Genomic DNA, 72089 nt, shown 5'->3' with positions numbered 1-72089 from the left:
TCAACATTATTAATCAAATGTTCTTTCCCTTTCATGTTGAAGGACTTAAAGGATTAACGCTCACTCAACTTATGTGATTCAAAAATTTGTATTTAGCTACTGTATATCTTTGTTACTGCATAGGTTATAGGAGAAATAAGGGCTTTTATCTACTTTGAATAGATTCAGAAATATGTTTTGCACTGGTACCATATTAATTGGATCTAAGGTTCATCTGCCTAGGTTTTGCAGAGCCTGAAGTGAAGAAGGAGTTATGCCTTATAGTTGGCCCAAGATTGCAGTCAAGTGTATCCATCATAGGAATTTGCTAGCCTTAGATGCATTCATCTAGTTTCTTGGTCATTTTCAAAACTGTTAAATCAGGAGCCAAGAAAATGGCGACTCTGTTGGGGAGTCTATGAAGAAATTCATTGTTAGAATTACTAGAATCTCTGGTATAAATAGCAAGGTCATGAAGTGTTTTCCATTTCTTTGCTGAAGATTCATGTCTCCTAGTAAGGTTTTATCCATTTGCAGCAATATGTTGTGAGAATTGAATGTAAATTGTGTTCTATGACTGTTATAAATCTATCTTCAATCAGTTCAGTCTTTGCAAGTGCTGTTGAGAAAGTTTAGAGTCAAGAATTGATTTATAAAGTGTAGTTTCTTTTCAAGGTGATTAATGATTTGCAAGTTTCTCCTACATTGAAGGTCTAGTTCGAATTTTTCAAGTGACAAATTATGTTTTATTTATCACATGAGTGACTGGCGACACTCAAATCTCTTTACCAGTTTGTTCCTAGTTGATTTCATTGCAAAATTTTGAAGGACTTTCAATTGTATGGGCAGATCTGAAACTGTTGATAGTTTCTTGGAAAGGAATTTTTAAATTCTTGATAAGTTTTAAAGTGTCGTTTCCAATCTGCTGTTATAAGAAATTGAAGTGTAAAAAGTGGATCACAGTAGTGATCGCTTTATCCTCTTGAAAGGAGGTGGCGACTCTACAAAGTTTGATAAGTGGGATAAAGGATTTTCAATCTTGCACCTATGCCAAATCAGCAGATTGAAGTTTAGCATTAGCACTTGAGATATTTTGGTTTTCATGTTTTCTTTTCATGGAAGTCAAAAGTTGTTAAAAATGGTTGCCTCCATCTAGTGGTTTCAGCACTAAGAAAATAGAGGTAGAGTTTTAAAATTTTGAAAGATGGATTCTGATTCTAGGTCTAAAAATGATGCGCTAACTCTTGAAAGTGTTCATGCAAATATTGCTAGATTGAAAAGAAAGATTCATGATAAGACTGTTTTAATGTTAAGAAATACAATTGGTAATATTAAGGGTCTTAATGGATTTCAAATTTATATGAAGTTCAAATCAGTAGTTATGAATCTTGACAAGTTTTTCAGACCTAAGGAGTCTTTATGGCTAGGGGTACTCTTAGAAGTTTTTATGCCACGTTCAGTTGATTGGCCAGCTAAGATAAGATTAGATAAGATTTATGAAATCCAAGATTTTATCATGAAGGTTGAAAATTCTTTGAAGGCTAATGAGTCTAATGTTAGCGAATGTAATGAATCTGTTGAAGATGATATTGAATATGAAGAGTCTTAGCTTTATGAATTAGAGGATAGTAATCAACAATTTGATAATATGCGTAATGTGGATTCATTTGTTTATGATGATGATTGTCAAGAAGAGGAAAAGTGTAACAATAGTAATAGTATTTCTTCTAATAATGAATGTGAATGTGTTATGATGTTGGTTGTTGAGGTATTGTCTAAAGAAGAAGATGTAATTACAGTTCTAATTTTTCAGAATATATTACTAACAAGTCTGTTGTTACAAATATATCAAGCTATCCAGATAATAATCGTAGCCAAGGAGAAGAAACTAGTAATGAAGTCTTGTTAAGTGTTGATGAGATTTCTGATTTGTTGGCTCATGATTTTGAAAGGTATGCTAATATATCCAAGGATGCTTCTATTATGCCACATTATGCAATTTCATATAGTGAAGTCAATTCCCCTAAATTTGATGTTAAAGAAGATGTAGTTTCAGAATATGCTTTGTCAAATTTTGGAGGTGTATGTGATGGTAATCTGTACATCAATGCACATGATGACTTCTATTTTGAAAATGAAGATGTAGAGATAAGGTCTATTGCTGGTTCATTTTCTTTTTGTTTTCATGAGGCCAAGATAAATTCAAATAGCTCATGTGTTGAGAAAAGTAATACTAATGAAATGGTTTATCCTAGTGAGTTACTTGAGGGAAAATCTGATACAGATCAGCATATGGTGAACATGTAATTGCATGATAATTATTATGATTTGGGGTCTAATCATTTGTTGGAATGTGAAGAAGATGCAACGTATGTTCAATCTGATTTATGGAGTACTGATATTGCAAATGAGGAGAAATCAGATTCTACATACTCTTCACAGTCGGAGGCACAAGGTGAGTTACAATTTGATCCATGTAACTCGTTGAATGAAGTTGAATATGAGCACTTTGTGTTTCTACTTGAAAGAATCCATGATTCAATCAGTAGTGATCAGTTTTAGTTTGATATCAGTTGTTATGATCATGCTGATTCATTTTTTCATAGTGAGCAAAACAAAGAAAGTATGTCTGATTTTTATACGTACTATAAAGATGATGATAGTTTTGTTTTGCCTAATGAGCTGATTGTGAATATTGATATGTTGGGTAAAACAAATGGGAATGAGAATTTCAATTTACCTCAGGAGAATGTAAGTGAAAATCAAGTATATGACAGAGGTAAGGAGTTCTGAAACTTTTTGGTGGCCCGAGGCCATCGCTTGTACATAGTAGTATAGTTGTTTCTTGTTTTAAATAAAGTTGCTCGAGAGAATTTTTTGAGGTCAGGTGTGTGGTCTACTTCCCCCAGAGATCTAAAATATTGCCATGTGCACAAGGGGCATGCATCCCCAGACAGAGCCACTGTTGGCGCTCAAAATTTGTAGCCTGAATTTTGAGCAATTTTGAGAAATTGAGCCCTATAAATGCTTTTTTGATGCACATGTACCCAGCTATCAAGTTGAGGCCTAAGAGTTGTTCAATGCTTCTATCACCTTCCATGAAGTTAAATTGCCTTTCTGAGCCATTTCGTGAAGTTTTGTTTTGAGCAAATGTCAATTCTGCATTTTCACCTAAGTGTCAAATAGCGACAGGAGGTTGTGTTTACAACTGAGTATCTCGCACCCAATAATGTTTCATGACATGCCACTTTAGGAGTGTTTAGTTTCCATACTTGAGAGCCTATGTTTCAAATTTTGAGTTGTTTCGAGTCCGTTTGCCTAGGTTTTGAATCCCTCAAAGTTGGTCAATGTCATGCTGATATGAAATGTTCAGAATTCTGGGAAGCCCTGTTTGATGTGCTATAACTTTTGACCAGTTAACCAAAATTCTAAATTTCCTTTTGTGTTGCATTTTAGATATCAAAAACTTGTTATGTTTCAAGTTTCAGCTTATGATGAATCCGTTTGACCAATTTTTAGGGTCAATTCCATTTGCAAAAAGTGTTTTCTGTCAGTGTTTTCAATCTGTAAAATCCAAGTAGCTCACTTTAACCGCTCGCCATTTGCGCCCAATTATTCATCATGAGCTCAAATCACAGATCCATACTCTCCTCATGACAGAGAATCGATTTCCCAGTTTTCATCTTCCCAAGTGTTAGTTTACCCAGTTTTTGAAACCGATTCCGAACCCAATTTAGTGTTTTTTGACATGTTTATCTGCAGATGATTTTAAGAAGGCAACTTTGACAGCGAATATCTTTTGGCCTCAAATTTTTCATGAGACAAGATTTGACAGAGTGAAAGAGTGCGGAGCAAAGAATTAGTGTGTCAGTTTTCAAAGCCCGATCAGGTGTTCTAGTTAGTTTTTAAGGCCAGTCAAAGGACCTCCTAGCGCAAAGTTGACAATCTGCAAAAAAGGATAAAATGAGTTTTTAAGGATAATCCAATGCTCAATTTTGATCCCAATCAGTTTGAAGATCTCAGTGGATTATTTTAGCAATTTAGTCATTTGGAAATGAATTTTTTTTTTAGTTAGACCCATTTTGGGGGGTCTGACTAATTTGCATTAGATTGCTAAGAGGTTATGGATTGAGATTATTCAGTTTGAATTTGTCAATGGATCCTTCTACATTTATCAAGGTTGCTATAAGTGTTTTGGCTTTGAGGTTACCAACAACATCAAAACCAACAATGTCAAGAGTTCACTCTGCATGCTCCCCTTGTTTTTATGACATTAAGCTTCCAAATAATCCTGTAAAGACTTTTCCACTTCCTTTGTTTTCACTAGATTCTCCTGCCCCAAATCAAATCATTGCATCCACCTTCTACCTTGATGAAATTTATTTTCAAAATAAAATTCGTAGCTCTATCCTTGGAAGAAAGAAGGCTTCAAACCCTTGCTTCAAGGTGGTAGTTTATACTAGAAGCAGGGGAGGCCCTTGTCGATTTGGGATTGATAAACAGCTAGGGAAACTTCGCATTGAAGTTGATGTTAAAGTGAATGGATTCAAGTCTAATTGAGGTTCACAATGGTTGGGTTCCCATTGGAAAATGAAAGGTTGGGGAATTGCATTTAAGTGTTAGAGTAGAATTAGATCCACGATTTGTTTTCCAGTTTGATGGACAGCCAGAAGTCAATCCATAGATTTTGCAACTGCAAGGAAGAGTTCATTAGCCTATTTTTAGCTGCAAGTTTACCCGTGATGGAGGTAGGATGCCAGTTAAAAGGCATAAAGACCCAGCGCCAACAATTTCCAAACTCACACCATAAAGCATATCAAGACATCTCCTCAATAAATCATGTGGGTAGCCAGGAGAGTAGTTTGAAGAATTAAAAAGAAAGCCACTACCAGTTACAGACCAAGCCTAACAAACACAGACCAAGCCGTAGCCATGTAAAAGAGAAGAACATACAACAAACAAGTTCAAATCCACCCAAATAAAAGGGCAGTCCACGTAGATAAAAAAGGAGACCATTGTGCCATATAGGGGAGGCATTGGGAGCTAGCATGGAGAAACCCGAGAGATGGTTGTTCGCAACCAAGGAAATACAGGGAGAGCTTTTCAATTTCCTTTGACTCCCATGGAAATAGTCGAAAAAAGGTCCCTTTGGTGCATTTTCGTAAACCAGCAGTAGTATATCTAATTCTTCAGGCCTATACAGCCATAGAGTTGAACAAGGTAGAGATGCATTGGTGGGAGTTTTCAAATGCCTTCAAAGTTATCTAGAAAATGTCCCATGCAAAGAGGATGGATTGTAATTGTAGTTGGTTTGCTAGAAATCATGGGTGGATAGAAAATCTTGCATGAAGAATCAATTCAACCTTGATATAGAATGAAGGTGACTGGCAGAATGATCTGTGTCTTTTAAATTTTTAAATCAAAACGCAGATGGTAAGTTTTTCTTTTAAGACACAAAGGGAAAATAATCTAAGTTATCCCACATTGAGCAGGCCAAGGGGTTTTTAGTTCTTTAAATACTACAACACACATTATATAAAATGTCTTAAAAGAAAGATGCTTTTGGAAGGGAAGCTCGCGCCCATGGGTCCCGTGGCCGAACAGCTAGTGGGTCACCCAAGGAAATTTTTGAACGAAGTTACACACGCGATGACATGGCGCCCAAACTGGAGATTACAGGAGATGCTGCCACATGTCAAGATCGACGGTGTCCGCAATTTCGCAAGATGAAGGTGCTGGAGAGATAACAAATACAAGAATACATGATTTAGACATGTGGCATCAGGTCCCAGGTGTGGTGGTGTGGCAATCAACAGCAAGGTTCAGACGTGATGCATAAGATGATGCCATGTGGTGGATCGAATGGCCTATGCATCCCCACAATAAAAAGTAGCATTGAAGTTAAATAAAGTGGGAATGTGGGAATGTGCCACGTGGTAGTGGGCCCACCTAGTTTGATGCAGCAATGACAAGGAATGGTGACGTGCAGGTCATGAAGTGGCAGGGGTCAGACCAATTGGAGACTACCACATGGCAGCTAGTCAAACATGGGTTGACCCAGAGTGTAGGGTGAGGGAAAATATTGAAGAGTAAAAATAATAATAATAATATATTTTTTATTATTATTTTTCTGAAGGGCATTTATTCTAAAGTTCAAACCTTAGATATTTTAAATTTTTAAAATTTAAAATTTAAAAGAAGTGCAGACAAGGTTTTATAACAGAGGGACTATTTTTCAAAGTGATATTCTGGGGGTTTCTTAGAGGCGAACATAGCAGTATTATATATCATCGGAATCGGGAGAAGATGAACTTTCTGATTTTAAAGTTCATTTTCACACAAGAAGCAATATTTTCAAGCTATAAGAGGTTTTCTATCAGATTCCTATTTTGCAACTACATTCAGGTATCGAAGTTTAGAATTGTTTTCCAGTAAAGTAATGACCTGAATGTGGGTAAAATGCAGTGAAAATTTAGTTGGGGTTGAATTTGATCACATTCTAAATAGTTAAACCTCAATTCCTCCAGCATTTCATAATGCAGTTCAGATTTTTTGTTGCATAAAGGTTTCATCATTTAGCTGAGATATTTAGAACTTTGTTACAAAATAATGATGAAATCAAATCAGATCAAATGGAAGAGAGAGGTTAGAGAGAATCTTTTCTTTGCTAGGAGAGGGAATTTCAAGTGGACAGATGTCAGTTACATAATAGATCGGGGAATTCATCTCCTCCTATATCTTTCTATCTTTCATTCTTTGTACGGGTTGGCAATTTTCTCTGGGTAATACTAGCAGTGTTCTAGTGTTTTACTGTGAAACCACATTCTTTCAACATATTCTCTCTTGTATGAACAACATTAGGAAGGTTCATACAGATAGTTCAGATCTATTAGGTATTTCCATGTTTTCATTTTCATGCATATGATTGTATAATTTCAAGGAAATAATACAAAGAGTGAAGGAATTTCATTAGTTTCATTTTGATTCTTGTCTCTAGTCTCAGCGAATTTTCAATGTTTTATGATTTTTTAACAAAGAGTTGTAGTCCCTTAAGGTTGTATGTTGTTTTATTGTTGCTTATGACTCAAGGAGTTATGTAAATGTTTCAGGGAATCAACAGGGTTGCAAGTTTATTGAGAATGATATCATGTAAGAATGAGATTCATATTGAACATGGATGTCTATTTACAAGGTGAATGGATAGATCGTATATTTGAAGATGCAAATATGTCTCAAATATCCATATGTGTGTTTTTGATTCATAGATTTGCCCAATGGTTAAGGCACTGATAATTTTACAGGATCACTAGGTCTTACTACTAGATATCTGAGGTTTTGCTGAATTCAACATTATTAATCAAACGTTCTTTCCCTTTTATGTTGAAGGATTTAAAGGATTAACCCTCACTCAGCTTATGTGATTCATAGATTTGCATTTAGCTACTGTATATCTTTGTTACTACATAGGTTATTAGGAGAAATAAGGGCTTTTATCTACTTTGAATAGATTCAGAAATATGTTTTGCACTAGTACCATATTAATTGGATCTAAGGTTCACCCACCTAGGTTTTGCAAAGCCTGAAGTGAAGAAGGAGTTATGCCTTATGGTTGGCCCAAGATTGCAGTCAGGTGTATCCATCATAGGAATTTGCTAGCCTTAGATGCATTCATCTGGTTTCTTGGTCATTTTCAAAACTGTTAAATCAGGAGCCAACACCCATCAAGGATGGAAAGATGATCAAACACATCATGACTCATCTTCCACCTGAATATGCTCCTTTTGTTTCTAGCTTTAATAGGCACAAATTAACAATGGGTAGTGCCTATGTTAAGCCTTCCTTTGAGAATTTTTTAGAAATGTTGATCTTAGAACATGACAGTCTAGTGGGTATGGGAATTCTCAAGTCTTCCAAGACCAAAGCCTTGGTAGCAAATGAAGGTAATTCAAGTGGTAAAAACTCCAACAAGAAGCATAAGCAATGGAAGAATAAGCCACAAGATGACATGCAACAGTCTTCCTAAAAGCATCAATCTTCCTCAAATCAATCTTCTTCCACTCAATAGTCTTCTTCACAACAAGGAAAGTCTTCTTCCAAAAATAATCAAAAGGGGAACAATTCCAACAAAAGGGAGAAGAAAACTTGCTCCTATTGTAGGAGGAATGGTCATGATGAACATGAGTGCAAGGATAAGTAGATTGATGAATTGGTCAACACAATGAGGAAACACAAAATTGATGTACCGAATGCATATAAGGATAAGGGATCTTCATCCACTTCAAAGGGTAAGGGACAAGCTTTGGTAGCAAGTACAAATAATGCTGAGGAATGGGTTTTTGATTTAGGAGCAATACATCATATGGGTGCTTCAAGGGAGCAGTTTTCCTCTGTAAAACCATCAAATGTACCTTGCATCTATGTGGGCAATGATACTCAAGTGGAAGTAGAAGGTAAAGGAAATGTTGAGTTGGAAAATGGCATCTTCAAGGATGTACTACATGTTCCTAACCTTAGCACCAAACTTCTCTCCATCTATCAAATAACTCACTATGGATGTGGCAACAAAGTAGAGTTCCTTCCTAATATAGTTGTGGTGAAAAATCTCAAAGATTATTCTATGGTGGCAGTTGGAAAGGCAAATCATGAGACAAGACTTTATTGTTTCTCACATTTTATGCCTAAGTCCACTTCTCTTGCCTTGTTGACTCATTCAAATACACAAAGTAAACTATGGCATGAGAGATTTGGACATCTTAATTATCACTACCTTCAGCAACTCAGTAGCAAGGAAATAGTCATTGGTCTACCGCAAGTCAAATATTCAGAGGGTGTATGTCCAAGCTGTGAAGTAGGCAAGCATCCGGAAGAGAAATATGACAAAGGGAAGTCTTGGAAGGCAATTGTTGTTCTAGAATTGGTTTATAGTGATGTAGCTGGCCTATTTCCAGTACCATCACTTGGTGAGGCCTACTATTTTCTCACATTTATTGATGACATTCAGTTGCATACATGCCACAAAAAAATGGTGTAGCTGAAAGAAAGAATGGAACTCTTAAGGAAATGACCACTTGTATGCTTCAACACAAGTCTCTAGATCAAGTGTTTTGGGTTGAAGCCATGTGTTGTGCCAACTACATCCAAAACAAAAGTCTACATAAGGCCTTAGATGGAATAACACCTTTTGAGGCTTAGTGTGGAAGAAAACCAAGTGTCAATCACTTCAAAGTTTTTGGTTGTCCAGCATGGGCAAGGATACCTCCATAAAAGCGAAAAGCATTAGAACCACAAAGAAAACCATGTATATTTGTTAGATATCCTGACCATCTCAAGGCATACAAACTAATGGATCTAGAGACTCATGAAATCTTTTATGAGAGGAGTGTTCAATTTGAAGAAACATGTCCAAGTTTGGCTTCTTCAACTCCTCCTTCTTCCTCCTCTATGGATAGTGATCAAAGTGATGAAAGTGACTCCAAAGATGAGATTCCTCCAACTTTGACTCGCATGACACCACCTTTGCAAGGTCAACAAACAGTTGTTGACATTCCTTCTTCTTCCACTAAACCTCATTAGGCATAACAAACCCTTGATGCAGCAGGTTCATTGGTGGGAAATCCTTCAGACACTAAGAGGACTAGATCACATCACAAGTCATTTCCACATGCATATATAGCCATTGCTTCAGATCCACAGTCATTTAAGGAAGCATCAGGGATTCTAGAATGGGACAAGGCTATGGAGGAAGAATATAACTCATTGATGAAAAACAACACTTGAGACTTAGTTCCCCCTCCTAAGGGAAGAAAGGTGGTTCGATGTAAGTGGATCTATCAAAGCAAATTTGCAGTGGATGGAAGTGTAGATAAAAATAAGGCTAGACTAGTAGCCAAAGGTTTCTCACAGGTTCTAGGTATTGACTATACAAAGACTTTTGTACTAGTTGCCAAGATGAACTCCATTCGCCTAACACTAGCTATTGCTGCAACTCATGGTTGGGTTGTACACCAAATGGATGTTAAGAGTGCTTTTTTGAATGGTGATCTTCATGAGGAAATTTATATGGAGTAGCCGCAGGGGTTCGTACAGGATTCTACTATGGTTTACAAATTGAAGAAGTCTATTTATGGTCTTAAGCACGCTCCTCGGGCTTGGTATGCCAAAATGGATTCCTTCCTTCTCTCAGTAGGATTCACCAGATGTCATTCTGATTCGAATGTCTACATTCTTCAGAAGGATGAATCACACTTGATACTAGTGCTTTATGTAGATGACTTGATCATTACAGGGAGTACTTCATCCATCATTGTCAGTGTCAAGACCTCTCTACAAGACAGATTTGCCATGACAGACTTGGGATTGCTACATCACTTCCTTGGCATTGAGATCACATAGTCTTCAGCAGGGATATCACTTTCACAACCCAAATATGCTCTTGACTTGCTTTCTCGATTTCACATGAGTGACTGCAAGCTTGCTCCTACTCCCTTTCTATCAGGTGTCAAGCTAGAGGCCCTATGTGTACCACTCTGCTTGTTGATGCTACTTTATACAGACAGGTAGTTGGGAGCCTTATCTACTCAACACATACACACCCTGATATTGCTTTTGCAGTTGACATGGTTTCATTCTTTATGTAAGAACCACATGAGCTTCGTTAGAAGGTTTCCAAGTGCATTTTGCACTACATAAAGGGTACACATAGACATGGATACATTATATAGCAGGTACAAGACTTCAACTAGTTGGATACACAGACTCAGACTGTGCAGGGGACTTAGATTCTTGCAAGTCCACTTTAGGGTACATATTTCACCTTGGTTCTAGCCCTATTTGTTGGCAAAGTAAGAAGCAAAATAATGTTGCTCTTCCTTCCACAGAAGCTGAGTATCGAGGAGTTGTTAATGCAGCTACAAAGGCTCTCTTTGGTTACAACACATCCTAGAGGAGTTTGGATTTGATCCACCTAAGCCTACAATTATTCATTGTGACAATCAAAGTGCCATTGAGATCTTTAAGCATCCAATTCAACATTAGTGGACTAAGCACATTGAGGTTCATATGCACTACATCAGAGATCTGATAAATGAGCAGATCATTGCACTACAATATTGTCCTACAACATAGTAGGTTGCTGATATCTTCACCAAACCCTTCACTGAGGTCAAGTATACTCATTTGCAAGATCTCTTGGGTGTGTGGGATGTTGTGGAAAGGAGAGTCCCTTGACTTCTCTCTTCTTCTTCTTCTTCTTCTTCTTCTGCTGGGAGGGATCTTTTCCTCATCCAAGGTCTTCTTCTCTCTCACCTTCTTTATTGTACTTATCTCTCTTTTTGGGGGAGGGTTTTTCCCATGAGGTTTTCCCTCTTTCTCTGCTTTATGAGAGATTGCATTACATCATTCTATAGCATTGCTTTTGTACATGGGTACCTAACATGGCCTTGTAGCCAGGACCCATCATGCATTTGTGAGCTTAAGTGCATTCCTGTAAGTTGCACTTAAGGGGGGGTGTTGGTGTAAATAGATATTTACTATTTACACTTTACTTAAGTTTACTTAGGTTAGTGCATTATTTTATTATTTATTTTTATGAGACACTTAGGAGTTTGTGCACCTTGTTGAGTTGTCATGTTGACAACACAGAAGTACGCAACTCTAATTGAGCACATGGTGTCTCCAATACTGGAGTTTGCATCATTCACTGAGTTGTCATGTAGACAACACAGTTATTTGCACTCCTAATTTAGCACATGTTGTCTACAACACTGATTTGCATGTTACACCATTGTAGGCTTATCCTCTCATCATCGCACTTACTTCTGTGCTTAATAGAGGATAACCCATATCTGGTGGACATGTGCCTGGTTGTATGACTTATCATGATACTAATTCCTAGGCATTCTAGATGCATCTCATAGGCCTTTATATACGGACACTCCTAGTGTACTTGGACATTGTATTGAATACTATATAGTTATTCTGATCATACTCTGGTCTAATTTGTGCTTGTGTTTTGAGTTCCTTGGTCTTGGGTGAATTCTGCCCTAAGGCAGATGCTTACACTTTGATTTATCTGTATTTCCCAATCTCTAGATATATTCCACTTAATTTCCTTATCAATTGATTATTTTCTCATTTGTATTTGTAGTCATTTATATATTTCATTGTGCGAAGGAATGTGTCTATTAGTGTTATTATATATTAATACTTTAATATTAAAATATTATCATCATATTATAATTATAATGTAATATCATATTATATGATAATAAGGTTATTGATATTATATTATTATTACTATTTCATTTATTAATAATAATTTGACCTTATTATTTTATTAGTTATTACATTAGTAATATATTATTATATTATATTATTAAATATATTTTTATAAATATATTTGTTTATATAGTCATTTACTATAATACTTTAATATATATATGTATTTATTTAATATAATTCACCTGTATTATCATAATTAGGGGACATGACAATCCAAACATAGACATTTAAATATAAAGACATAATTAAATAAATAAATAATAATTGACATTACAAATTATTATATCAAACATAATAAATAAAGTGATTACTAAATTGACACCATTAAAACATGAAATGAATGACATCACTACCAATGTGGGTGAAAGGTCGTGTCTTATCGAATTGATGAGCATGATATTTAAGACAAATAACCATTGGGTTTTCGAGGAAGGAATGGAAAGGACGTGGAGGAAGCCGCATAACATATCAAAGACGACAAACATTTAAGGAGTGCGAAACTTGGGTACAATAGACACATCATCCCGTTGGCATAAAGGAAGAGCCGAGGCATATCCAAATAAAGTACAAACAATGGAGGCATCGAATATCACAATTGCTAATAAGACATAGAACAAGGAAAGCATTGGGGTCAGCATTGAAGTTAAGGTCTGGTAGCATCGTACGTGGTGACATAAACACCAACCTATACATGGTGTACAAGTGATATCCGAACAAGGAGGTACAGGCATCCTAATCGGATTCCACATCGACATTAATGAAAAAAGGTCAATGTTATAAAGAGAACCCATGGGTAAAGAAGAAATTATTAATTAGTTTGGGAGTTGAATCATGAATAAAATAAAGGGAGACATTAAGCTATAAATGGGAGAGGAGTGCAGGTGGTACAGTATTAGGAGATATTCCTAATTTGAAATATATTTTATCTTATATACAAAGTCTTTATCTCTCACACACACACACACACAGAGTTCAAGAATTTGGAGTTCCTTGAAAATAAATACAAATTCTACTTATTTCCACATATAGAATGAATACTTGAAGTTATTCATAAGTCCTTGAATTGGAAATTAAGAGCGATTTGAAGTACTTTCAAAATGGGACATTACAAGGCACTTTCACATTTGATTCTTTTAGTTTATGCTATGATTCCTTTTCCTTTTACATAATGTGGTTCATTGTTTCCAAATCTAACACTTCCACCATCATAGTGTTCTAATGTTCAAACTTAGTTTTGTCACCAGTCATGTGATGGGAACAACCACTATCTATAATCCATGTATCATTTTTGCTAATATGAGAAATAAGTGCCACCTTTTCATTTTCCTCGTTATCAGATTCATCCTTGACAATAATGCAAACTACTTCTTCTTCAATATCATCACCATGAGAATCTTCAACAATGTAACAAGATTTCTTACCTTTGTCTTTGTAGTCCTTGTAGTTCTTGAAGTCTTTCTTGCCTTTGAACCTATTATTTATTTTCTAATCTTTATCTTATTTGTTTAGACATCTTGTAGTAATATGACTAATCTCTTCACATGAGAAACAAATCAATGGAATTTTTCCTTCGAATTTTTCTTTCCCTTTTGATACTCTTTTTGCAAGTAGGGCTTCAATGACTTCAAGGTCTTCATCTGATTCATCTTCTTTATCACTATCAATCTGTTTTCCTTTTGAGTTTCCTCCTTTTCTACCAAGAGTTAGTTTGTCTTTGAATGCAGCTTCAAAGTTGCTAGGATTATGAGCATAATTATCAAAGTTATCCAACTCAAAAGTAGTTAATCTTCCCACAAGTGCATCCAAGGTTATACTATTTTTAGGATTGCATTGCATCTCTTGAATCTCCGAAACTCTAATTGTATAATTAGGAAGAAGAGTTCTTAGTACCTTGCTAACCACAATCTCATTAGTTATTGTTCCTCTTGTAGCTTTGATTGCAGTCACTCTTTCTTTGATTCTTTCATTGTATTGGACAATGTTCTCACCTTCTTTCATTTTCATTCAATCAAACTTGCCTCTTAAACTTTCTGCCTTGGCTCTTTGCACATTTTTATCACCTCCATAGACTTTCTACAGTTTGTTTCACATTTCAAATGTAGTAGGACAATATTTAACCTCATCAAATTCAAAATAGTTGAGAGAGGAAGCTATATCAATCATCATTATATTGTGATCCTTTGCCTCTTTCATATGTTCCATAGTCATAGGTTTAGGTGGTGACACATATTTATTTTCCAAGTAGAACAAACCCATATCTCTAATTCTTGATAAGTGCAACCTCATCAATTCCTACCATGTTGAAACATTGTCTTTGTTAAGCTTGGGAATCTCCCTTTTATATGACATCTCGATCTTTAGTTTAGGTCCTTAAAACCTTTCTTGCAAACAACAAATGCTTTGATACCAATTGTTGGAAATGAAGAGAGTAATTGAGATGGGAGGGGTGAATCAATCGCCACAAAAATAATTCCCCGCCCCTAGATGTCAAATCAAATTTTCCACTAATCATGCAATACTGTCCAACTCGGTTAACACTAGAATATTATTGTCACTCGATTAACAAAGCAATCTTATAATTATTAATCTATTTTGACCTTTAGTAACCTAATTGCAGAAACATAAATCATACACAAATAATAGGAACACAAATGACACCAAGATTTAACATGGAAACCCAATTTGGGAAAACCGACATGCAACTAGTTACAATATTTTTCAGTCTTTCAAAGTAAGCCTTGTTAGGAGCTAACCCTGTTAAAGGTTACAATACATACTGTTAAGTATGAACTTGTTAGAGGATTTAGATCACCCTGTTAGGAGTGGCCTAGTTAGAGGTCTTCAAACACTTCAATCTTGAAATGTCACCTTGTTAGAGAATTTACAATATGATTGTTGAGTCAACTCTATTAACAAATTTCTTTACCACTACAATGATTAGAAGGTTACAACAATTTGACCTGATTCATGAAGCAACTATCTTTGTAGATTCAGATCTTTGTTATTGCTTGACCTCTAGATATTCTTTGTAGCTTATCTTCCACACTTTCCTGCTATGCTTTCTTCGCTCACATATCCATCTTATTTCACATTCCACTTGTACATTTTATCCTCACAACTTGACCTTTCTTATATATCATAAGCTTTGTCAAGTCGACTTGAATACCCTTTCAAATAATCAATAAACATCCAAATAGTCGACCTCAATCAAATAATTATTAGACAATTGCATTTTGCTGTCACTCAATCAATACTGAGATTGAACGCTCGGTTAATACTATGAGTCCTTTGATGGTTGACCACTCGGTTAACACTGCAAGCATGATATCCTTCATTAACCAACTGCTCTGGTAAAATTGAAATGTCTTCATTACTCGACTAATAGGTGAATACTAAAAATGCTTGGTTAATACTGCAAACTCTTCATCGCTAAGTTAATACTGACATTTGTGTAACATTAATGACAACATACAATTGAAGAATTATTTCCTACACCCCATTTGCTTAAGGATTTTTCTTCTATGTATCATTTCTAATTTCCTCATTACACAAACACAAACAAATGAACTCATCATGGTACCAAACCCTTTACTTTGAGACAAGTATCTTACTTTAGTTGTCCTGTTGTAGCGCACCTTACGCTACTACTATGCATTCATTATTCCAAAATTTACTTTCCCTTTAACGCCTTTGTTATTCTCCAACTACAAATCTTATTTGCAATGACCTTTTATTCCAATATAGAAAGAAAAAACTACTACAATCTAGGGTTAAATAATGATGTTTATCTTCCAAAATTTACTTTCGCCTTAACACCTCTGTTATTCTCCAGCTACAAATCTTATCTGCAATGACCTTTTATTCCAATATAGAAAGAAAAAACTACTACAATTTAGGGTTAAATAATGATGTTTATCTTATATCTCTATTGTTGTAAACCACGTAAAGTTAGAAGAAAACGAATTTTGAAAATTTTCTATAGTGTCATTTTGTACATGAAAATTAGCCTCTTACTCCATAAAAGATGTGACAAAGAGGCCAATGACAAATGTTGTAGAATTTTATTTTCACCACTTAAAAATGCTTTTGCTTGCATTTTCCATTGCCTCTTCAACAACTCCATTTTGTACAAATTTCTTAATTCAAGTTTGTTCGCTCTGATTCTACATTTTTGTTGAACATACTTTTGTACAAGTCCAACAATCAATGCCTAGTTCAGGCGGTCTTTCATCCAATCCTTTGGTATGCCCTTTTTAAGAATATCAGATAGCCTTAGTATAGATAGTCATTTTCTTGAAATGGATCATGTTTCCTATTTCATATATAGCTAGGAAAATGACACTATTCTTGATTTGGACACAAGAGAAACCTACAAAACCATTTGTCTCAAATTTTTATTTTATTTTATTTTTTTCTTTTCTCCAGGTATGGGGGTTTTGGAAATGCCAAATTTCCCATGGGTATTGTTATCTAGAAACAAATGGAAACAAATGTCTACTCTCTTGAAATGAACAATAATCCAAGCAACGATTTCTATAGTTCTATTTCTTACCTCAAAATTCAATTGACATCCAAGGGAAAAAATAAATGCCCAATTGTAATCATCAGTTCTTTGGCTGTAGGCCCAGTGTAATCCTCCTCCTTGCTCTCCTCATCCTGGCGTGGCCATGTCGCAGGAAAAATCAAAATGAAGAAGACTCTAAAGATACATGTCACTTCAATTGTGGGATATTCATTCAAATATCTACAAATTGCTATGGATAAATTTAAAACAAATCTGGGAAATGAAGGATTCAGTTCTATGTACCAAGGGGTTTTATCCAATGGCACAAAGATTGCAGTAAAATGACTTGATAGAGCATAGCAAGGAACACGTGAATTCTATGCAAAAGTAGAAAAATGCAAGCATAGAGCACTAGAATAATGCACAAATTGTAGTAAGAACAAAACTATTCTATTTTTTTTTTAACAAAAGATAAACATTGTACCTGTTCTAATCTATTTCTGTTAAAGCCATTCCAAAACTACTTATGACTGATGAGTGTTTCACTTGGGTTCATAAAATGAGAAGATATGCCCAACAAAAGTTTCATTTGGGTTCATAAAATGAGAAGCTATGCCCAACATGTTGGCAGGTATGTGGCAGCATAGCAATGTTCAACAACAAGAATAAACAACATAGATACCCAGATGTCAAAGCATAGCCTAGACGAGGTGGATGTTTGACAATTTTTTTTCTAATATTTGGATGGAAAAAGAAAAAGATTGCCCGAAAGATAATAAAATTTAATATCAATTTAATTAAAAAATTTCTACAAGACTTTAAAATTTGACAAGATTTGTGTATATGACGTTATTTTCGAAGAACAAACTAATGCTTAGAAAGCTATTGAAAACTATAGTCTCATGCCTAGAGACTAATAATAATAATTATTACTAGTAAATGAACAATTTTTTCAAAGTTATATCTTTCAACCATTTAATAACTCTCCTTGCAATTAGGAAAATGTTATTTTCCCTTATAAAAGAAGAGGCGTTTCCAAAGAAATAGGTAGTTCCATGTGATCTTCATGCGAAGGGTTTTAAACTGAGGTGCCACATAGGCATAACAAGGCGGGACATGCTGGACAGACACGTAAGACGCCTCGCAATATCCGAGAGCTACCTAATACCAACAACACAAGAGAAGCATAGTTATTGTTTTCTTTACAGGAGGAGGAGAGAAGGGAAAATTAAAATCGGATATCGATGCGCTCGACTGAACAATGGCAGTAGACTTTTCATTTTACGCTCATGCCATTCCAATTAAATTCTCTCACGAAGATTTCTGCAGCACTAAATATGTTTTGCTGCATCCAGCAGCCTGGAAAACTAAGGCCAGTTCAAAGCTGGCAGTGGGTTTCGCTAAAATATCCGATGACTGCAGTCGGAAAGGAGGTCAATACATCAGATGGCGCCAGAAGGCTGTAAAAAATGGTAATATGATATAAATTTTCAATTATATCTGCTGCTATTTGGGGCCTAATGTTGTTTTTCACAGATATTGATGATGGTCACGAGGTCGGATCCTATGCTCCCAAAATAGACGTAGACAAATTGCTTGCAGTTGCTGAAGTAGTGTGCATTGCACCGTCCCTTGTTCTGTCCGTAGGATTCGGCATTCAATCGGGTATTCACAAATTTCAAAATGTAGGTTCATTCGCCTTCCTCATTTAAATTTGTAAAACCCCAATTCACGGCTTTTCTATTTCTTATCTCAATTATTCGATTTTCACAGTATGCAGCATTTTTCTTAATCCTTATAATATATCTGGATGTGTATAAATAATTTTTTGATGTGTATTTGTTTGTCAAGTTATAATCAGCATTCAATTAAATACGACTCTAGTTTTTATTTCTTACATTTATAAAGTGGTCATCAAGCAATATTATTACTTGCAGGCTTGTATGCTTTTATGTTTTTTCCGTGTTTTTTTTTGGTTTCAAATTGGCCCATTTGGGAAAATCTCAGAAATCTCAGTCAAATACTTTTACAGGTTAAATCGGTGACAACCACAATCCCTGTAAATAAACATGCTAATATGTACATAACATGGCAAATTCTTCCCTTGTTGGGCGCCTTGATCATCGGCGCCATAATTAGGACAAGGCAATGGCATGCAATTACCAGAGGTGTTAAGCAATCCGGGAATGAGGGTAGACCTGATTTCTCATTGGTTCAAAAAGTGAAGAAGCTTGAAGAGGATGTAAGAAGCTCCGTTAGTATAGTTCGAGTCCTTTCAAGGCAGCTTGAGAAACTTGGAGTTAGGTTCAGGGTTACAAGGCAGACTTTACGAGACCCTATCAATGAGGTAAATTATTCTTTGCTTTTGGTTATTAAGGCTTCCCCAGAGCAAGACTTAGAGGTTCTGGGAATACTTCGTTTTTTTTTTTGTTTTGTTTTTGGTTGTTGAATTTCTTTGTAGCACTCTTAACTTGCTGTCTTAAGTTACGACAGTCTGAACTTCCGCTGATCCAATCTGGTGGTTTTAGACTTTGACATAGTTTTTCTTCTTTTGAAATTTTATTGTCGCACGACCTGCACAGGGGATCCTAACAGAGAACAATTGTTGTTTATTTCCAAGGCAGATTTTTTTCATAGGTTTCAGCATTGGCTAGAGGCATGAATACTCAGTATGCATGCTTTCTTTAAAGTATAGGCTCCAGTTTATGATGCTGTTTTTGATTCTAACTAAGAGAATATGTTAACATTATGATATGCAACCACACTGAATGTTATTTCATTACAACCTTTGCATAGACAGCAGCATTGGCTCAAAAGACTTCAGAAGCAGTTCGAGCATTAGCTATGCAAGAAGATCTCCTCGAGAAGGAGCTTCGTGAGATCCAACACATTCTGTTTGCCATGCAGGTAAAGTACCAAGCATTTTTACTGTTTTTTTCAATCCATTCATGCCATATCTACACCAAGAAACGTTTCTTCTTCTTCTTCAACTTGTCCCACTAGCTTTATGGTGATTGAATACCATCATTTTGTAAGTAGGATACATATTCCATAAAAAAATGACTAAAGCTTGAAATATGATCAATTAATTCTTGAAGTACCGGATGGACTGTGGATGTTCTCAGCGAAGGGAACCATGGCCATTTGTTACGTATACCTCCACAGATACTTCAGCTAACTGTCATTCCTTTACCTTCTTTTCCCAGCTAACTGTCAAGAATCACATGGTACATAAAGAACTGGAACGGTGTTAACCTACTTGAATTTACTTAAGCAGTTCTGCTGTTTTCTGGAATACCTCACACAGCGCATTTGCACTTCTGAGTTATTTGAAATCATAGGAAAATTTTCGGTGCTAAGCTCAATACAAAATATATAAACAAATTGCCGAATAATCCCTAAATAAATCCCTGAATAATCCCTGAATAACTTCTTGTCACTTCTGTTACCAAAATTTTGGGAGGCTCCTGTCTTCCTATAATGGGAGAATTGAGAAATGATCCATGAAATTGGCTTCTCATGGCAATTAGTGTTTTGTTTTTCCTTTCTATAGAATTCGCTTGATATTTCACCAGATGCATCTAATCTGTTTTCTGATCTCCACAAACCACTACACAGGCACTTTAGGTGCCTCATATTGCTATATCTTGGGTTTTTATTTGCTTAAATTTGTTAAATAACTTTAGAAAAAGGAAAATAATGAAAGGAAACAACCTTAAAACTTGAACAGGACAACAAGAACATTGACTCCTTGTTTCATTTGCAAGAAATGTTTTTAGAGTATTCTAAGAGAAAAGTTTTGGCTTCGAGGGCTGAAGGCTGAATTTACATTGTGTAAGGTTTGATCCTTAACTTCAAATATTAGAGGAGATGTCAATGGATATATGCATTTATCTGTAGTCTATCGATCTAGGAGGATTTGGAATGTTGATCAGCTCATGGTGTGAGGGTGTTACTCTATGACTTGTCTTCATGACAAGTGTAAGGACCTTCCCAGGAATATGTGATCATAACACTCTACTCCTCTTGTGGAGATGATTCAAAGAAAACAATTGGCAGCAGTTATAATTTTTGTGGTGTTCCTTTATCTTTCAATCTTGTATATAAAATTCTTCGATAACATTTGTTGATTGTCGGTTTTGTACCACTACATAACATATAGCGATTGAATATTTGATATGGGATATCAAACACTCAATCCCTCTCTTGAAAAGTTAATACTCATGAAGACATAAGCAAAACTCCAATGATTCTTACACCTGTGGATACTAACTCAATATATCGATTTGATTTGCTAGTAATCACGTAGGCGGCCTTACACTATTTGTTTGAGGACAACTTGGACTTTTGGTGGGATGATGGTGATGATGGTTTTGTATGAGTTCTAGATGATGTTGATGGAGATGGTGATGGTGATGGAGGGTAAGTGCTCTAATGACTTTATGCTTTCCTAACCTTCTTCTTTGAAACTCCAAATACTATACTACTTGCTATTCTACTCCTACTCCTATGAATGGAAAGGTTAGCAAATGGACCGAGATCGAATCTAATGAAAGCTAACCAGCGGCTCTACCTCCATAGATGCAATGATTCAAAGGGAAAAGGACTAGTTTACCACACAAGGCTTCCTAACAAGCCGCTAGGATGCTAGTGGCTTAGTTTATAAATCTCTTTCAAACATCCGCTAATATCACCATGCAACTATCCATCTATTCTTACTTAACAACCTTCTTGAAATAAAATCTACTTAAACAACTTCAAAGGAAATCTAACTTTAACTATTTGGAAGTAGAAACCATGCAATAACACCAAATGTTCTTAATCACCATGTAAGTCACAACAATGATAAAGAGAAGCCATTTTGGTATTATCTTAGCAACAATTTTCTCCGACCCTTTACAAATGAGAGCAAATGGCCTTATATAGAGGCCCAAAATTACAACCGACGGTAGAGATAAAGAGGCAAAACCAATGATTCAGATTAGATCCAAGAAACCCTAATTAGGGTTGCAACCTCATCGACCAATGAGAAGACACCACCTCATCAATGGACCAATGAAAAAAGGAAAAGTGGCAACCAATGAGAAGGCACCAAAATGGTAGCCAATTAGAATTAGGCACCTATCCTACCCAAGAAGAAGGAGAATTTGCCACTTGGGCTTACATCAAATGATCTTTTAATATAGTTCCTACCCCTTTCTTTCATCTTTTTAGCCAAAGCAATGAACTTGGCTAGCTTGTTGTTGACTTCCTTCATGGGAGGGCAAAGTGTATGTTTCATCTTGAGCTCAACTGAATTCATCACGTTGCTCCCTGCTTGCAGTGTTTTCTCATGATCCTTTTCATATTCTTTCACGTATCCGATAAAGGCATTGAGGGAGGCAAGGGTGCCCAAATGTTTCTTCTTGATGTCAACCTTCCCCAACTCATCCAATCTTGATCCAAATTTTGTCTCATTGACATTCTCCTCTTGTCCACTTGAATTATCCCTTTGGTCTCTAGCCTCAAGTATGCTCTCCCTTGACGGTGCTGTCTTCTGTTTCTTTGTTGGAGGTTCCTAATGTTCTTTTCCTTTCTCAACCTTCAAACCTCTCTTCTTGCTTCTAACTGTTCCTTGCTGTTGGCTACTTCCTTCACCCTTCTATCCGACTGACTCCGCTAGAACTTCTTTTGGTTTCATCTTCTCATAAGTAAGGTGTACCCTTTGACTTTGTAATTTCCTCAACTTCCCATTGTACTACGACTCGGTGTGTAGATCAATTGTCTTTGTGATTGCCTCCAAGGAAGGATCCTGATGATTGTTCCAATCCACTGGATTTAACTTTGTTCCCTCCACTGTATTATAATCTTCTCTCAACACATTTTCATCATCCTCTAGTTGATCGGGAATATCAAGGCCTCTCCATCTGATTGCCCTCATCATGTTTACTGGCAATCTTGAGAAAGTTAAATCTTCTATAGTAGGAACATGTTTGAATGTATTTCCATGAGATGCCTTGATAAGACCATTAGGATCAAATCCTTGCCTTGCTCTATACCATGCTAGATGATACCATTCTAATTCTTTCTCTGCAGTTGCAAAGGCGATAGGATTGGGGCAACTATCATTGCCAATTCCAAATGAGAAGGTAATGCTTGTCTCACCTTTAAGTTTCATCGTTCTGTCATAATGCTTAAGTTGCCTAGCCAACTCCATCAAAACTACCTTGTCAAGTGGGTACCTTGGAAGTCTCTTGGGACATACTGTGCTTCCTGCTACTCTAATATAAGTGAATTGTGGAAATTGGATGAACCAACTCCCATACTTCTTGACTTTTGCTTCTGCTTCTGATGGGAGCCTCTTAGTAGGTGTCACTTGCAATATCCTTACCGTCTTCATGGCAAAGGCGTCACAAAATATCTTATAGTCTTTGTTGTTGTGCAAGTGAAGCTGTGGATAGCACTCATGCACCAAACGTTGCCTAGGCCCATTGCCAATTACTCCTAAGGCCTTAAGTCCAGGTTTTTCATACAATCTCTCAATTAGATAGAACAGATAGGATCCCATGTAGAATTGTTTTTGGTTTTGCACGGTCCTAAGTTGCAATTCTAGATTTTTGCTTATGATCCTAGCCCAATCAAATCTTCTTTTTCCTTTTTCAATTTCATCAATAAAGAAGTTCATCCAGTTTTCGAATTGCATACCTTGAGCTAAGCCCATGATCTGGCTGAGAAGCACAATGAGATCGCCATACTCTGATTTGAAATCTGACGTGGTGAGCCTTGATGACCTGGTGACTCCCTTCTTGCCCTTGTGTAGCCAATCCTGCTTTAGATGAACGAAATAAGCTTCCTGGTTATCTTGAAATAACTTAGCCGCCTGATCCATCATTATCACTGTCATGCTTTTGTACTGGGGGATATTGAATGCTTCTTCGATCACTTGTTCGCCAATGTTGGTTAACACCCTCTTCCCTTTATCAAAAATGATGGATTTACTAATCAAATCAAACCGGGATGCACATTCCATTACCAATTCTGGACAAGGCAAGGTAGGAGGGAAAGCCGCCGCGTGTACAATTCCGTTTTTGTAGACCTTCTTTGCCATGGGGGATTGCCCTTCCTTCAGTCTGTCCTTTAGCTGTATCATGTTCACTGTACCGATATTGGTATCAGTTATTCGCCTCACTTTTGAGAAAAGGTGGTCTTAGGCATCATGTCTTCCTTGTCTTTTTTGGTGTTCGTTCCCTTTGGGTTCTTGCTTGCACTAACATCTACCATCCTAAACACTTAATTTCTGCCCCTTCGTTCTAAGTGATATGGACTACCCTTATCGATCTCCAACCTTCTTTCTATCAATGGAATCTAGTTTATTTTTGCCTCGCTAAGTGTTTTAAATCTACACTTATCTCTTCAAACTTCAACCTATAGATGGGATGATGAAGTGGTGGATGATGAATGCAAGAAGAACATAAGGGAAGCGAAACCAAGCAAGAACAAGGAGTAAAATCCGCCTTTGAACCAATCTTCAGCTCTAAAATGAATTGAATTTTACTTTAATTTCACCTTTACCAGCCGGGCTCTCTTTGAATTTGGATCAGACCTTAAAAAATTCAAGCCTCTTTGCAAAATCAGAATTTTAATCTCTTGGAAACTGCCCACACTCTGCCAAAAATTAGACTTTTGATCATGTGTTTCCTCAGTAAAATCGCCCAGATTTGGTGCAAAAAATTGCAGCCCTTTGCAAGAAAAGTAGTCATTTCCAATCACCAAGCAAGAAGAAGATATTCTGATTTGCCCCTTAAATCGTCTAGGGCAGAAATCGCAGCCCTAGTTGGAAGAAGAAAATATGGTGCCAAGCACAAAATCTGCCTCAAGAAAAAAAAATCGCCAAGGTCTGAAATTGCTCTCCTTTGCAAAAAATTGCCAAGCATAGCAAGCTGCTCCTCTAAGAAAATTGCCAAACAAGAAGGCTGCTCCAAAAATCGTCAAACACATGAAATCTGCTCTTTGCTAGAAAAATCGCCAAACATGGAAGAAGGCTGTGATGGAATGAAGAAACGGAAGAAAGGGGAGCCTTCTTATACCACACTCCTATTACTCCTCCAAGTTGGCCGACTAGCCCTATAGGAGAAGAAAATTAAATTAGCATCTCATTAATGGTCCCAATTTAAATGCCAAGTCAAAATTAATTTTTCCTATAGTGAAATTTGCACATATAATTGCCGGTTAGGACCAAAAGTTGCAGAATACAATTAAGAAAGCCTTGGCGATGTTAAAAATTTTCATTTAATAACGTCTTGGTAATTAAAATATCATTAAAATCAGATTAAAATCGATTTTCAATTTTAATTTACCAATCTCTTTAAATATTTTTAAAATCGTCAAGGCAAATTTAACCAATTTAATGCAAAATTTTGTAATTTAATCCATTTTTGATTTTGCAATGCAATTTTTAATTTTTTACCAAAAATAAACCATTTTTCTAGCATTCAAAATCGATTTTCCAATTTAATTTCACTCTCGCAAAATTTTCTTTTTCACCAAAAAATTAAAAATTTTCCGAAACAATTAACTCTAAAAAATTTCGTTTTGAAAATGCTCAAGATTATACAATTATATCAAATTTCCAAAATTCATCCAAGTCCAAAAATTTGTAAATTTATCCTATCGGGTATTGTTCTAACCATAAAAAATGTTGCCTTTGAAATTTGCTCGGCCTAAGGATAAAATTACAAGTTTTGGAAAATCAAGTTAAGACCGAGTGAAGATAGAAATCCAACCACATCCCTCATGGCCTGAAGGCGTCCAAAGTGTAAAATTTTCAAATCGAAATTTTTTTGGACAACCCCGAAAAATTTGTCAAGGCGATCAAAAAAGGGGGTCCCCAAAATTTTGGGGTGATGGTGTGAGAACCTCACAACAACATTGTGTCAGAATTTGAAGATCAGCAAGCGAAATTCAAACTTCTAGAAACCACGAGCACTCAAAGTCAAATGAATAATATCAAAGAGTTAATTAAAATGAACATAGGGGCTTGCATATAGAGGTAAACTAGACGAGGTAGACAAATTGGATATAACAACTAAATCAACCTCCAAAGATGGGATACTTGTGAGCACAAGTGTGTGAATAAGTGGCAAATGTACATGCAATAGGTGTCTTACTAAGTGAGTACACATCTCTCAACTCGATGAGGTGAATGAAATCTATAAAAGTCACTAAGAGTAGACTTAGTAATGTGAATAGGACTATCTCTAGGTATGCTATAACTAGCTAGTTTGATAAAGTTCCGATTTACACCAAGCCAATGAAGAAACCATGCACAGACAAGGATGATACACATATCTTGCAGCATACCCCCAACCCTATGGATCTTGCGTGGAACTTTTTCATAACAACATCTTCCAATATATGGTTCTGGCGTGGTATCATATTGCTCATGAGTCTCTTTGTTGTGGCACTCTGAGCTGATGTAGTCTGCTCTCTGTTTGCTTGATTTTTGTTTGTTTGTTTGTTTTGATTTGTTATTGCAGTGGTTTTGAATGATAAATAAAGTGCAGAAATAAAAATACTTGCGACAAATAAACTACTTCAAAATTTGACAATATTCAGAAATAAATAAGGCTGAAAACTGCAGAATTTATGTCTGAACTGAATATGCAATATTGATCCAAAATATAAGCAGCTCAGTGTTGGGAGGTTGATGTCTATGTCCCCTCTAGGTGAAGGTACCATTCAGCATAGACTGATGGATTTGTGGCACATGCTTAACCACCTCCCGTGTATCCTTATCTCTATCTATTGTGACGTTCATTGACAGCTTGAGCTTTTGGTGTAATGGCAGTGGTGATTCAAACAATTGGTATTAGAGAGCTGGGTTATGGGTACAAATCCCTCAGGTCATGTTGAGGGGGGGATTGTTGGGAGGTTGGTGCTTCTGTCCCCTCTAGGTAAAGTACTGATTAGCATAGACTGATGGATTTGTGACATGTGCTTAACCACCTCCCATAGATCCTTGTCTCTAGCTGTTGTGACGTTCATTGAGAGCTCAAGCTTTTGGTGTAATGGCAGCGGTGATTCCAACACTGAGCTCATAAAATAGCACTAGAAATGTATTTCAAACTAATTCACAATATGCAACATCAAAGGAGACTAGTCAGTCTGATGTAGAAATTTGCGAATTGAAGGTGCCAAAAGTGGATGCCACTGTCAAAAAAATCCATCAAAATCCATGCTTAAGAAAGGTATAGCAGGCCCATAACACGTCCAAATAGCGATTCTTAAGTCCTATAACCCTAACTTCCCATCAAATAAAGAAAATGGCCAGTCAATAAGAGGTACAACCCTTTTAATATATAAAACAAATGAAGAGATGCACCCAGCGTATGAGAGGGTATGGCCAGCCAAATGGAACATGAACACCACTAAAACTCCTCAATTGCTCCTTCAATTGACTCTCTAAATCAAATATGCAATGAAATTCTCGCCATAATTGAACAATAACCAAGAAGTCGGCTAGATTATATCTTTTAACAATGTGGAGAATGTTGTTTGTAAAGGATTTTATCCTCACAAATATTGAGAAGAGTAATCTCCTCCAAAACTAGAAGCAATGTCAAATAACAAATCCAACATATCAAGTAACCTCCACTAGTATGCATTTGTAGCTTTTCACAAGTCTTGATCCCTATTCACAATGACTTTTAATTTAATTTAAAGTCAATTTTATTCTTCCAACGTGATGCCCAAGTCTAAAGGGGCTCCATTCATTTAAAAAAAAAAATTTGTGCTCCATAATTGGTGCCATAGAGTTCTTTTTTTTAATAAATTAACATAGTGATGAAGTTAAATCATTAATTTAACTTTAATAATTAATAACTTTATATTATTTTATTTAAAACTACTAAACTATATAAAATGTTGAGATAACACCAAAAAATGAATCCTCCTACTATACAATATATAAAACCCCACTACTAGGTTCAGTTGGTTCCTAAAATCGAGTTAATAAAAATATTAAGTATCGTATAAGTCGCTCAAATCACCATAGAAAAGGGCATTATGCTCATAATAACCACCGAAGCTCAGCTAAACATCTGATATTGCCATCACATTGCCAAATAACACTTTAGCCTTCGGGAACCCATTGGATAGGCCGACTGTCCACCTTACTAAATTGGGTCAAAGTAATAAAGTATTTAATATTATATAAATGGTCATTTACGCGCATTTAGGTTATTAGTTAGTTTACTAGGTAATTTCTACATATCATAGAAACTTTCTTGTTGGCCTTTTAGAAAGTTTCTATTTTGTTCTTAGTTGTTTTCTTTATAAGGAGATTTTGTCTCCATTTTGTAATCATCATTTTACAAATAATGAACTCTCGCAACATGGTACTGTTGATGTGAGTTTTGTTCGACTACAACATGCAAAATTCAACACTCAACGTTTCAAAAATGAAACATCAAATATTTAATTCTCTTCAACAAGGTCACTTCTCATGCTAAGGTAGCAAAGTAAGATCATGAAATTATGTCAAGGTCCCTTTAATTGTGGATGCTTAGTGAAATGATGTGATTTTCTAGGATCACTAAGGAACTTATGCAATTCATTAAATGGATAAACTCTTTCTAATGATTTGGCTTCGTAATGTGCAATGAAATATAATTTTTTGATATCCAACTCTTGAACTCTCAACTTGAACTTAACTTCTTCTACTTCTACTTCTAACTATGAATGCAAGGATGTATGGATGAACTTAAACTCTACTAGATGCAATTTTGTTAGCTTCTCCACCCACCTAATGCAAACTTCTAAGGTATACTCAAAAGGGTTTTCAAATTAATATTTCGTCTTCAATCGCCTCAATGGATGTAAACTAAAGATTGAATATCAATTGAAGTTAAGTACAATCACTAGATCACCATACAAGGTACACTACAATCAGCAAGAGGTTAGTGGCATAGTTTATATTCAAGTCTCGCAAGTAAACATCCACAATTACTCTCATTCAACTATACTACTTCAGGCAAGTTCTATTCTCTCTCAACAACTTGAAATTAAAATCTATTCTACCAGGATTTGAAAAACCATGCAACAATTAAAACAACATTAAGTAATCCACCATGAAGACCGACAATGAATCATCAATCACTTTAATAGCATTATGGCAACAATTTAATCGAGTCTCCCTCCTACTTTACTTTAATCAAATCTTCTAAGGTTATGAGTTGCAAATGAGAAGGCCTTGGCTTATTATAGTCGCTCAATTACAATGAAGGGCCAAGATTAATTCAAGATCAAGAGCCAAGATTAATCCCTACAAACCCTAATTAGATTGCTACCCTATCAACCAATTACATGAAGGCACAACCCAGTGGGCCAATAAGAAAATTACAATGTTTTTGAGAACCAATGGGAAAATTGTACACTTGGCATAATATGATTGAAACATGTATAATTGGAATTTTCTGATTGGTGGAAGATAATTAGGTGCAACCTCATCATCCTCATCTTGTAGACTTGATCAATCTTTTGGTGAAGAGAAAATATCTCTTGATACTCAACATTGGCAAGTTGTCAATTGTGATGACGTATTCTCAAATTGCTTCATCTTCTCAATTTTTCTCCATCTTCGTTCTTGGAATTTTTTTCCATCTTCATTCTTGAAATTTTTTTCATTACTATGACTTGAACTTGCACTTGCAAACTTGAATGTTGACATAAATTTGTCCATCGATAATTTGACTTTGAGTCATCCTTCTCATTGAGAGACCTCAAGCTTGAGCTTGAAGTCTTGAACTAGGCCTCACCATCATTCCTTCGCCCTCCTAGCTTCCTCCTCCAACAATTTTCCTTGCAAAACAAGAGAGAACTTTCATTAAGTTCATGAAATTGATAAGGGTACTTTTGATGTGAGTTTTGTTCCGCTACAATATGCAAAATCAAATACTTGATGTTTCAGAGTGAAACATCAAACATTCAATCCTCTCTTGATATAAGGTCACCTCACATGCTAAGCTTGCAATGTAAGATCATGAAATGACTTCAAGGTTCCTTCAATGGTGGAAATTCGCTCAATGAAATAATGTGATTTGCTAACAATCACTTAGGGAATTACGCTATTCATTCAATGGATATCAACTTTTTGCACTTATAAAGATTTAGCTTCATAATGTGAAATGAAAATATAATCTGATTCTTCAACTTGCACTTCAACTCAAACTTCTACTTCTAACTATGAATGGAAGGAATCGTGGATGATGTGGACTTTACTAGATGTAATCTTGCTAGCAACTCCACCCATCTAGTGCAAGCTACTAAGGAACTCTCAAGTGGGTTTCAAATCGATATCTCCTCTCCAATCCCATCAAATGGATACAAACTAAAAGATCAACACCAATTGAAGTTTAAGAGCAATCAATTATCAGCTAGCCACGTGAACTCTTATCATTAGCAAGAGGCTAGTGGCCTGAATTTGTTTGCGTCAAGCAAAACATCCATGGCAACTTCTATTCAGCTAAACTACTTCAACAAAAAAAATGAAATCTACTCCAAGTGAAAGATTAAGGAAATCATGCAACACTTCAAATCAATATTAAGTAATTCACCAAGAGAAACCAACCATGAATCATCCATTACTTTGATAGCATCATAGCAACAATTTGATTGGGTCTTCCCATTAGCTATCCTACTCTACTTGTAGTTCTCTAACTTTGCTATAGTCTCCTTATCTCTTAAGTCTAAGCTTCTAACCCCTCATGATAAAGTGCTTGAAAGTTGATCCACTTGGTCATCTTGATTGTTAAACTCTGCCATGCTTCTTTGAAGCAACTGATTTTCTTCGTTGGTTCCTAGCTTGAGTGGTGATTGCCATCTTCGTTTGATATCCAACTTCGAAGCTGAAAGAAATATTTGCCACCCCCACTGATATATCCTCATACCAACCTATTTGGAACTTCATTAAGTCAATGGTGTCTTGACAAGATTGGCAAGTAGATTCTGAATGTGAAAGGTTATGCAAACTGCACCAATTATTTCCTCCATATCCTTATCTTGGTTTCTTATTGATATCTTCTTTTAACTCAAGGAACTTTGCTTCTAAATTGATAAGTACCACAGGTTCATGCCTTTTTGAAAATGGAATTCTTCCTTGTAATGCCAAGTTTAACCACAAAAGGAACACCAAGCAATGCATCTCTTAATGCTCTGGCGTGCTATGTATTCTACACCGACCTGATGCTCCAAGCTTCGACAATCCAAGTGGATGTAACTTCTTGTTCAAATCAAACCAAAGTGGAAGAACATCAACCTACCTATCCATTGAAGAACCTTTATATATATATTTTTCTATTCTTTTTTCGCCTTTTTGGATTTTTCACTTTAAGAGAGATCTCCTCTCAAATAAAGCTTGAAAGCTCACTCTCGTTGATATCCATACAAACAATTTTTTTTCAGCCCTCCTAGTGCCAACTTCTGTTGGTGTGAGTTTTGTTCCACTACAACATGTAGAATCAAATATTTGATGTTTAGTGTCAAACCTTAAGGGGCTTTCTAATGAATGGTTCATAAGGTACAACAGTTGGTGAAGGTTTTGCAAATGGGTTTGCAAGCAGAGCATGTTTAACCATGGAGGAAACTTCATACTTACGCGTAGTCAAGATGGAGTAGTACTGGGATGGGTGACCTCTCGAGAAGTCTTTATGCTTCACCTCCATGAGCATCACCTAGATATCTATCATTCATTATCATGAGAGATGGGTTTATGTGGACCACTACTCATGAAACATGGGTCAATAAGTTTGACTAAAAACTTCATAGTTGAATCTTGATAGCAATATCACAATTCAATTCTCTCTTGATATAAGGTCATCACTCATGCGAAGCTTGCAACGTAAGATCAAGAAATGACTTCACGGTTTCTTCAATTGCAAACACTTAGTGAAATAATGTGATTTGTTGGTAATCATTTAGGGACTTGCGCTATTCATTCAATGGATGTCAACTTCTTGCACTTATAAAGATTTAGCTTCACAATGCTCAATGAAAATATAGTTTGATTCTTCAACTTCTACTTCAACTACAATTCAATTCTCTCTTGATATAAGGTCATCGCTCATGCCAAGCTTGCAACATAAGATCAAGAAATGACTTCAAGGTTTCTTCAATTGCAAACACTTAGTGAAATAATGTGATTTTTTGGTAATCATTTAGGGACTTGCGCTATTCATTCAATGGATGTCAACTTCTTGCACTTATAAAGATTTAGCTTTACAATGCTCAATGAAAATATAGTTTGATTCTCCAACTTCTACTTCAACTTAAACCTCTACTTCTACTCCCAACTATGAATGGAAGGAATCATGGATGATTTGGACTCTACTAGATGTAATCTTGCCAATGACTCCGCCCATCTAGTGTAAGCTTCTAAGGAACATTCAAATGGTTTTCAAATCATATCTCCTCTCCAATCAATCAAATGGATGAAAACTAAAGAATCACCAACAATTGAAGTTAAGTGCAATCAATCATATGCTAATTACGCAAGGCATTCTTACCGTCAGCAAGAGGCTACTGGCATGGATTTCTTCGAGTCAAGCAAGTAAAAATTCACAACAACTTCCATTCAACTAAACTACTTTAACAAGAAATGAGATCTACTCCAAGTGAAAGATTGAGGAAACCATGCAACACTTCAAAGCAATATTAAGTAATTCACCATGAGAAACCAACAATGAATCATCCATTACTTTGATAGCATCATAGCAACAATTTGATCAAGTCTTCCCCTTAGCTATTCTACTATACTTCTAGCTCTCTAAACTTCTCTCTAGTCTCCTGTTCTCTTAAATCTAACCTTCTAACCCCCTACAAATGAGAAGGCCTTGGCCTCTTGTAGTTGCTCAAATACAATGAAGGGCCAAGACAGATTGGAGATCAAGGACCGAGTTTTAAACCCACAAACCCTAATTAGGGTTGCCAAATTTACAACCAGTTACAAGAAGGCACCAATTAATGGGCCAATAAAAACATTATATTGATTTTTACAACCAATCAGAATATAGGACACTTGGCTTGTTGTGATTGTTTGTGCTTGAAATTAGAATTTTCTGATTGGAGGAGACAACTCAGTGACACCTCGTCCTTATCTTGTGCTTGGAATCTTGGCTTGTGGAAGGTGTTCATTAAAACTGCATATATTTCTTGCTTGATTGTTAGAAAGTATCTCTCAACATTTGAGAGTTTATCCATCCTTTCAGATTTCCTCATGGTCTTGACTTGAATCATTTGCATCTTTGTGAATTTGTAATCTTGACTCTCCTTGAAGATGTCCTCGTGTTGCTGGATCTTCTTTGCTTTCCTGGATTTCCTCTTGATTTCAATTTGAATTTGTGGGTTGATGGCGTGAACATGAATCTTTCCCTTTCATTGGAGTCCTCGGGCTTGGGCCATCTACTTGTAGCATCAACTTGGTTCTCCACTTGAAGTCTTGAACTCAACCTTGACATCATCTCCATCTTTTGCCTTGCAAAACAAAGAAGAAAACTTCATTAAGTTCATGAAAGAAATCTAAAAATAAAATCTCATTAAGTTTATATCATGTAACTTTGATAATATACTGATCTGAACTTCTAGAACAATCAAGATCAGTCTATACAGGCCTATCTATAATTGCTATTTCCCTTCCTTATAATTGGCATCTCTTTTGGGCAGTATTGTTAATAACTAAATTAATAAACAAGGTTAGTTTAGTTACTAACCAATAGTCATCAAATAATAGCCGCCGATTTCTTGGAATGAAATAAAGCCGACCTAGAGAGGGGGACATACCTTTTCAAGGACATGCCCTTTGGTTGTTGTATTTAGGTAGGGTGTAGATGTGGATAAAGGACAGACAAAAAATACAAGTCTGCTCCTTTAGCATCTACAACCATATATGATTTATTGCAGGGATAAGAACATTTTCAAAATAGATATTATACTATTGGTAACACTCCATACAAGTCTGATATACAAAAGATCATCTTCAGCAAGTAGATTGAAGGCATTCTATCAGTTTGATTGTTCAGAATTTGTAGAAACTTTACATGGTATTAGAACTCTGGTAGTTGAACTTAGGCTCTGCAAATTAACAATCAGACTTTAAATATCTTGCAACATCATTCTACCTTCAATAGTGAGCGCAATTAGACCCGAGGACAGGTTTGATGGAAAATAACACTTTGTTGCTTGGAAATTCAGAATCATGATGATTCTTGAAGACAATGATGTAAAACAATATGTTGATAAAGAATCCGACCAACTTGATGTTGATCCTCATAAAACTGTCTGGAGTAAAGGAAATAGGAAAGCTATGCAAATCATATTAGATGGAGTGAAAAATGAAATAGTACCTATGGTAATGAAACATCAAACAACATTTAATATGATGAAGGCATTATTAAATGCATATGAAGTTAACAATGCAATTAGAACCCTTGCTCTAAAGAGGCAACTAAAACATATACAGATAAAGAAGGGAGAATCTATGAATTCATACTTTCTAACGGTGGCTAGTCTAAAAGATGAACTTGCAAGTATAGGGACCGTAATTGAAGACAAAGAGCTAACATTTATGGCTATAAATGGGTTACCGGATTCATCGGAAACATTCTCACAAGGAGTAATTGCTAGAGACAATCTTCCAGACTTCAATAGACTTAAAGGAGATTGCCTTCAAGAAGAATCTAGGAAACTTAAGAAAGGAGGAAAATTGAAAACTGAAGATGAAGAACTTCATGTTCTCAACACAAATTCCTATAAAGGTAAGAAGAAACACTTCAAGAAGAAGAAGGGTAATCAAAGAAATGACAAACCTAAGAAAGATTTATCTAAAATAAAATGCTTCAAATGTGAAAAATTTGAACACTATAGGTCTAATTACCTTAAGAATACAAAGCAGCAAGTAAACTGTACAAACGTTACCAGGAAGAAAGCTATGATCCTTAGAATCGTGTACTGTACTCTGCACTATCAAATGAAGTATCAAGCAAAGCATGGGTAATTGATAGTGGATCATCTTGACACATTACAGGATACAAAGAAGTAATAGATTCAATATCAAAAGAAGTTGATGGCGAAGTTACCATCGGTGATAATTCCTCTCATTCAATCAAAGGAATTGGAATTGCACCTTGAAACTAAAGTTAGGTATTTCTCTACATCTCAAAAGAGTACTTTATGTACTAAGAATAAAGAGGAATCTAACCTCTATTACAACACTTGAAGATGATGGACATAATGTTGCATTCATGGACGGTAAAGTAATGCCCTGGTCTAAAAACTCTTCATTTAAGAAATCAAAGTTGATTAGTCCAAAGCAAGGGATTCTTGTATGAATTAAGTACAGAACCTTGTCAACCTATTCAAGCCTTAATTCATGAAGCTACTGATATAAATGAAATATGGCACAGAAGGTTAGAACATCTAAATTTCAAAGCCTTATCAACCATGGAGAAGATGGTAACTAGTTTACCTAAGTTGAATAAAGATTGTTCAAGCATATGCAAAGGATGGGCTCTGGGTAAGAACACCAAAAGTCCATTTCATGATAGCACTAGAAAAACTAACAATGTTTTGGAATTAGTCCACTCAGATTTATGTGGACCTATTTCTGTTCCTTCTCTTGGAGGATTTTGGTACTATATACTTTTTATAGATGACTTCTCTAGGAAAACTTGGATTTACTTCTTAAAATAAAAAGAATAAAAAAAAATCCTTAAGAGATTTAAAGAATTCAAAACCTTAACTGAAAACTTATTAGGCCACAAAATTAAAACTCTTAGGACTGATAATGGAGGGGAATATACTTCAGATTTGTTTAAAGGGTTTTGGAAAGAAGTAGGAATTAAGACGGAGTATATTGTTCCTCATAACCCACAACAAAATGGGGTAGCAGAAAGGAAGAATAGAACAATTATAGAAGCAATAAGACCTATGATATTTGATCAAAATTTAGAATACTATCTTTGGGCAGAAGCCTCTTGTATTGCTGTCTATATTCAAAACAGAAGTCCTCACTCCCACCTTAGAGATAAAAATCCTGAAGAAGTCTTTACTCAGATTAAACCAAATATAAGCTATCTTAAGATATTTGGGTGCCCAGGATATATATATGTTCGAAAAGAAAAGAGAACTAAGTTAGAACCCTCGGGAGGAAAGGTATTTTTGTTAGGTATAGTGAAACATCTAAAGCATATAGGATTTTCATACTTGGTCAGAAAAAACATTGAACTTAGTAAGGATGTAATATTTGAAGAAGATTTAGCATTCAAAAGAGCCCTAAGTTCTGAAGATGCCTCTCATTTACCTAGTTTTGAATAAAATCATGAATCTAAGTTTTAGAGGGAGAATATTGAAGAAATTGAAGATGAAATTCAAAATCTTAATCTTGAGGAAACTCAAAATTCAAAGAAAAAACCACTTTGGGCCATTAAGACTGTAGAGGAAGCACAAGACTTTGTTGCACCATCTGGAACCTTCTGAGAAAGCAAAAGACCCAAAAGATTTTCTAGTTATGCAACAAACATGAATGATTTGTCTAAATTAGAACCAACCAATGTTTCAGATCCTATTAAACATACAGCTTGGAAAGATGCTATGACGGAAGAATAACAATCCATTATTAAGAATGATGTTTGGGAAATTGTTCCAAGCCCTGAAGGAAATTTTTTTGTTTCTTCTAAATGGATATTTAAAATCAAGCATGTTGTTGATAGTAGCATTGAAAAATATAAAGCTTGATTTTTAGCCATGGGATTCTCTCAAAAAGAGGGAATTGGTTATGAAGAAACCTTTGCTCCAGTTGCTAGATACACCTCTGTAAGAGCAGTCCTAGCTATTGCAGCATCGAAGGGATGGAAAGTACATCAAATGGATGTGAAAACAACATTTCTGAATGGAAAGATTACAAAAGAGGTATATTTGGAACAACCTGAAGGATCTGAAATTCATAACCCTAAAATCTTTGTTTGTAGGCTCAAGAAAGCTCTCTATGGGCTTAAATAGGCTCCAAGGGCATGGTATCCAATAATTGATAAGTATCTCTCCAGTTTAGGATTCTCCAAGAATGAAGTTGATCCAAATCTCTATTATAAAAAAGGATAAAGATGATATGATAATTTTGATACTATATGTTGATGATTTACTAATAATAGTTGATGATTATCTTATAGATTAATGCAAGAAATATCTAATCAAAGAATTTGAAATGAAAGATTTAGGACTCCTTCATTACTTCCCAGGACTGGAAATATGGCAGATTGTGACAGCATCATATTTAATCAAGGGAAGTATACATTAGACATCTTGAAGAGATTTGGAATGTGGAACTGCAGACTTACGTCTTCTCCAATGGAGACTAATCTACACAAACTTAAGGAAGCAGCTGCAAAATTACCCTCTATAGATTCTACTCTTTATAGACAGATGATTTCGTCTCTTATGTACTTGGTAAATACAAAACTTGATATTTGCTATGCTATTAATGCCTTAAGTCAGTTTATGTGTGATCCAAAGGAGATTCACGTAGTTGCAGTCAAATACATTATGAGATACAAGGTACTCTTTAACCTTGGACTCAAGTATGAGAAAGTTAACTTGGACTTACATGGGTACACAGACTTAGATTGGGCTGGAAGTGACACTGATAGGAAAAGCACTTCAGGGTGTTGTTTTAGTTTAGGCTTAGCAATGATATCTTGGATATGCAGAAAGCAGGCATCAGTAGCACAGAGTTCCAGAGAAGCTAAATACATTGCCGTAGCAATGGCCTCTCGGGAGGCAGTTTGGCTTAGAAAGTTACTTGTGGGATTATTTCGTCAACCCATGAATCCTACTATTATTTATTGTGATAATCAGAGTTCTATCAAGCTTTCTAGTGAATCCAGTTTTTCATGACAGGTCCAAGCATATTGAAATTCCTTACCATTATGTAAGAGATATGGTAGATAGGAACATTGTAAAATTAGAATTTATTTGCACTATAGATCAGCCAGCAGATTTTCTTACCAAACCTCTCTCTCGAGTGAAGATAGATCACTTCAGGAAAAGACTTGGTATGGTTGAATTATAATACATTTGTATTCTTTAATTATTAATGAAATAATTTAGAGTTAAAATTATTATTGTCAGGCTATCGACTGTTATGGGCTCCACCATTTGTATTCATTATTTAAGAGCTCCACCATTTGTATTCATTATTTAAGAGGTGACGATCTCTGAGATAATGAACACTTGTATAAAAGACATTATGAGAGATGACGATCTCTTAGATAATGTGCTGAATAGTAGAGATGTACTGTCAGATTTGGATGAGTTCAAGATCACATTGTGATATAGACATTTCTATGTGTATAAGTCACAACTTGGATAAAGGAAGAATTTAATCATTCTTCGGATTTTATCCTGTGAATTGGTAGATCCTAACTCAGGATCATATTGTGATATAGGACTGCCAGTACTATGAGTCAGAACATGGATAAAGGAAGAATTTAATCATTCTCTAGATTTTATCCTGTATATTACATAGAATGTAATACCATTATCACTAGTATAAGTGATAAGTCATATCATAGGTATAGTAATATGACATAGTATCATGTGTTCAATGATACCACATGTTTAGAAGATTCATATAGATATAGAGTATCGATCTATGCTTATTCATCTTAATTGATGATGCTAGATATGTTATCTCTCAGTATGATTATCAAGTTAAGAGGGAGTGTTAAGTTTATATCATGTAACTCTGATAATATGCTGATCTGAACTTCTAGATCGATCAAGATCAGTCTATACATGCCTATATATAATTGCTGTTTCCCTTATAATTGGCGTCTCTTTTGGGCAGTATTTTAATAACTAAATTAATAAACAAGGTTAGTTTAGTTACTAACCAATAGTCATCAAATAATAGCCGCTGATTTCTTGGAATGAAATAAAGCCGACTTAGAGAGGGGCATGCCTTATCAAGGACATGCCCTTTGGTTGTTGTATTTAGGTAGGGTGTAGATGTGGATAAACGACACACAAAAAATACAAGTCTGCTCCTTTAGCATCTACAGCCATATACAATTTATTGCAAGGATAAGAACATTTCCAAAATAGATATTCTACTATTGGTAACACTTAATACAAGTCCCATATACAAAAGATCATCTTCAGCAAGTAGATTGAAGGCATTGTATCAGTTTGGTTGTTCAGAATTTGTAGAAACTTTACATTAACAATGAACAAAATGGATTTCTCTTATTCATGATTAGGCTTTTCTAACCTCTTGCAATGACAATTTTTAGCATTAATCCAACCAAAATTTGTAAAGAAACTTAAATTTTGATGCATAATCTTCCTTTTTCTGGGATAATTCATTGGCAATTTAGAGGAAATTTGCTGCTCTACATGACAAATTTTCACAGTCTAATTGAGGAGAAGCTCACCTTCCAAATTAGAAGGATTCAATGTCTATCAAGGAGAATTTCACTGCCTCTTTTGGAGATATGAAATGCTGCCAGAGACTGAAAAAAATTGCTGCCTCATGAGGGATAGTTTGCTGGATTTAGGGCCTGCAATTGTGGGCTCAAGTTCGCTGTCCCAGTCTTGAGAAAATCACCTCCTAATCTGAAGAATTCGCTGCCAAAATAGATTAGTTTGCTGCTTATTAAGAAGAGCTATGATTGCTTTGGAGGGAATTGAAATGATTTGCAAACACCCCCATTATATAGGAAGACAAGGTGCCTAAAGGGCATGTCATCCTAGGGAGCCGACTTGGGATGACAATTTTTTAATTTCCAATCTTTGAAGTGCAACAATGACCAATGTCTTGGTTGTTTTTAGAGGCTTGGGAAATCCTAAGGCAAGAGGATATCCACCATGGGAATCCTTCGGTCAGAGTATTTCAACCAAGCATGATAAAAGAATTCATCCTAATTTCACTCACTTAGTGTTAAAATTCTTTTCCTCCATAACTCTCTGATCTGCCTATGTCATTTGTCTTCCATTTTGCATGAGGAAAATAAGGCTAGAGGGAAAGGTGGAAATTCCAAGTAGGGAGGAGTATTGTGGTGGAAATCCTTTGGAGAGAGGATTCGATGATGGGAATCCTCTGGTTAGAGGATTTCCATCAAACACGATTTGGCTTCCCTTTCAACAATTTCCGATATTGTCCTTATTATCAATCAATTTCGCGTCAACTCATCATTTTTCACCTCTAATACTTGCTTGGCGTCAATTTTAGCACAAAGTAAAAAGGGGGAAATTTTGTTGAGAGAATTAATGTGGTGGGAATCCTTTGGCTAGAGGATTTCCACCAAACATGATTTCCTTGAAATGCCATTATCAAAACTTGTCCCATTTTGACCTCTCCTTGACAATCTTTTGTTTAATGTTTCTTCGTGATGTTGAGTTAATGCCTTATACCAGATTTGAGTTCCTTGGAAGGTGGTGGAATTTTGGGCTTGGGAGGATTAATGCGGTGGGAATCCTAAGGAGAGGGGATTTCCACGTTGGGAATCCTCTAGTCAAACAATTTCCACCAAACATGATTTTGCCACTTCAACCCCCAAAACCTGCTATCTCGCACCCCTCATGTTATTTATTTTCAAGTTGCCATGCCCTAGCATGATTTTAGATCAATTTTGAGTCGTTAAGGAAAAGGTTGGAAATCATAAGTAGAGAGGATTTCCACGGTGGGATTCCTTTGGTCAAAGGATTTCCACCAAACATGATTGCAGCAGTCATCCTTAGGAAAATTACCAATTTTCCTTCTCCTCATCATTTTAAAGCGCAACTCATCACAAAGTGTTGCATTTAACCCATAAACAAAGATAAACAACAATAAGGAAGACCCAAAAAGATACAAGAAACACACAGGATTATCTTGGGAAAACCCTTCTAGAATGAAGGGAAAAACCCAGCCACATGACAAAAGATCATTTTATTGATAATAAATTCAAGTGTACAGTGTCTTTCACTTGACGCGATATATATAACATAAAGAGAGACACTTCACATTCCAACCAAAGGTCTCTTCAATTTCCAAAATATAGCTCTTTATACAAATATAACTCTTTGTATTTCTATGCCTTAACTCATATTGAAAGACACCTGCCTTTATATTTAATATTACAATTTACTCGAAGTGTCCTCTTTAGCTGAAGGTGACCATAATGATAATATGTCCATATTTCTAGAGATAAAGATCTCTATCACAACTACAATCTCCAACACTCCTTAGCCAAAGAGAGATCTTTAGCTGTATAATCACACAAAGCTGCAACCAAAATGTCAATGATAAAATCTAATCACATGGATCCTATAAAATTCATAGAATCAACATGAAAACCATGCAATGAAACACAACTAGCTTTCATCATGATGTTGTCATGGAATCTCTCAACATGACACTAAGAGAACAATTTACTCATTGTTAATAATCATGGAATCACTCAGCATGATAGACTTGTAACAATTACCCATAATCATGGAATCACTCAACATGAAAAACTTGCCAAAAAGGCATATTCACTTTTCATCACAGATTCACTCAACGTGATGCTGTCATGAAATCTCTCAACATGACAATCTGCAAGACACATAGTCAGCTTTCATCACAGACTTGCTCAACATGATGATGATATAGACTCTCTCAACATGACAAGTTAGAAAGGTTTGCAACCAACATTTTATCGACTCTCTCAACATGATATAGTCATGGACTCTCTCAACATGGCTTCCAACTCTCATCACAGAATCTCTCAACGTAATGTCGTCATGTATTCTCTCAACATGATGTTCACTCCCAAAGTGAAAGAGTTATCTGGTTGACCTTATAACTATCATGAATAAGAATTCATAATCAACAAGAAATGCAATCAAAGCTGAAACTATTTTCCAACAAGAGTCTCAAATTCTACAATACCAATAACATGTCACAAATAAGGAACCTCATTAACAAAATGCATTCAATGATTGAATATCCCCTCAATAAAAAACAACTTTGATTATCATAAGAAGATAGCTAAAGAAACCTCCCTTTGAAGCTAAAACATCTTCCTCTTAATATGTCTCATCAAGGCAACCTCCTCATGATCTCTCTTCATCTCGTTGCATCTCGTTGCACACTGCAACCAAGAGAGATAACATATCATAAAATATAGAGGTACATGTGTACCATAATTTCATATTCTCAGTTTGACATGCTTTGATATTTCTCCTTGATGCCTGAATTGATCTTTTATTTCCATTTGCCCTTTCCTGACAATGCAATAAATTTAATCAATAGGAATAAACAATTTATTTCTTTTCTGCACAACCCTGAATCAAAACATATATGAATTGCATCAAAAAATTTAAAATTCAGAGAAATATTAAATCTCAATCAAAATCGCCATAAAGATAAAAAAGAAAACCTCCCTCTGAAATCATGAGCTCCCTCTGAGTCTTATAGCTGCAGCAGAGCTGGTTTCATCGTGCATTGGACATGATCAATTTCTAGCAGAACCGATCCATCCTAATGAGGATGACCTGCGTGCATTGCCCTACTGCCACAGACTACCACACTTCTCCAGAATTAATTACAACAGAAATATAAGAGAGTTGCTTCACCACAGCGAGAAGAATAAACATGCATACATCTTGGTTGCACCTCAGAACAGAGAATGAATATGAGAGAGAGGAATGTCTCTGAATGAAGAGCAATATACAAAAACATTGCCCTTACACACAACCTACTAAATCAATGCAAGAAACTGCTTTTCAGAAAAACACATTTCCTTTTATCTCTCAACTCAATACACAGTGAAAATTCAAGAAAATAGTTGACTTTCACTGCTCATTAGAATAGCGCACGAACACCGACCATAATTAAGACCACGTTGAAGAAAAACGACACAAGACAAATACATATAGCTCAATAGAAACAAATCTACTTACCTACAAAGCCAGAAACAACAACGGCAAAATAAAATCGTACAATAGATTTCACTAATGAAAGATTAAACATAAAAAAATTATCAGAATGATCGACAAATCAAGAGAAAGGCATGAGAAAACTGCATGGCAACAGGAGCATGCGATGCTAGAAAACGATGTCACAATCTGATCTTAAATTTAGAAAAGACAAGAATGACACTCATATGATTGGAAAATCGATTGTTCCTGGTGTTTTCTTCGATGACAACTTGTTGACAATGTTAGCAAAGAAGTATGATCCTGTGCTGAGGGTCATGAAGAATAATGCGGGGGAAAACCTTTTTAGGGTCACACCTGAAGTGATTAGGGAAGTCTTCATGTTAAATCCTAACCATGCATTGCATGAGAAAATTGACCTAGATGATTTGCAAGCATGATATGATGCTCAAAGGGTATACCTTTGGGGAGGGCCAATGCAGGAACATTTTGTAAGGATAGGGCATCTACCATTAGTGACAGCTCATACTTCAGAGCCATTGTTAAAGAAATATTTTAATCCTAGGGCATAGGCACTTTACTTATCCCTCTACAAAATCTTTGGTATGGATGAGCAAGATCACATCCAGGAATCCCTAGTTTTTATTATTGCTCAGACATTGTAGTATGATATGAGCTCAATCTTCGATTTTGCATTGTATCTTGCAAAAGAAATTCATAATGGATTAGTTGGCATCAGTACGGCCAAGGTTGAAAAACCTTTTTGTTGGTATTCATTGTTGACGTATATGTGCCTGTACAAAGGAGTTTATGCTTTCTCAAAGAAAATGAAACTAGAATTGGAAAAGGATGGGAAGAAGCTACTAGTTCAGCTATGGAGTGCTGACATGACATGGGAGGTTATAGATGCTAGTTTTTTTCTCTCTGATAGATATTTGCCTCAAAGTTGAGGATTCTATTGACTGGAGATAACCCCAGGATACTCTAGCCCTTACTAGGACTGATTAGGCCTAAGGATCATGCCAAGGGTTTGAAAGTAAGTCATAACTGGGGGGATATTATCCCTTTGTATCTATTGTCTTCATAGTATATGGTTTCCAAGGGAAACCTCATGTTCTTCCTTATCAGGTGCCTCTGAAAGTGGGAATTGCTAAGTTTCTATGGCAGATAAGAGGGCTTGAAGAAAGAGAACTGGTGGGTAGAACTAGAGGAACAATCTTCCTGAATTTTACAGTGGTCCACAATTTTGTACTTACAAAAGGAGGATGGAGACATCTAGGTAAGTTTCTTGACAGTTACCAAATGGCTCAGTCCTGTCCTCGTTTCATTGACCCAGAAGGCTTTTAAGACATGTTTAAAGATAGAACTAAAGCTAAATCTTATGAACATGTTGTTTACTTTCCTGAAGATATTATAAGAAATGAATATTCTTTGCAAGAACATGAAGTAAAAAAGGAAAAATGGAAAGTTTATAGTAGGGTCCTAGAGTTTATTAATGCTTTAGATAAGAAGTATGATCCCCTTGCTGATATTAAATACTGGGGAGATAAGATTAATAAACTTATGACAAATTTTGCCGGGTTTATGCAAACCCTTAATGAGAAGAAAAGGATTTTGATAAAGCATACCCTGATCAAGCCATAGAAATTGAAAAGAGGCTGGCAAATAAGGTCATAATAAGCCCAGGGCAATATACCTTACAAAGAAGAGTAGGATATGGTGTAGCTAGAAATATAAACATACAACCTGTTCTCCTGTATAAAAGACAGTTTTCAGAAAGCCCACCCTCAGTAGCAACAACTAAAAGGCAGAAATTGGAACAAGGTTCCTCATCCAAAGCTGAGGAGTACTTCCCTTCACAAACTCCCATCCATATTGACAATGAAGAATCTCTAAGAGATCAATTGAAGTAGATGGGAGGTCAGGGTGACATTTTTGATAACTATATTAGAGGTGGAGGAGGGAGCACTTGAAGAGCCTCCAATGCCACTTCTAGCCCTTACTGTAAAAGATTTTAAAGGGAAGGAGATTGATCCTATTGTGGAGCAGACAACAAGGAAATTTTTGGATGATGAAAATTTTGTGAAGTCTAGGGCCTTCATCCAATTTTTGTGGAGTAATATTGAAACCTTTGAGGCAAAATGTAGAAAAATAAAAGAAGAGCAACCTACTAGATAGGACTCTGACATAGAAGAGGAAGTAAAGGCCAAGTTGATGCAAGAGTTCAGTTAGATAACCCTTGTAGGGGGAAGATAGTTGTTGAAAGATTCGAGATTAATGATACTGCCAGAATGGGACATTGCTAATGCAATGATTTTTGATGCAGTGAGGAAGGAAAGAGAAACAAAATTCAGAACTGAGCAAGAGGTAATAGAAGCCCATAAAGGGGTAAAGTATAGTGATCATCACAAAGCCTTAGTCATGTGGTCAATACTGAAAAAAGACAAGGCCAGAATCCAAGAGGTCTCAGATGTTGAACATACAGGGAGCGTCATGGTCTACAGGGTGGAAGAGATGGATAGTGAGTAGGTAGCTCAAATGAATAAGGAAGTAGCTGATTTTGGTGTGGTAGTAGCTGCTAAAGACGAGAACAAATTTCTTGAACTTAATATTTGAGAAAGTTCTTAAAGAATATGATGAGAGGGGCAGAAGAATAAATGGGATGGAGAAGATTATCTCAAACTTCCAAAAGCAGCAGGGCAAAAGGAAAATAGGAGAAGAATCATGCCAACTTTTGATTGGTTCTTCCCCAGCTCCTCCACCATCCATTGGACCCATAGTTGAAATTCCTGATATACCTCAACATCAAGGAAGTACAACTGTAGAAGAAGTAGGTGAAGAAGAGAAAACAAAACTTTGGGAACTGCAGATAGAATTGGGAATCCAACATGAGGATGGAATAAGAGATGCAATTTTGTTTCTAGTAGATAGAGTTAATTGGCCCTTGTTCCATTTGGAGTTGTCTAGGTTGGTTGACATGTGGAAAGAATTGAATAGCAATGAAGCCACCTTGAGACAAATTTTGAATAAATGGATTAGTAGAGGTGATGCCATCACTGCTCTGTGTTTTTTATGTCATTAACAATTATGATGATCAAGTGGAAAAAACATATGATCAAGCTAGTAACTTACTGGTTTTTGACCATAAAAGAGATATGCTGCAGAGAAGACTGAAAATTTGTTTCTCCAAGTATCTTAGTATAATTTTTGATCTTTTTCCCCATGCATTAAAAGGTCTAGGTTGTATAAAGGATAAGGAGGAATGGGGGAATCAATTGAAAGAACCAATGCGCATTAGAATGAATAAAGTGGTAAATAAAGAGAATTATATTTGGTTTGCAAGGACCACAAAAGAAATTGTTCAAGCCCAGTTATTTTTTTATTCCTTCACACAAGACTTTGTTGAATTAAAGAAATTGGGGAAGGATATTTAAAAGAGAGAGAGAATTAATGAACTTCAATTGGCTAGATGACACAATTCTCAACAAGTGGATGGTAGATTATTCTTCAGTTACATAGTTATTACAGGTGGCTTCTCAAGAAGGGTTCATAGATAAAGCAACAACCATGGAGGAGATGCAGTTAGTTGATCAAGTTGTTCAGACTGATGATAGAGAAAAATATCAACCAATTGCAACATTTGATCAAGCTGTGCAGACTGATAATGTGGAGAATGATCAAGAGATTGCAACGGACACCCAAGTGTTAGAGCTAGGCGCAATAGAGGAGAAAATGGCCCCCCAGCTTGAGGAACAACAAAAGGAAGAAAATCAATCATCAGTTACAGTGGATGAACAAGAAACTACCAAAACTAAATTGGCCCCACCACAAAGCGGCCAATAAGAGACCATTCTATTACGAAGCAAAAGACCACCAGTTTTGTTTCTTCTTGTGCAATTTTTGATAGTAACAATTTTGCCCTTTTTTAACCTTTTTGTCTTAAGGACAACTGTCCGTTTCCCTCTAGGCCTGAAGCTTGTTGCAATTGACACTATATAAGTGAGTTCTCAAGGTTAGAGGAGGGTCCAAGTTTCTTTGGTTATATGAGTATTTTGTAAATTCTGAGTCGGTCCATGCATATTGTAAATCTATTCCATAATTGAATATGAAAAGAAAATAATTGTTGATCTATTGGTGTTATGTTTTGATAGGGATAGTGACCTAATTGTATACAATCTCAAAGAAAATGCAAAATACAGGAAGCTGATTGTTCATCCCATAGCTTGTCTCTTGTCTTATTTCTATTTTGTTCTCTGAAATTTAATAGAAAAGATTATTGAGTTTCAGTTGTAATTCATTTTGAATTATATTTCAATTTGATTTTGCTAATAATCTAAGGGATTATGTAAATGCTTAATATAAATTGAAAGAACACTGTAGTTTTCAGTAAAGATATGATTAGTATGAGATCTGGAAATGAATACTGATAATCTTTGCACAAAGTGTAAGGATAAGATACAAAAGTAGGTGTATGATCCTTTTAAGTTGTAGTCCAACGGATAAGGCATTGGCCATCCTCATAAGTTGATCTAATTGGGATGTCTTACATAGTGCAGAAAATATTTATCACTCAATTCTTTTTATGATCTCTTGTTCAAATCTAAAATTTCAGCCTACACTTGATTCATGGGATTTAAGATTTGGTAAAATAGCTAGTTATCATCTCTCTGTTGCCATTGAATTAGAAGAAAAAGGCTAAATCATCTGCTATTTCTAGATTTCATGTTGAGAACATTGATTTTAAAGTAAATAAGAGTGAATCCCTAAGGTAAACTTGCCTGAATCTTGCAGAGTTCAAAGTGGAGAAGACTTCATAGTCTTGTTAGTTGGTCCTTTTATTTTGCCTTTCAGAATACTCATTATGGTCTTTAGCTAATTCCTAGGTTTTCTGACATTGTAAAAGGTATTTAAAATCATTGTTAAATCAGGAGCCAACAGTGACCATGTATATGTACCTAGATGTAGGTGAGAAGAGTAAATATCAATCAAGCCTCTTCTGCTCTACTTTGATACAAGAATTGTCATGCCTCAAGTCATCAGAATCCCATTGAAGCCAATCATGAAACACGCCAATGCCCGGATCCCAAGCTATCATGCTATCATGGCAATTAATCACTTTCCAAAAATGATGGTTTGGAATCTCAAAGGTCAAGTGCAATTTGTTCTTCCCATGATGAAAGTACTCATATGGAGATTTCAATTAGGTGCGTCTCATGCTCAACTAAAGGGTTAACTCCATATTCAACCAACTGTAGAGATTGTTCTTGCAACGGATCATCCATAATGTTTGCATCTCCATGAGGCTAATCAACGACTAGTAGGGCCCACTCATTCAAAGGATCACTAATAGAGCCCGCATTTCCATCAAGTTGATTGACTAGTATTGGCTCGACAAAATTTGTGCAAACATCTTCAGTACCTTTATGGCTGTCTTGAAGATTTGGGTGACCCCTATTAAAGGGACAATTGTTGGTTCTTTCTTTGTCCATATCCACCTATTGTTGAAGTGGATTTGAGAGCATGTCTTTATCCTCTTTATACCTTGGTGCCATGTAGCCTATTATCCTCATTGTCAATCTTGTGTCTCAGCTTGTTGTAGTCTCTATTACTCCCAAACGATGGATATTTCATTTGGAGGTCTATGTAGTCCTTGAGAGATGTTCGTTTGCCATCCACCATCAACCAAATCCTGCTTGATTTTCTTTAGTGACTCAGCCAAAGTGAGGGGCTGCATTTCTAGTTGCTCGATCTTGGGAGGGAAAATCGACATCATCAGTCTTCTATTGGTCCAATGTATGTGACATGTCGCCCTCCATTCTTCCATATTCCATGTACTTGAGTGTATCACCAATGTGTTTCTCTCCTCTCCCTCAACACATCTTCTAATCCATCACTTGATGCCATGATTCTCCCAATAGGATGGCAAGATCAACAACTCTGATACCACTGTAACGCACCAAACGACACAACTCAACTGTTAAGTTTTGATCAGATTTATATATAGAGAATTTTAATTCTGTTTGCTGTTTGCTGTTTGCAGATGCATATATCTCACCAATGATTGAAACTTACACAGCTTGATGGCTTCCAATGATTGCTGTTTTCAATTCACGATAATAAGTTTATTAATATCAATCCGCTATGAAACAACATTGATCTGTTGTATCTTGATGTTACTGAGATAGGAATAATCGAAGGGCTGAATACTTGTTTTGCTCTGTACTCATCAATTTTTTTACATTACAAGATATTGGTTTTGGTCTAGCGTATATAGTAGTATGAGGGGAGATGTCTCTTGTAGAGACATGTTCTCATAACAAAGACTTATCCATGTTAACAACTCTTTAATGATCATTAATAAATCAATATGTTTTCTGTGATATTGATATCGATACTCGTTATTGATGCATAACATGATTAATGATTATTATATTAACCCAATCATGTACATACATACATACATACATGCAATACATGCATGCATGCATTCATACATACATCCATACATACATGCATACAGACATACATGCATACATACATACATACATATGTACATACGTGATTATTAATTTACTAATTATTGATCATGCATTATGATAACCATAATCATAGCAAATAATCAAATCAGTATATAAAAAATGATAAAGATCAAATGCTTAAGGCTGATAGGCCACTTATTCATTTGATTTCATCGTTTAGAATAATTTGACCGAAGCTACAATTCTCTAACATCAACAATACAGACACTTTCATTGTACTTGACAACACACTTCCACTGTACCAGTTAGCACTTCTACCCTGTCACGTGCACACACTTGCATGACACACATTGCACTATGTTGGCCACTTGCTCACACTACACACAACATGCTACCCATAGGCACTATGCACATGTTACGTTGCATGCCATTGACACGCACTCCATACACCGTATGTACTCTGTACGCCACCCACACACACTCCACATATTAACATGTCTGCATGCCACTTGCACCCCGCACATCACCTACACGCACTCCGCATGCCACCCAACCGAGTACAAAACTCAACTCTCTGAGTGCATGGTGATGACACTAATGGATATTTTGCTAATTCCAGAATCATGCATAGATAAACATGCTATACTGAGCAATAATATTACAAATGCAAGAAAGAAAGGTTGCAAATCAGATATTGTACTTCCATTCTGCCATATATTTTTGATTAAGTTCAACAATACAAATGTTGTTAGAAATAGGAAATACTGAGGGGGTGGTGGGGGTGAATCAGCATTTCACAAACTTTTGCCCAATTATGGATATCATTAACAAACTTATAAGTTGCATATGAAAGTAAATTGATTATGCTGAACAGTAAACACAACTATAAAATAATGCAACACATAACACCATATTTTGTTATCTAAGGAAACCCTAGCCAAGGGACAAACCTCGGTGGGTATGGTACTCACAAAATGATCCACTAATCAAAAGTATCTTGTGAAGGATATTGACCCTGTTAGGAGTCTATTACATCTGTATAGTGTCTCGGTCCGTGTTAGAGGACTAGACCTTGTTAGAAGCTTCAACCTTGTTAGGAGTTGTTATTAGAATTACACAAAGTATGCAAGATGAACCCACTGCCCAAGCATGCAATATACAATAATATTCTTCAATACAAGAGATAAATACATAAACTTCCTACTGCTGCTGATATCTTCAATATCTGATTTGACTTTGCTGCTCTTCACAAAACTGATCATATATTTGCACTGCTCTGATCAAACATAAGAATTTCACATCTCAAAACAATAGCATACTCATCGCAAAAGCCACACTTAACTTCGCATTCAAAACTTTTTCTTTATACCCTGTTATTGCATAATAATCTGCACTGTCAGCCTTCATACCTTTACATACTCACCAAAATACAAAATTAACTTTTGCTAACTTAGGGGTAACATCTAGGATGCCATCTCTAATAAATCAAGTAATTATTTTGATAAACAAAATAATTCCTTAATATAAAATATTTGATTCCATGTCTTTTACCCTGTTCACTCGACTCAATACTATCACTGCAAGACACTATATCTTTGTTTGTACTAATCGTACAACTTGGTGCACTTACATGCATGATCAACAAACTCTACTCTATCTGTACTTAAGTTTGCACGTGCTGATAATCTCTCAGTGAAGCTCGCCAATCAAATCTTTACCTTTGCTGATAGGAAAACTGAGTAATACTTGGACAATTTTCTATGTTTATCTGTCAAAATTGTATCCTCACATTTTGCTTACTTCATGCTGAATATGTGTTGCCATAAATGACAACATCATACTGTCTAACCTAGCCAAATTGCCAACAATCTCCCCCTTTGGCATTGATGGCAACATATGAGAAAATTGGCCAAGTCCCAAAACTTTAAAATTTCTAAATTTCAAAACTTGTAACATTTGTTACACGGCCATTACAAAATTTTCAAATTTGTGGATCATCATTATTTATACCATCTTTTCCTTATATCTTCTAGTTATAATATAACTCCCCCTTTAATTATAATCTTTCACTTGTTTACAATTTTTACTCCCACTTACATGTACATACAATTTTCCTTATATCTCTCCCCCTTTGACATCAATGACAAAGGTGTCAAAAACTATATACAAGTCAAAATTGTAATGATGTTTTCTGCGAGATGCAATCAGCAAAGTTGGTCTTCAAAATGGAAAACTCCGTATCCCATTTGTCCTTTACTGCATCTGATATGCTGAGTAATGCACATAGTGCATATGAGGCTGTCTCTACTGCCTCCAAGTTAGTGTATGCAAACTTTTCATAAGATGCCTTGGCTGATAGGCATTCATCCAATTGTCTCTGCACAAGATCAATTTTTAGAGTAAGATGCTCCCTTAACAGTGAAAATCTATTCAATATTCTTTCCTTCTTTAGCTCTAATAGCCCAATTTCATCATGTATCTTGCTGATTCTGCTTTCCGAGTTCACAATCTGCACTGCAGGATTTTGCAGTTCATTCATAAGAGTCTTTAACTCTTCCAATTTAACATTCAGGTCAACTGAGATATCCTCAATAAATATGTGTGACAGGGCACATTTAACATACACTTCTTTTCCTTTTGCTAAACATCTCTTCAGTTACTTGATTCTCTCATCAAGATTTTTCAGATCTCCTCTGATGTTTTCACAGACTTTTCTAAACATCTTTGCATCATGCAGAGTTTGTGCCTTTGTGGTTGCCACTTCTGATAATTGTGTAAATTTAGTATCAAAAGCCCTGATCACTACTTTTTCTCTATCCTGTGGTTCTAATTCAGTCACTTTTTCAGATACAATGCTTTGCAGTTTCTCTGTCACTTCCATTAATGCATTAATGAGCTTTGAAGACTTTTTTCCTTTTTGTTTTTCTCAATAATCTTGCTTAGCGATGATATCAATTCAACTTGATCATCATCATCTAACTTATTTCTTGACAAATCCGCCAATGTAGATTCAAGTGGCGACCTTGAGGCACTAGGTTCGCTTGCCTTTGTTTGCCTGTTGGATTTTTCTTCATCCTCTTTCTTTTTCTTTTCTTCTTCTTCCTTCTTTCTCTTTTTTTCTTCCTCTTCTCTTCTTTCTTCCTCCTCCTTTTCTTCTTCCATCTTCTTTTCTTCTTCTGTTTTCCTTCTTTCTTCTTCCTTTTTCTTTTCTTCTTCTATCTTCTTTTCTTCTTCTATTTTCCTTCTTCCTTTTTTTTTCTTCTTCTACCTTTATTCTTTCTTCTTCCTTTTTCTTTTCTTCTTCTTCATTCTCTTTCTTTTTCTCCTTCTCCATTTTCTCTTCATCAGAGCTTGTATGACCTATCAAATTGTCAACATTTTCTCCATTATCCTTAAAAGGATCCTCTGTGGTATCAACTGTGACATTTCTGCTATTTATCTGCATGGCGTCCACATCTATAGTCACCTGTGGAGCTGCTGATAATGATGTTGTTGTTGTTGTGCTCTAAGGGCTAGAAGTTTTAAGATCCTTCATCATCTGTACTATTGCTTGCTTAGTCTCCTTATTTATTTCCTCAGAGTTTCCTCCCATGATTAGTGTTGTTCTTGTCTTGTTCCTTAGATAAGGTTCAAGACTCTTCAACATATATCCCAAATGCTCTTCACTGTCTACTATGCATAACTTTCTGATCATTTTCTTTTTGATCTTCCTGTACTCTGTTCTTTCTATTAACTAATCTGTCATACATATTTTTAGGAATCTATCCTTGTATGTCTTCGAACTTCATCATCAACGATTGCACTGTTCAATCTGTCTACCTTAGGCTTCCATGCCTGCCTTCCTTTTCTCGCACTTTCTTGGTTGGTTTTTCTCTTTCTTTTCTTGTTCAGTGTCTTCAGGGACATCAATTTGTCCTCTCATTTCTTCTTCTCTTCAAAGGTCATCAAGACTTTTTGCCTTTTACCAGGCCCAGCTGCTATTTGTTTTACTTTCTTCTGTTTTGGAGTCTCTGCTGGTTCTTGCTTTAGTTCTGCCAATCGAGCAGACTTCCTCTTAACTTCCACAACACTTACCTCTTCTTCACTTACTTGCTGAATGGATGGGCCAACGGAGGGAATGATTGGTGTGCCCTGTGGTTGTACTCGTGAAACCACTGCATAAGGTATACCTGATGCTTTAGCCAGAGATTCTACTACAATTATACCTTCTGTCAAAGTATCTGCTGGTGAGGGTCCTGTTGTTGCTAGTGAGCATGGCCCTACTCTTCGAAAGGAAAAAGATATTCCCTATGCATGCACCACCCTGCCCTTTAGAATAGTAGGGGAAACTGGTACTAGAGTAGATAGAGGTGCTAAAGAAGATAAATGATAGGAATTGCCTATAGAAAGTAGGGATTGCCCGCCCCAGAAGCCACGTATGGAGTATTATCTCCTAGATTTTAGGAGCTTCGTGATCAGTAGGAGCCCTATTATTATATTCTTTAAGCTCCCGTACCCCTTTCAACTTCCAAGCTTTCTCGATTGTGCAAGAGTGATAGCCGACAGGCCAAGTAGCGAATCTAAACGAATGAGTGTAGCTAAAACCAATTGTTATTGAGAGGTGAATGAGACAGCTCGGAGCAGACGGAAGGGGGGGATATGGAAGGTTAGATAGATCAGAATGTGAGGTAAGAGTCACAAACATTATACCCTCTTGTCCACTCTTTCTCATACCTGCCACTGTTGGCCTTACTGCTGAAGATTCTTCAGGTGTCATCTATGCATCCTCCATGATCTTTTTCATGGTTGCCTCTACCTTCTTCTTAGCAGACTTCCGAAGCTTTGCTTGATAAGTCAGCTGCATTAACTCATCATAGGTGCCAAATCTATCAAACTCTCATCTCTATCAGACTTAAGAATAACTTCCACATATCTTTCAATCTTTGTTTCTGCAACTTCATACCCAAGAGGTTCAATAGACACCATTCTGGGTTCAATAGCTTCTATGTAAGTGAAATCAATGTCAACCATAAAACATATTTCATTTTTGTATTTGTTGACTACAAATGGTAGGATTTTGTATCTCTGCTTCATCTCAGTTTGGAATGTCTTCTTTTTCAGGTCTGTACTGCTCTCAATCTTCTCGATAGGGTGCCTCTTGTGCAAATCTGTTATTTTCTCCATAGTACACTTATCACTGTTCATCAACTCAGATATAGGAATGAATGGAAATCTCTTTATCAGGTGGAAAACCATGTATGTTATTAATGATTGGAACTTGAACTGACTGTTTCTAGGTTTTATTTATCCTCTCCAGGTTTTCAACTAACTGCACTCTCAATATTTCACACAAGTTCACTTTGGTTTTGTCGACACACATCATATAGGTTGCATGAATGAAAGCTGTTGCCATATCACCTCTAGAATTTGAACATATCTTTGATGCCATGATTCTGTTGACAAACCTTACATCATGTTGTTTGATTTTGCTTATCACAATTCCTCTTCCATTATATTTAGACTTGGTGTTTTCTAACACAATTGTCTTTACGTTCTTCTTGTTAACAGGCACAGAACCTTCATTGCTTAGGCTAGTGACTTCGTGGGTGAGGTTAGCTGAAATTTCTATCACATTGCCACCTAACCAAAACTTTCCATCGTGAATTCTACTCAATATGATCTTGGTTCATTCCTCTTTATCACTCATGGGAAAATAAGTACTTGACTAGGTCATTCTGCTCTAGGTATTCATATCCATCTTTGAAACTCATGTCTTGATTGTATATGAAGTCAAATTCTCTAGCTATGTTTCCTTCTATAGATCCATACTTGCTCCTAGTATAGCTTCCAACATCTTCTAAATACAGAATTCTGTTCGAAATTATCAAAAATGCGATTGAGGGATCATCTTCCAAGGGTTTGATATCCCTTTCTTTGACCAATTAACTTTGCTTTCTTGATGGAAGAGTTCTTAGCCCAAGTTAATACTTTGCCATCCACGAATGCAACATTGTGTCCATCATCTTTAAGTACTGTAATTGAGATTAGGTTTCTTTTAATCCCTGGTACATAGAGTACACCTTTAAGAAGAGGAGTATTTCCTGATTTTAGTTTCAAAGTACAATTTTCAATTCGTTCAACGGAGTGTGCTAAGTTATCACCAATGGTACCTTCACCGTTAACCTTCTTTGATAAAGAATCTAGAGTTTCTTTGTATCCCATTATATGTCTAGAAGATCCACTATCAATTACCCATGCTTTATTTGAAATTTCATTTGATAGAGAGGAATACAAAACACAGTTCTCAGGATCATTAGTATCTTCTTCTCTGATGACATTTGTACAATTTACCTGTTGTTTGGAATTTTCAGGACAGTTAGATCTATAGTGTCCAAATTTTTCACATTTGAAACACTTTATTTTAGATAGATCTTTCTTGGGCTTTCCATTCTTTTGATTTCCCTTTTTCTTCTTGAAATGCTTCTTCTTGCCTTTATAGGAGTTTGTATTAAGAATGAGAAGTTCTTCATCTTCTACTTTTGGTTTCCCTCCTTTTTTTAGTTTTCTAGATTCCTCTTGAAGACAATCATTCTTGAGTCAGTTAAAGTCTGAAAGCTGATCTTTGGCACTTATTCCTTGTGCGAATGTCTCCCATGAATGTGGCAATCCATCTATAGCTATAAGTGTTAATTTTGTGTCACTAATGATGTTTCCTATGCTTGATAGTTCATCTCTAATGCCGCCAACTCTTAAGAAGTAAGAACTTATCGATTCTCCTTTCTTTATCTGAATGTGATTCAATTGCCTTTTTAGTGCAAGAACCCTGGTTGCATTGTTTACTTCATAGGCATTTCGTAATGCATTCATCATATCAAAGGAAGTTTGATGTTTTGTAAGCATAGGTACAATATCATTTTTAATTCCATCCACGATGATTTGAATAGCTTTTCTATTTCCTCTGCTCCAGATAGATTTGTGAGGTTCAACTGGGGGTTGTTTGGATGCTCCATCAATGAATTTTTTTACATTGTTCTCTTCAAGAATCATCTTGATTCTGAACTTCCAGGCTTCAAAGTGCTCTTTCCCATCAAACCTGTCCTTGAGTCTAATTGTGTAAGTCATGGAAGATAGAAGATTGTTACTTGATCTGTACAAAGTCTGATTATTGAAATTTAGCAAAGCCTAGGTTCGATTACCAGATCTCTGATACCATGTAAAATTTCTGCTAAATCCTTATCTTTTAATCAGACTTTTAATTGAGTCTTATATGCTGAGAATGATCTTCTAAGTACTATGAATATTGATGAAATCAGTGCTTATTATAATGCATATACAATATTGAATATTTAACCCTTTTATTGTGACGGAGAAACTCAGATATAAATCGCAGGATATAAGATGCTTTAAGGAGTAGACTGCTGTAACTGTGTGTCCTATAATCTGCATTTACAACCTACTAATATATCCTTCCTAAAGGATATGACCCTTAGAGGGACGTAACCCTTCCTAAATGAGCACTAATCAAACTCCTTCCTTGTTGGCGATTCATGAAGACATAATCAATAGCACTTAATAAACTAATTGTTAGTTTGGTTAAACATTATAATCTTGTTTCCTGAGAAGTTGCCGGCCCTTGGAGTCATATATAAAATGCTAATTTAGAGATATATTATACTGAGAAGAACATTTACGGTCTGTACGACCTGTAGGTGATCAGGTTAACATTATTAACAATATGAAGTTTTGGACCTGCACGGAAATAAAAAACTGACACCGAAATTAAGATAGAGGGATGCTGATATGAATGGATGTGCCCCGCTCAGAATATTACTCCTTGTAAGCGTTACCTGCAGAAGCATTATAAGTACCTGATGTTATAAAACTCAGAAGAGATTCCTCTGATCAGAGTGTGCCATTTTCGAAGGTTCGGGTGACTGGCAATGAGAGCAACAGTTCTTTGAGGAACTGAGAATGATTTTTTGTGTGAAGTGCATCGGAAGTTAAGTTTTCTTAAAGAACTACTCTGTGATGGTGATGAAAAAGATTTGTGTGTATTGTACCGACATTAGGAATGATGAAGTTATGCAGTTAGAGCCTGAGTAATGAGCAAAAATTGTGTGTATGCAAGAAGGGTGTTGTGCTGGGAGTGAAAAAGATTCATATGTCAAATCTTTTGGATTACTTAAAGATACTTGATGAGAAGAGATAGAACAGTGCAGATGTAATGGATCTAAGAATCTGAAGGGATGTCGACATTACAATAGCAGATAATCCGCAGGCATGTGTGTTTGAAAGCAGAGAACGTTTTGGGAGTTAGATGTTTCTCAGGTTGAAAAGAAAAATCTTTTTCTCTGCTGTAGGTGTGTGTTGACAGAGCTGCGTGTGTGGTATGACTGTGAGCTTTATTAAAACTGATAAAGCATTGAGCTCAAGGATTGGTTGCTTTATGAACTTATGTTTCCTGTCACTGTATGAAGTTGTAGCCTCCAATGTCAGGTTGAAGCCCATTTTTGTTGGAGTTAGTGTACTGTGGTTTCTACCCAAAAGGGTTTCCATGAGATATATCTTCTGTCTTCCATGTCTTTTCTGTTTAGCTTTGTGTTTTAAAATGTATTAAACTGCTGAAACACTGATTCACCCCCTCCCCCTCTCGGTATTTCTGGCTTTCATTCAGGACCGTGAGTACATGCTATCTGGCTTTTGCCATGGCTATCCTCAAGTTCTTCCATGATATCAAGCTGATTTAACTTGACTCCCAGATTTTGGTACAAAATTGTCTGTGGATTACAGGATTTGTGATGAATGAGGATAAATGAGGATAAATGAGGAGAGAGCTTGTTAAAAAGCATCCTACATGCACTTACACTGAATAACAAGATATGAGAGAGAGCATCATTGAGTCATTTATTTCGCGAGTACCCCTTGAAGTTCATGCCCATAAGCCATCACTACTTTGGGACTCTGAGAATCTGATCAACTGTCTCTATCACTCAGCCACATATAGATCACATTAAAATAGTACATAAACTTCACACAATACAATTTATTCTATGCAATTCGTCATTCTTCTACAGTAGACAACATTTTCCTGATTTTTGATTGCCATTGTGTTACGGAATATTTATTAAAGACTCACGGCCACGGGCCTTCATGGGTTTTATGATTATCCATCTAGAGTGGGTTCCAGGTTTTCAAAGATTCATGGGCCTTTATGGTTTATATGATATATCCAATAACTGGACACTCGTATTCATGTGCGATATAACCAATCTCCTAAGTGGACACTCATTGGTACTGATGGACTTCAAACAATCACCTGAGTAGCAGATGGGCATTTGTAGGTTTAACAAATCACTTTTCTCCTGTGCTACACATGGATGCACCCCTATATTGGTACCCCAGTTCATGTACCGAGGATGGTACGGGGGGGTGGGTATGGCTTTCAAATTTACCCTATTTTCATATATAATATGTATGCTCATTTAAAACGAAAGCATTTGAATTTTCATAATTTGTTTGACAAGTTTATCTGTAATCTCAATTCAAGTCCGATGATATGTATAAAACTTCTACATTGTCTCTGATGAATGCTTTATCAGTGTAATGCAAAGTTGCACAGATACAGATACGGATACAAATACGAAAACGGTATTGGGTACAGATACAGCCATTAATTTAGACACCCAATATGGATACGGCTGGACACAACAGTAATAAATAATGCATATACATATATTTAACATAGTTTTCTAAGTTATTGTAGGAGATTTTCATTACTTCAAAAGTAATATTGACACATCAATGCTACATAAATATTTCTAAGTTAATTTAATGCTTTACAATTTGTAAACACAGTAGAGTTGCATTAGAAGATAACCCAAAAACGGGTTGCTGAAATAGAAAAAACATTTTATTTGTCTTTCTCATCCAGTGGAGGCTTTTTTTAATACTATTTTTTTATAAAAAAAAATTGCTCTAATATTTTTTTTTTAAACATTAAAGGGAAGATCTACATCAAATCTTTAAAAAAAAGCAAATCCCATAGTATTTGGTTCGGTTGGAAAATCAAGTTTATTAGGCAGACATGGGTACAATATTCGAGGTGTATCTGAGTAGTATTGGATATGTTTCCAAATTGGATACAGGGATACACATGCCCAAGGAGGGACAGAGGAGTTTCCAGCAACTCTGGTGTAATGACATAAGCATTTGAAATTCCTCTATTTTAAAAACTTCCTTATTTTTATTGATAAAAAAAAACTTCCTTATTTTTAAGCAGTCGTCCCCTGCCATCCCTGAGCATATCCAAAAGTACCTCCATACCAGAAACATATCCCACCACCCTGCCATCGCTGTCCTCAGAACCCTGTGAAACTTAGCTTTACTCTCATGGGCATTTTCATTTCATGAAAAACAAATGTCCCTTTCTTGATCCAGCAAGCACATGATTAATTTTGTACAAAAAGTGAATAGTCTTCTACAAATAACTGCACAGGAAGTAATATATCTCAATGGGGTTAACTAGACAGTCAGTGTCCCTCGATCAAATTGGAAGCTCTGATGCTGGCCTTAGTCAAACTACTTTGTAGAAATTCAACAGTCAAAGCTGCAGAATTACAGTTAAATACTTTTCAGGAGGTCAAATTGAGTAACATTTTGATCAATCAAATGTTAGAATTTGAACTTACAGCAGATAGAATTCCAATATGATGAATTCAAGATTTCTAAACTTGATGAATGTCAATGTTGGAAACAAAACAATTGGCAATCTCAATGAGCTACCCTTGCTTTTGCCCCGTGTTTTATGTAAATTTTGGATCAAATGTGCATTATGCACATCATATAGTCTAATAACCCAATCACCTTATAGATTTTCACTGAACTATGATGAGGCCTCTATGCACTAGTAGCTCCCACATCTGTAATTATTATCTATTTTTATGTACTCCACATAACAAGCACACAGGCAACCCTTTTGAGGTCACTCTTTTACCCAATTATGTCAAATGTATTTTCACTATATTAGTATTTTACTATCTGGTGAATTTTCAGAAAGTTTTTTTAGCTTATTGGAGTTTTTGTAGTGTTCATGGTTTAATTTGGGAAATTTCTTGTAGTCCCTTTTCGGTGTGCATGTGGTTAATTAAGTCAAGTATGAGATAGCTTTGGTGGCATCTATTCCTTATTATGGAATAGGAAATTTATTCAGAGGCAAAGATTTAGCAGGCAAGAGCAATAGTAGTCTTTTAAATTTCTGACCTCTTAACTCCTTGAAACTTCTTACTCTGAGTGATTTGCAGGAACAGCAACAAAAACAGCTGGAACTCTTATTAACTCTAGGAACTGTTGGAAGGTTGCAGCAAGAGACTCAGCGTAATTTTGTTCATGGTGAAGAGAATCCAGGTGATAGTCAAGGTTATTCTGAAACAAAAGGATCACATTTGAAAGGCCCGAAAACAAATATTAATAGGAAAGACAGTGTTCAGGAAAATGAAACTTCAGATGTCCATCATGAGTATGATAATAGGGCATCAATGTCCCAGTTAAGTAGGAAGAGCAACACGTCTAAATCACTGGAAGTATATGGTAGTTATAATGATCAGGTCAACAATTCTGAGAATCAGATTCTTTCATTCACAGGTCGAGCAGAAATGAATCCTTCACATATTCCAGAAGTTCAAGCTACAGGTCAAGATATCACATCAAAATATAAGGGTGATGATGATCTTGGGAGAAATACAAAGGAGAATGCTGACAAGGACTCTAGTCTCTAGATCACAAGGGAAGAGAAATGTTTCTTCAATATCACTATTCATTTGCCAAATGCAATCCTTCCAATCCAACAGTACTGGTGTATGGTGGAATGCTAGCACTGCATAATCTTTCATTTTGTAGTGGTCATGCATGCCAGTTGCCTTGCATTTTCACTATTTATATAGATAGAAGATGGATAATATTGCTTTTAGCTGAGGGGCTGAAATTAACTTTGTCCTAGTAACAATTAATGTGAGTTTCCTGCAGATTTACTCAATCATTGCATTTCTATACATCCAGATGCTGCTATCTAGTTCATCTGCTGTATTTCTGGATAATAATGCAGTTTTGGTATTGCATACAATGTACCTTCGCAGCCAACATTTTCCTAGAATACAGTTAATGCAACATATATGACAACCAAAGAAACTACTGGAGGCTCTTCATGTATTTGCAAAGCACTTGAGTTGCCTACTTGGCTGGGTAAATGAGCGAACTTGTAGGGATTGATGTATGCCTGGAATTAGTAGGAATTATTTCTATTCCAGAATGAATTTAACTTTTTAGGCGAAGCTTTTTTAATAATTATTTTGTTCCTTATATATAGATAGATAGATAGATAGCTTCTTATGCATCAGGATGTTGTTGGTTTCTTTGTTAACACATTATGGTGCTACTCGTCTGCTATACTGATTAGAATGTTGATAATTCAGCTTTCACATTGGAATTTGCATTATTGTTTTTCTATGATCCCTTTGCTGTGCAGCCTGTTATCAGATAAACTAATAGGATGTTCACTCTCTCCAATCAAGGAAAACATTTTGGTAGAATCTAGTGACTCGGTAACTATGATCATGAAGTACTGTTGAATTTTAAATTTATTGTACAAATGTATTACTATTTTTATTTTTGATCAGGTGACATGGATTTTTAGCCTGTTCCAATTGCCAGTGAGGCCACAATCTAGGGGACCTTATTGCCGAATCCAACAGCCCAGATTTGTGGGCACGGAAGCCCAGCAGGGACTCCGAGCCTGAGGGACATGAGCAGCATATTCCCAACGTGGGTCTGGCATAGTGTCCGTGAGCACCCCTAGCCCCGTGAGGGTCTGCCATTGTTGGTCCTAGTTCTGTCCATAGACATTAACATTGTATCCTTCATCTCCTTCGACATGAACATTGTAGTCTCCATCTCTTTGCACGTACTCCAATCCATCAGCATCAACACTGTGTCCTTCCATTTCCACCAGCATGTCCTTGAAGGTGGGCCCTACCAACATTAACATCGCTTGGGCCAAGCAGGTATTTGAACCTTGGTTACATCATTAATAATGCAACCACTTTACCAGTGTAACATAGGTACTCGCACCCCCCTCCCAAACCTCGAAGTACCTGTCCCCAAGACGTCCCCGTACCGGGTGCTTGAGTACCCAAGTACCCCCACATCTGCCATTACGCAACCATGCTGGGACTGGGATTGGTACCTAAATTTTTATTTGCATTTTGAATTTTGAATGTTACTATTGGGTATGTAATATCTTACTATGTTGAATGTTCAAGAGTTCTAGCTCATGTTGCAATTTTGCTATGTTTAAATATTTTAATTTGCTATATTCTACTGAAAAATCATTTCTTAACAAACATTTCAAGTTCTATGTGTGTACTATACAACACCCCTCCCTTCTCCATCCTCCCCTTGCCGCTGGCCCCCTGCCGTCCCTCAACCGTCTCGAAAATGAGGCCCATTTTCCTTGCATCCCGGAAACTCTTCCCAGTGTCCCAATGTACCCCAGTACTGCTTTACCACTACACCACAAGGTCATCCCCATATAAATGTATCATTGTTATGGTATTGATAGTGTTAAAAATTTGTTTGCTAAATTTCTTTTATTTGAGAGCATGACGTAATAATAGAATTCATTAAAAAATTTAAAGTTTTCCATATTTATCAAGGTATTGGGATTCATAGGAAACACTTGTTTTAGTTTTAAAATCTTTCAAGCATGACGTTGCATTGATTACCTATGTAGTTGCAATAAATCCTAAATTTTCTAAGATGCTTTTCTATTTTGCATTATAAGATCTTTTTTATTCGATAAGTTGTCATGTGTGGAAGAGATAATCTTATACAACTGCCTTACTGTTTTCTACTTGACATTCCTTAAGCAATCGAGGATTTTAGATCATAGTTCCTAGACTCAGGCAAGGCTGGCTCAACTTGAGACTTAACAAGAACTCAATAAGATTAAAAAAAGAACTTGATTTCCAAGGAATCTTGTGCGGGTCAAGTTTTTGGAGTCTCTGATGCAAAGGTAAAAATGATTTAGACACATCAAGTTGACAACTTGGCATCCTTCATCTTTGTTTTGTAAAAACATTCACCTATAGAGTTTTTGAAGGGGAAACTACTTCTCAACAATTGTTTTCAACCACTAAACACCATTGGTGGATTAGGGAAACCTTCTTTGATAGGTCATTTACACAAGGGGTTTTAGGCTATGTCATCAAACAACCTCAATTGGAACAATGTCACAAGGTTCTTGATATGTTTAACACCTTATGTTTTTGGTCTTATCGGACATAAAATAGAGATTGAGTTGGTTAGATCTTAAATTGATCAACAATCCCTTCGTCACAAGCAACTTCTACTTGCAAGGTTTGACTATTCACCAATAATTGGTACAATCTTGTTAGTGCTCTAATTGACAAGAGATCAACATTGTCTAATTACACTCTTACAAAAAACACACATTCACTTCCCAACAAAAAAGAATGTTCAACTCCACACGAACTCATGAGTGACAATATCCCCTCAAGATAACAATTTCTTGACTCACAAATACACTCAAATGGGCAACAACCAATTTTGAACAAAAACACTTATTTGACTACAATCAAACAATAACTATGGATAACAGAATAGGATCACACCAAAATTGCACTCAATAATTCTAATGACAACATAAATCCACCTACCATTCCTCTTTGATATGGGACACTTCACAAGACTCAAAATGATTGGAAATAAAAGGACAAATACAAACTATACCTTGTTATAATACTAGACAGTTTTGATAGTGATACTTGTGATCAACAATCAAATGTTATACGAGAGTTCCTACAAGTGGTTTAAGATGATTATTTAGATTTCTCACAACCTCACACAACTCTCCTCAAATTTGGGAGACTTCAACATTTGAACAATTGGTCCTATCATTACAATAACTGTCCAAAACTTGAAAATATTACCATACAGTTTGCTAGGGCTTCCAGTTTCTCTCATCAGACATTGCCAATCGGTGTAGAACCAACTGCATCTGAAAGAGTATTCAATTTGCTATTATAATCCAACGAACAAGGATTTTCTAATGACTCCTTTGACAGTCATCAACAAATCTTTCCTAAACCCTTATTTTTGAGGATTTTATGATTTTTTTCAAAGAATTGGGATCAAACTTCCATTATAGATCACTACTAGTCTTAAAACTATATTAAAAATAAAGCTAACCCATTAAACTTTGATCTCCAATTGGTTCCAAGGTGAGTTCAATAAAAAACACAATTAAAAAACACCATTAAAAAACACCTTTGATCAGTAAAATAACAGTACGAGTGATCAAAACATAGTCCAAGAAGATGTTGAGGAGTTTGCATAAGCAAAAATGGAAAAATATCAATTATTTTTTTGGTATTTTCTATGTTCTAGTATTTTGCATTTTCTGAGGCCTTCGGGGCATTTCTAGGTTTTTTGCAACACTAAGAAGGTGTAGCTATGCTTAAACCTACGGCTACTAAATGTAGATCTTTAGAAGATCTTTCTAGAAATTTCGGCGGTTCGTGATTTTGAACTAGTAGTAGAAAGTTATGACTTCTACAAGTAGACGCAATTTTTAATATATATTTTTGGTAGTTTTCATAGTTGTTAGAGTTTATTTTGTAATTAATTAGTTTGTGGACTTTTTCGTTTTTATTTCCAAGGGATAATGGTGACCCTTGTGATCCATCAAACTTGTATAAACTCTATTTTCAAATTGAATGGACCACTTTTTGGCTTGCAAAAACATCTATTGTTGCATTCTAATTGCTTTCAATTAAGTCACAATACAACAGATTCTACACCAAGTATTGTAATCTAAATTCCTAATTTAGATCAGTGGTTTTAGAGCTTGTTCGCTCTTGTATGTCTCATCGTACGTGGTTAGCTTATTAAAGGTTGGGATTGGCCACAAGAGATCTCTCAGATTTTCTTCCTTCGAGACGCACACAGTCGCAAATGGAAAAACAACCACCTGAGGGGATGGATGAATCCTTCAAAACACTGGTGGAAGAGGCATTAAATAAACAATGTGAAGAAATGATGCAAAAAATTTCACGGATGCTTGAAAAATGAGTCACAGGCCAATCCAAGCAATTCAAAATTTGGCGGGCAAACCCCATTCGAGGTCCAGGTAAATTTTGATATTCCAACTTTTCAAGGGAAAATTAATGCAAATGTTGCTGACTAGTTGTCCAAATTGGAGAGGTACTTTTGTGTTAATAATTTCTCAGATATAGAAAAGATAACCTTTGCCCTTCTCAAAGCTAAGAATCATGTGAAGTTGGCAGTTGTAGCTACCAAGGTAGCCTCGACCTGTGTGCTGATGGGGAGAAGGAATGGGGGTGGTGGCCCCGCCCACTATTAATAATAATAATTTTTTGAACCCCCCCTCTCTCAAATATAACACATGATCAAAATTTACAATTTGTGTACATATTAAATTATCATAGTAATATATTTATTATTATGGTAATTTAATATTTACATATATAAATATTTTTTTTGTCATTCTTTTCTTTTTAAATCTGATAGAGAAGACATTAGAAATAAGTCAAATATTGAACCATAATCTTTTCTCAATCTCTAAACCCTACCCATAAATTCAATTCTTTTAAAATTTAAGGTTTTGAATAAGGATTTTCGAATTTGTTTTCATAGAAGGTTCATTATTAAAGAATAATCAATAATCCAACAAGGGTTTCAATTTTAAAATTATGATTTCTATAACAAGATCCATATATAGGCATGAAGAAGACATAGGTATTTCAAAAGATTTACTGTGATAAACTCTATTGAATTTCTACCTCGATTTGATGCTAAAACCAAAGAAATGCTTGAAGAATGTGAAAAATTCCATCTTCCAAAACCCTTTCCGAAAATTGCTCCTCCAAACCTGTGTGAAGAAATGAGCTCTAATCTCCTAATAAATAATTTCTGAACCTAGGGTTTCAATTTTACGAACACGCAAAAGCTTTTTCTTTTATTATTTTAATTAATTTAATTCTTTGTGCATACTTTTTCTTTTAACTAGAATAAAGTTTATTTAAATTATTCTCACTTTGTTATTATTAAATAATAAGATGTATTTAGAAAATATATTTATTAATTTAACTAATAATAATATTTAAAGTTCATCATTAAAATGAAACTTCTAAATTATTTCTTATTAAATTAAATAAATAAAATTAAGTCAAATTTGGTCTTTTGATTAAATCTTTAAATTTATTTCCTTTATTTAATTGATTTCTCAATTAATCAAATGTAATTAAAAAATGATTTTTCTTTATAACATTTTTGTTAAATTAAATTATTTAATAATATCTTTATTTAATTTAATTATAACAGGAAATCATCGTAGACCCACAAACTGAAAGGAAAATTCATCTAAAAGATGAAGTACAAATTCAAACTTAAAGGTCAAAAATATTGAATTCACATCACTTGATGAATCTAGAAATACTTAGATACTTGCCCTATATTTTAGGACAATTGGCTCAGGTTTAGAATTTGGACTTAAGAAGTATCTCCTCCCTTTACCATTGAGATAGTGTGATAGGGCACACTCATCCTGGCAAGTCAGGGAAGTCGATGTCTTGTACCTGTAATCTGCATAAAAGTCAAATATGTACATATGCATATATATCTAAACTAAACATACAATGGCAGGGAGTGGTACATCATGTAGACCATGACTAGCAGGTGACTATGACTCCCCTCCCTCAACCATATCAGAAATGTCAAATATAAAGTAAAATGTACATGTACATACACCATACACATGCAAGTATAGAGTAAGTAACCATAAAAATCGTATATAAATCATCCATCTAATTGTCATCATGAAACAACTAAAATCACTATATGAAACATACAAAGCATCATCATCGAAAGAATAACCATGAACACATGAAATAACTGAGTATCAAGTAGCTCATCAAATATATAATCTAAGTATGAAATAACATCAATCAAATCAAGTAACCAAATACCACTAAATCATAACACATAACCATAAAAGATGACCTAAAAGAATTCAACAATATAACATGAGAAGTAAACTAGGAGTAGGCACTACATCCACCTTCCCTAAACTTAGGCTTACTCTTGGAAGTCTGTAGAAAAGATAAAACTCAAGCACTCAAAGTGTGGATCCCATTGGACCCTTCCCCCTATAGGAGAATAAGACTCCATAACAAACACCCTTTGAGATCTACTCATATCTAAAATCGTGGGTTGTGAAATTGTAGGTATTTGATCTAAGAACTGTGGTTTTCGTTGGGGACAATGGGACGACTTATGCCCATGTTGTCCACATGAAAAACATTCTCCAACAAAACTCCCTTGCACTCTAGGTACGCTGGACTACTGAACGCTACCCCCACTAGCAAAAGAAAGGGTACTCTGTGATGGCTAGTTGTACTGATTGTGCCTATTGCACTAAGAATAATGAGAATCCGTAGAGTGTGAACCATTACCACCACTCTGTGCTGGAGGATAAGATCCTCCCTATTGCTGTTGATTGCCTTCGGAAGAAGGAGGCTTCCTATTACTACCTATTCCTTGGTTTTTTGTGCCCTTGGACCTAGATGGTGCATGTCAACTAGCAGGTGCACCCACAAAACCACCATGTCTCGAAGTGACATTATGCTCTACTAGAATAGCCTGATGAACCACATCCTTAAGGGTCTTAGGCTAGAAAACCTTCACACCCCATTTGAAATGGTTGTTCAGACCCCGAACGAAGTGTTGTACCATCTGTTGGCACTCAAAATTGTGTTCCCATTTTGAGCATCTTTTTCAAATTTTGAATCACTTTGAGCCCCCTATGAATGCTTTTTGTGCAAATGTACTCGACTGTCCTTTTGAGGCCCACAAGGTGTTTAATGCTTCTAACACCTTCCATTCAATGCGTCTATATGTTTCATGAAGTTAAATTGAGATTATGAGCCATTTCGTGAAGTCTTGTTTTGGGCAATTGTCAAATCTGCATTTTCACGTGTCAAATAGTGACAGGAGGCTATATTCGCATATGAATGTCTCAAACTCAGTAATCTTTCACGACTCATCACTTTGAGATTTTTTTAGTGTCCATACCAGAGAACCTATGTTTCAAATTTCAAGTCGTTTCGAGTCCGTTTGACTAGGTTTTGAATCCCTCAAAGTTGGTCTTTTAATGTTGTCATGCTGATGCACTTTGTTCTAAATTCTGGGAAGCCCTGTTTGACAAGTTATAAATTTTGACTAGTTGACCAAAATGACAAAATTCCTTTTGTGTCAGATTTTAGAGGGCAAAGACATATTTTGTTTCAAGTTAGCTTATGACAAATCCGTTTGATAAGTTTTCAAACATGATTCCAAATGCAATTTCTAACTTTTCATTAGTGTCAAGAAGTGTAGATTTGTCAGTACCCCTGTTTGTGATGTCATATCTTGAGATCCATGATGGATGAGATCGAATGGATTGTATTAATATGTTGTACTCTAAAAATACGTTAAGTGTGCAAATTTTTGAGCTTTGACGAATCCGTTTGCACACTTTCCCAAGTCAATTCCATTTGAAAAAAATACTTTTCTGACATTGTCTCTAGTCTGCAAATTTTGAGTAGCCTACTTTGACCACTCGCCAAATGCGTCCAATTATTCGTCATGAGCCCAAATTGCAGATTTATACTCTCCTCGTGATAGTGAACCAACACCCTAGTTTTTGTTCTCCCAAGTGTCTGTTTACCCAGTTTTCCAAGCCAAATCCAAACGTGTTTTATTGTTTTTTGACGTGTTTTCTTGCAGGAAGTTCTGAAATGACAACGTTGACAATCAATATCTTTTGACTGAGAATTTTTCATGAGATGAGACTCAACGAGATAAGAGTGTGGAACAGAGAATCATTATTTTTTATTTTAGAGCCCGGTCAGGTGTTTTTGTCAATTTTTAAAGCCAGTCAAAGGACCTCCTGGCACCAAATTGACAAATTGTAGAAAGAGGTGAAATGAGTTTTAAAAAGTGGAAAAAGTGATGCGAACTGATTGATTCTTCATCAAATTGGTATCAGATGTTCTATAGATCAATTTTGCATATCAGTTGTTTGAAAATGAATTTTTTTTTAGCTGAGCCCACTTTGGGGCATGACTAATCCTATCAGACTGATATGGTGTTTAAATGTGAGGGTACTTTGATATGAGGGCATAATTGCAGGTCGAATTGGTACGAATTTTTTTATCAAGTAAGTTTGATTGCAATTAAATCCCTAATATTGTTAAATGAATGTGTTGAACATCATTTGTGTAAGGAGACACATAATTAATGATGGGATTGCCAATAAAGGTACAACTAGTGTTAAAGCCCCTTTTAGAGTGAATGATGTATTTTGGGAATAATTCCTTACAGAAAGCCCAGGATCAATGAATACAAAAGAGGCAAAGTCAAAGATTCTAGAGAGAAACATTAAGTGTTTTGATGAAAGATTGCTTGAAAGTATTATGTGTTGGAACAATGAGCAGTCTTTGGACAGGCTAACAGAGCAAATGGATATGCTGGCACCTACGACAAAATCTTGACATGAATTTATTAGGATGCGAGGGCAGTTTTTCGAGCTACTTCTCTAGTGTTGCTGCCAAAGTTTTCAATGTATAAAGTATAATTATAAAAGCACATTCTAAATTCATTCGCTACAGTTTTACTCAGGCAATATTTGGACTTGGATTGGGACATCAAGTGTTTTATTCTGAAAGTTTGGCACCACAGGTCAAAGATAAAGAAACCTTTCTCAAGGCATACATAACCATGGTAGGAAAGGATTGAGGGATACACATTTAATGAAGACATGGAAAATCAAATTAGCTGGAGGAAGGTAGGGTAGCCTGTGGAAGGAAGAGACGGAGTGGTCACTCACCATGTAAGCACCCAAGTTAATGAAGCCCATACAATTTTTTCGTTCTTCCATCATTTTAAAGTATCTTGTGTAGCCAAAATATTTTCAATTAGCTTCTCTTACCTTGCTAGAATTGAGAGGATTGAGAAGTCTCTCAATATCACTTTTCGAGTGCTTAATGTAACTAGCTCTACAAAATGACAAACTTTTTGCCCCCAACGTTGAATAGCAATGTCAGATATCATTTTCACTTCCGAATACAATTTGTTGGTGGAAATATGACCCACGATTTGCCGAAAACGTCCACATACGAGTTAAATGATAATCAATTTTTGGAGATTGGGTAAAAAAGCTCGGCAAGACCCATTTGCCTTGATGCCTTTCTGAGTTTCACTTTGAGGATATTAATAAATTTAAATGATTTATATAGTTCATACTATGTAAATTTTCAAATTTTTGAATTTTAATGACTGTTCATGGCTTGGGAGCCTATTTTTCAAATTGCTACCAAGGGGCATTTTTTTGTTTGAAATAGGCAATATAATATACTGTTGGAATCGGGAAAAGATGAATTTTCTAGATTTGAGGTCAGATTTTGCATAGCAATCCACCGGTTCGAGTTATAAGCAGATTAGTAATTTTTGGGGCATTCTCAGTGGAAAGGGCATAATTCATCATGGGATGTCAAAATCAGTTTGGAGGCAGACATAAAGGCTTGTTGAAGTTTGAATTTGAAAAAAAATGATTTTAAAGGGTTTTCTTGGCTTTTAGAAGTAAATTTTAAACTCATTTTCACTTTTACCTTGAGTAAAGTTCAGGAATCAAAATCAGTTATTCTTCTCATCAAATATCTTAGATATTTTTGCATTTGGGAGGCCAAATGATGAAGATTTGATTCACTAGTTGAGCCAAGAGATTAGAGAGATGTTTTTAACCTGTTGAGGAGGTTTTCCAAGTGGACAGATGTCATGTTTTGATCAAATCCGAGAATTAATTCTTCTCCTATATCTTCTTTTCTTTTCTACATTGTAAGGGTTGGTTCTAGTCTTTTGAGAAAAACCGGTCACTGTTGTGATACCATGTCTTTTTTTGGATCCAATTTTGATGTGTTCCCATACTGTGATACCACATTTCTTTCAGAAAATTTTTTCTTATATGAACAATAGTAGGAAGATAAATATGGCTAGTTTTGATATGTTAGGTATTTTCATATTTTGATTTCATGCATTTGATTGTATTGTTTCAAGGAAATGAATACAAATGAGCAAGAATTTCATTAGTTTCATTTTGATTCTTGTCTCCTGCCTTATTAATCTTCAATGTTTTATGATCTTTGAACAAACAGCCTAGGTCATAGTTGTAGTCCCTTAAGGCTGTATGTTGTTTCATTGTTGCTTGTAGCTCAAGGGGTTATGTAAATGCTTCAAGGAATCAACAAGGTTGCAAGTTTATTGAGAAGGATATCATGTAAGAATGAGATTCAGATTGAACATGGATGTCTATTTACAAGGCAAATGGATAGATGATATATCTGAAGATACGAATATGTCTCAGATATCCATATGTGTGTGATTAATTCATGGAGTTGCCCAATAGATAAGGCACTAATCAGTTCTAGGATCACTTGTTCATGCTATTGCATATTAGGGATTTTGTTGAATTCAACATTATTAAGAAAACATGTTTCTTTTTTATGTTGAAGAGCTAAAAGGTCTAACCCTCACTTAGCTTGTGAATTTCATAGAGTGGCACTTAGCTACTGTAGATTTATGTTATTGCATAAGCTAATAGGAGAAATAAGGGTTGCTTCTGCAGTTATCAGGTTCAGATTTATGTTTAAATTGCATTGGTACCATAAATCAGAACCTCAAGGTTAACTCGCCTAGGTCTTGCAGAGCCTGAAGTGAAGAAGGAGTTATGCCTTATAGTTGGCCCAAGATTGCAGTAAAGTGTATATGTCATAGGAATTTGCTAGCCTTAGATGCATTTGTTTGATGTCTTGGTC

General features: G+C 35.8%; 1 protein-coding gene and 1 pseudogene across 2 annotated transcripts; both read left to right on the top strand.

Annotated features, from left to right (window-relative positions):
- The first annotated feature begins 4134 nt into the window (after nucleotides 1–4134).
- Nucleotides 4135–5726, top strand: LOC149532626 (uncharacterized; annotated as a pseudogene).
- Nucleotides 5727–17954: 12228 nt separating this feature from the next.
- On the top strand, nucleotides 17955–61500 carry LOC149532625 (uncharacterized). Of its 2 annotated transcripts, XM_089804275.1 has the most exons (6): nucleotides 17955–18234; nucleotides 18299–18447; nucleotides 18795–19109; nucleotides 19559–19669; nucleotides 60447–60549; nucleotides 60787–61500. In XM_089804275.1, exons 1-6 carry the CDS (start codon nucleotides 18024–18026, stop codon nucleotides 60918–60920), a joined length of 1023 nt encoding a protein of 340 aa, XP_089660401.1. In that variant the 5' UTR covers nucleotides 17955–18023; the 3' UTR covers nucleotides 60921–61500. The 2 variants fall into 2 exon arrangements, with proteins under 2 accessions (XP_089660401.1, XP_089660400.1); XM_089804274.1 differs by having other exon boundaries at nucleotides 60447–61500.
- Nucleotides 61501–72089: the final 10589 nt, after the last annotated feature.

Source organism: Cupressus sempervirens, chromosome 10 (assembly GCF_028749045.1).
Source record: "Cupressus sempervirens isolate cs-2001-9-10 chromosome 10, ASM2874904v1, whole genome shotgun sequence".
In the NCBI taxonomy this organism is placed as follows: Eukaryota; Viridiplantae; Streptophyta; class Pinopsida; order Cupressales; family Cupressaceae; genus Cupressus; species Cupressus sempervirens.
This window is presented reverse-complemented; position numbering and strand designations above follow the sequence as displayed.

Bases quoted from the DNA above. Each gene is read 5' to 3' on its own strand.
- LOC149532625 (XM_089804274.1), top strand. From the start codon at position 18,024: ATGGCAGTAGACTTTTCATTTTACGCTCATGCCATTCCAATTAAATTC. The intron at 18,235-18,298 runs GTAATATGATAT...TGTTTTTCACAG, and splicing joins CCAGAAGGCTGTAAAAAATG to ATATTGATGATGGTCACGAG. The intron at 19,110-19,558 runs GTAAATTATTCT...ACCTTTGCATAG, and splicing joins TACGAGACCCTATCAATGAG to ACAGCAGCATTGGCTCAAAA.